This window comes from Elaeis guineensis, chromosome 8 (genome assembly GCF_000442705.2).
Source record: "Elaeis guineensis isolate ETL-2024a chromosome 8, EG11, whole genome shotgun sequence".
Taxonomy (NCBI): Eukaryota; Viridiplantae; Streptophyta; class Magnoliopsida; order Arecales; family Arecaceae; genus Elaeis; species Elaeis guineensis.
Window position 1 is genome coordinate 11,818,405 of NC_026000.2, and position 72,089 is coordinate 11,890,493.

The 72,089-nt window shown below is 40.7% G+C and overlaps 3 protein-coding genes across 5 annotated transcripts in view; all 3 read left to right on the plus strand.

The window, feature by feature from the left end:
• The first annotated feature begins 24,114 nt into the window (after positions 1-24,114).
• On the plus strand, positions 24,115-29,168 carry LOC105050086 (uncharacterized). Its single transcript, XM_010929953.4, has 5 exons — positions 24,115-24,659; positions 25,912-25,989; positions 26,294-26,356; positions 26,491-26,550; positions 28,704-29,168. The coding sequence occupies exons 1-5, from the start codon at positions 24,213-24,215 to the stop codon at positions 28,866-28,868; spliced, it is 813 nt and encodes a 270-aa protein (XP_010928255.1). The 5' UTR covers positions 24,115-24,212; the 3' UTR covers positions 28,869-29,168.
• Positions 29,169-34,640: 5,472 nt separating this feature from the next.
• LOC105050087 (chaperone protein dnaJ A7A, chloroplastic) lies at positions 34,641-49,652 on the plus strand. 2 transcript variants are annotated; one of them, XM_010929954.2, is made up of 8 exons: positions 34,641-34,840; positions 37,446-37,644; positions 39,727-39,868; positions 40,007-40,064; positions 44,982-45,024; positions 48,151-48,199; positions 48,302-48,382; positions 48,482-49,652. In XM_010929954.2, the coding sequence occupies exons 2-8, from the start codon at positions 37,511-37,513 to the stop codon at positions 49,328-49,330; spliced, it is 1,356 nt and encodes a 451-aa protein (XP_010928256.1). In that variant the 5' UTR covers positions 34,641-34,840; positions 37,446-37,510; the 3' UTR covers positions 49,331-49,652. The 2 variants fall into 2 exon arrangements, with proteins under 2 accessions (XP_010928256.1, XP_010928257.1); XM_010929955.3 differs by having other exon boundaries at positions 34,701-34,840; positions 37,454-37,644.
• Positions 49,653-70,446: 20,794 nt separating this feature from the next.
• The window catches only part of LOC105050088 (homeobox protein knotted-1-like 2), a 9,768-nt gene continuing 8,125 nt past the window's right edge, over positions 70,447-72,089 (plus strand). Inside the window, exon 1 of one of the 2 annotated variants that reach the window (XM_010929956.4) lies at positions 70,447-71,579. In XM_010929956.4, the coding sequence (XP_010928258.1) occupies positions 70,797-71,579 (783 nt within the window). In that variant the 5' untranslated portion in view covers positions 70,447-70,796. The remainder of the gene's footprint in view (positions 71,580-72,089) is intronic. The other variant, XM_010929957.3, reaches the window with a different exon arrangement.

Here is a 72,089-nt window from a genome sequence, read left to right on the forward strand (position 1 = left end):
TGGATGATCCAAAATGCCAAAATCCAATGTACCTATTCACAGACCTTTACACACCTTTAAGTGTCACCGTGGCTGGCGAGTTGGCAATGCCATATCAGCATTGTGATGATATGGTACTTTCATATAAGCAAAGCATGAATGAAACATCCGATCACCATGCTTTGTCATAACAATTTGGCTCAAGCAAAAACTCGGATCAATTAATACTGGAACGGGACTCCAAAACCTTTCCCATTGTATGTTTCTCTCGTGGGATAAGTACAGGACCCTACTTAGCTGAGGATTGCCCGATGGCCAAAGAAAAGTCAGTTTACAGTTGTTGGGATATACCGACTGACCCTACTGCCGGCTCGCCAGCGCCGACCCGTCCTCAACACCGACTCTACTACGGATTCGACCGACTTCGCCTGACCGACTTTGCCCGACCGACTTCGTCCGACCGACGGTGGGCGACACCGACAGTGACTACCGATCGTACCCGACCAGAGTGGATCGGCCTAACGGGCCAACGTCACCTCTGATCACCTGAGAGCCGATCCCCCGTGACCGACTCCCTGTCGGGTGGGACACTGCTGACTAACCACCGGTTTGGATACCTGACGTCCCACCTCTACAGGTCCTTGTAGACGCCGAATGGGCGGCATGGGCTGCAGTCCTATCGGGCAAACGCCGTACGAACGCCAGGGGGCATTGTCCTGTCAAAAAATCTGGGGCGCTGTCCTGTCAAGGACGCAAATTAATTCCTAAGACCTGTCAGCTCGTCAACGACGTGACCACCTCCGGCGATTTGACAACTCTCCAGTTGTCTACATCACCCACGGCGAGGCCATACCATCTCCCACTATAAATCGGGAAAGGCAACAGTGCTAAAGAGGTCCCTTCGAAAAAACTCCCAAGCTCTCCCTCTCTCCCTCCCTCGTTGAGCTCCTTGTTTTCCTTTTCGCTGTTGCCTAGTCTCCTCTCTGACTTGACCGTCGGAGGGTCCCCGTCGGAGCTGCCTCCGGTCAGTGTGGACTTTCTTTTGCAGGCGTTCGTTCCCGACGACCAGGCGATGAGGGGATTGACCACAACAGATTGGCACGCCAGGAAGGGGGGCAGACTACCATAAACACACGATCGACAGCATCAGGGATCATAGCCCCCATGGAACCCAAGATGACAAAGACAAGAGCTCAGTGATCGAGAGTCACTAGATCGGCGAGGCGCTCTTCCCGTCGGGAAGAGGCCTCTCCCCCACCCCCTATGGCGGAGCCCAACTCTTCGCATCCCGCAGTGACCACGGAGGTATAGATCGCGGCAATCGTGCGGCAGATGACCGTGCTGACAGACGTGATCAAAAGTCTTCAAAAGCAACCGGTTCGGCAGCCGCCTTCACCGGTCGAGCAACCGACGGCACGCCCGATACCCTCCAAGAGCAGCCGCCGACGTCCGCACCGGTCTCCGTCGCCCCCTCCGGAGCACCCATCTCAGCGCTCCCACCAAGAGGAGGAGGGGCGCCCGCGGCGTGACACCCGTCGGTCTCGACGGCCTTCTCCTTCCCAGCTGGAACGAGCAAGGAAGGAGAAGCGATCGCGAACGCCGTCTGCCTCTCTCTCGGACTCTTCAGGAGACTCCACTCCTAGGGTCTCCCAGCATCGACGGATCAACGACTACGAACGCAGGTTCGAGAAAATCGACCGTCGGCTTGCCCAGCTGCAGGTGGATGGGCAGAAGTCTTCAAATGATGTCAACTTCCAGACCGCCCAACCTCTCTCCTGATTCATCCTCGATGAACCGATCCCCAGTCGGTTCAAGATGCCGCACGTGGAGCCTTACGACGGCTCCACCGATCCAATCGACCACCTGGAGAGCTACAAAGCTCTCATGACGATTCAAGGGGCAACCGATGCTCTTTTTTGCATCGGCTTCCCCGTCACGCTCCGTAAAGCTGCCAGGGTCTGGTATTCCGATCTTCGATCGGGAAGCATCCACTTCTTTGGACAGCTCGAGCACTCTTTCATGGCCCACTTCAGTACCAGCCGGAAGCCGCCCCGAACCTCGGACAGCCTTTTCTCCCTCAAGCAGAGAGAAAACGAGACGCTCTGACACTTTGTGGCGCGATTCAACGCGGTCACACTCGAGGTCCGGGACCTCAACAAAGACATGGCCATCTCGGCCATGAAGCGCGGGCTGAGAGCATCCCGATTCACCTACAGCCTGGACAAGACCCTCCCCCGAACGTATGCTGAATTACTGGAGCGCGCATACAAGTACATGCACGCGGATGAAGGGGCTTCTGACCGGTGTCTGGCCGAGCCCAAGGGCCCGAAGGAGAAGCGGAGGAAGGGTCGGGACCCTACTGTGCCTAGCAGGCCCCCGACCGACAGTCGGGACTCACCCCCACGACGGAACCAGAGGTCGCCCCGACGGTGGAGCCCAAGGCCGACGCACCCCAGGTATGACTCCTATACCCCCCTCTCTGCTCCTCATGCACAGATTTTGATGGAGATCGAAGGGGAAGAGTACATGCGACGGCCTCCGCCTCTGAAAGCAAAGGGCCTCGACCAACGGAAGTATTGCCGATTCTATCGGGGCCACGGCCACAATACCGAGCAATGCATCCAACTTAAGGATGAAATTGAGGCCCTCATACGCCGGAGATACCTCAGCAAGTTCCGGAGGAACCCACCGAACCGGCCCGTCACCGACCGACGATCCCGGCCGACTGAAGAAGCGACGGATAACCAACCTACGGCCGGGGTCATCAATATGATTTCCAAACGACTAAGGCCGGGGACGTCCGCTGGAGGGGAACCAACGAAGAAGCTGAGCCCGGACGATGTAATTACTTTTACAGAAGAAGATGTTCGGGGCATCCAAACCCCCCATGATGATGCTGTTGTTGTCTCGGCAACAATAGCAAATTATGATGTAAAAAGAATCTTTGTAGATAATGAAAGTTCAACGAACGTTCTGTTTTACTCGACCTTCTCCCGGATGCGACTGTCGACCGACCGACTCAAGAAGGTTTCCACACCCTTGATAGGCTTCGCTGGAGATGCTGTCACGATGGAAGGAGAAGTCACTTTGCCCGTGATGGCTGGAACCGAACCACGACAAAGCACAGTCCACTTGACCTTTGCGGTCGTCCGAGTGCCTTCGGCCTACAATGCCATACTTGGAAGACCCGGACTAAATGCCCTCAAGGCGATAGTTTCGACATATCATCTCCTGGTTCAGTTTCCGACCAAAAATAGAGTCTGGGAGATGCGCGGAGACCAACAGCTCGTCCGACGATGCTTTCAGATCTCTGCTCAGAGCGACAAATCGAAGAACTCCCTGACGGTCGACAAGCTGGACCAGCGGAAAGAAGAAGGACGGGGTGAACCGGTCGAACAGCTGGTTCCCATTCCAATAGTAGAAAATCCCGAGCGAACAGTCTGGGTCGGGTCCCAGTTACCCGACCCCGAGCGGCGACAGCTGGTGGAGCTGCTGAAGGTCAATGCCGACGTATTCGCTTGGTCGGCAGCGGATATGTCGGGCATCTCCCCAGAGACAATGACACACTGACTCAACATCGACCCAGCGATGAGACCGGTAAGGCAGAAGAAAAGGTCTTTTGCTCCTGAAAGACAGAAGGCCATTGACGAAGAGGTGGATAAGCTACTCGAGGCAGGCTTCATCAGAGAGACCACCTATCTCGATTAGCTCGCCAACGTCGTAATGGTGAAAAAAGTCAACGGGAAGTGGAGGATCTACATGGACTACACTGACTTGAATCGGGCCTGTCCGAAGGACAGCTTCCCACTTCTGAAGATCGACCAGCTGGTGGATGCGACGTCCGGTTATCGACTGCTCAGCTTCATGGACGCCTTCACCGGGTACAACCAGATCTGAATGACGCCTGAGGATGAGGAGCACACAGCTTTTGTGACCGTCAGGGGCCTCTACTGCTACAGAGTAATGCCCTTCGGACTGAAAAATACTGGAGCCACCTATCAGCGACTTGTCAACAAGGTCTTTAAAGACCAAATCGGGCGTAACATGGAAGTGTATGTCGACGACATGCTGGTGAAGAGTACGCAAACTCTAGACCATGTGCGAGATCTCGACGAAGCCTTCCGCACTCTACAGCGACACCAGATGAAGCTGAACCCGACTAAGTGCGCCTTCGGAGTGACCTCGGGGAAGTTCCTCGGATTCCTCGTCTCGCAATGAAAAATCGAAGCCAACCCCGAGAAGATTAAGGCCATCGTCGATATGCGACATCCGGACACCAAGAGGGAGGTACAGCAACTCAACGGAAGGATCATCATGCTCAGCCGATTCATTTCCCGATCGGCTGAGAGATGCCTCCCGTTCTTCAAAACCCTGTGACAGGCCAAGCATTTTTCTTGGCCGGATGAGTGCCGACAGGCCTTCGAGGAACTGAAGAAATACCTGGCTTCTCCACCACTCCTTGTAAGGCCGGAGGTCGGGGAGATCCTGTACCTCTACTTGGCTACCTTCCAGGAGGCAGTTAGTTCGGTGCTCGTCCGAGAGAACGAGAACCGAGTTCACCAACCGATATATTATGTCAGCAAAGTGCTTCACGAAGTCGAGGCTTGGTACTCGAAGGCAAAAAAAATGATTTTCGCTCTGGTCATTTCATCACAGCGGCTCCGTCCGTACTTCCAGACACATGCTATCGTGGTCCTCACCGACCAGCCCCTGAGAGCAATCCTGCACCGCCCTGATACATCGAGACGGCTGGCAAAGTGGGCTGTGAGACTGAGCGAATTCGACATCCAATACCGGCCACGACCTGCTCTCAAAGCCCAAGTCCTGGCCGACCTTGTCGCCGAATGCCCGACGACCGACCGACCATCGGGAGAAGGGAGCCCCGAGGAGGTTGGGACCCCCGAATGTGACCCCGATTCAACCTGGGTGTTGCACATTGACGGAGCCTCTAACGCTCGAAGGAGCGGGGCCGGTTTCCTGCTCACCAACTCGGAGGGAGTGGTTTTCGAGCACGCCCTCCGATTCGACTTCAAGGCCTCCAACAATCAGGCCGAATATGAGGCGCTCATCGTGGGCTTGAGGTTAGCGCTGGAGCTCGAGGTCGACCGACTCAAAGTCTTCTCCGACTCTCAATTGATCGTTGGACAAGTCAAAGGCGAGTTCGAGGTGCGGGATCTGACCATGGCCAAATACCACCAGAAAGTAAAAGATCTCGTGGCACCCTTCAAGTACTTCGAGATCTTCCACATCCCCAGGACGGAAAATGCTCGGGCCGACGCGCTCTCCAGGCTCGCGACATCCGACTACGGCACCTTGGGGCGGACATTCATAGAAAGCCTGGAACGACCGAGCATCAACAAGGTCGAAGAAGTGCTACAATTGGCAGCAGAGCCAAGCTGGATGGATCCGATCTCTCAGTACCTGACAGATGGGTCCATCCCCGAAGACCCCGCAGAAGCCAAGCGACTCCAGTGGGCGGCTTCCCAATACGTGATGATCGACGATCGACTATACAAAAGGTCATTCTTCCTTCCCTTGTTGAAGTGCCTGGGACCGACCGATGCAGACTATGCCCTCAGAGAAGTACATGAAGGAATCTGCGGCGATCACTTGGGGGCAAATCCTTGGCTTACAAAGTCCTGCGACAGGGCTACTACTGGCCCACTATGAAGAAGGATGCGGCTGAGTTGGTTCGGAGGTGCGAACCGTGCCAAAGGTATGCCCACATACAACACCGACCCGCCAGCTAGCTTGCTCCGATCGTCGCTCTGTGGCCCTTCGCCCAGTGGAGAATTGACATACTCGGACCCTTTCCTCTGGCATCCGGACAGCGAAAGTTCATTATCGTCGTGATCGACTACTTCACTAAGTGGGTGGAAGCCGAACCCTTAGCGCAAATCACTGTGCGCAAGATGGAGGACTTCATGGAGAAGTCCATCATTTTTAGGTTCGGACTGCCAAACACCATCATTACCGACAACAGGCGACAGTTCGACAATCGGGACTTTTGAGACTTTCGTGCAAAGTTTCAAATCACGCACCGACTAACCTCGATCGGGCATCCACAGTCCAACGGTGAGGTCGAGGTGACCAACCGAACCATACTGCATGGGCTCAAAATCCGACTAAATGAAGCCAAGGGCCTCTGGGTCGAGGAGCTGAACTCCATCCTGTGGGCATACCGGATGACACCCCGGGTCCCGACCGGAGAATCACCTTTCAGCTTGGCCTATGGAACGGAAGCCATGATCCCACTGGAGATCGGGCTGCCATCAATTAGGGTTGAGCAGTATCGTGAGCCGGACAACTCCGAGTGTCGGAGGGCCGACTTGGACCTCTTGCCCGATCTCCGACGTGAGGCACAACTTCGTATGGCTTCCTACCGACAAAAGGCGGTCCGATATTACAACGCCAGGGTGAAGCCGAAGCTCTTCCGACCCGGAGACCTGGTCTTGAGAAAGACGGAGGTCTCGAAACCCCTAGACCAGAGAAAGTTGTCCCCAAACTGGGAGGGACCCTACATGGTAGCCGACACCTACGGACTGAGAGCTTACTGGCTGGAGACTCTGGAAGAGACGGCCATCCCACGGACTTGGAACACCGATAATCTGAGATTGTACTATCAGTGAACTCTGTATCTCCCCATTTGGAATACGAACTCAGTTTTAAACTTCAGAGTCTGGGATTTCGACTCTTTGACTGTTGTTCGGTGCTCGTCAAGGGATGCGAGTCCCCGACGTCTCAACTCAGACTTGAAAAGTCCCACTGCGGACCAACGGACCGACCGCCGATGATGCATCGAACGCTTAAAGGGACCGATGCATCTGCGACGACGGGAGTTACGCTCCTTCTACGACTCTCGGCCAAAGCGATCGAGCAGAACGATCGGCCGACGTGCCGACCTGGCCCCGGCCAGGAAAGGCAAAGCGCAACGCGACCGACGTCGCGACCGCAACTTACCGACCAGGTCACGATCGGTCGAAGCGTATTCGGCTTGCCACCGTTTATCAGACGGTGCGACGTAAGTACCCGACCTAAGTCTGGGCAGTGGGAACTCGACTTACCATCGCTTTTCTGACCAAACGCGTCAACACCATCCGACTGACGACATCAGACGTCACTCGGCCCAACGGACACATGTCTGAAGGTCGATTGACCCCCGACTCAACAAACGTGCCCGACTCATGCCAGGACGACGTACGTTCGGCTTTGACCTATGACTCACGGACGTTCGGCTCAGGCCAGCATCATAGAGGGCTTGTTCGGTAACAAGCTCCCTCTACTTCGGTACCGACATGTCTTTGAGTTGGTAGAAGTCCTCCCGGTCATCCACCTCCACTCGGCTGTTCTCGTTTGCTTCGGTCCGAGGCATGCCCCAGTGAGAAGGGAAGCCTCAGGGAGAAGAAGAGGAAATAAAGAAAAACTGATTCTTCCACCTGTGGATGGATGATGGAAGACCAGTGATGAAGGAAAGACCCTTTCGGGGGTTGAAGAGCCACCACCCTCGGGCCTTAGGATGGGGTCGGAGGATAAAAATTGCCCGAAAGAGAGAGATCCGAGGGTTGGTCGGCAGGAGCTGACACAACAGGGCGAAGCTGATTATTAGCCGAACTGAGTTCGGTGCCAGTTGCGCCGGACAGAGTCCGTAATAATTCAGCAGATTTCGAACAAACTCCGGAATCGAAAGCCGAAGACCAGTCCGGAGGTCCTCGACGTACAAAGCCACCTGACCCGCGGGTGGATTGTTAACCCGACCCCCGACCTCAGGGGCGGAAAGTCGGAACTGCTCCGGGATGCGATACTGATCCCGGAGCCGATCGACATTCGGCCCCGAAAGCGAGGAAACCTCAACTTTCGGAGTCGATCGGAGGTCATCGGTCGGGTTTTCCGACCGAACCTCTTGAGGTAGAGTTCTGACCATGACACCGGAACCAGGGAGAAGACAGGACCAAAGGAGAAGGAAAAGGAGAAGGAAAAGAAAAGGCTTCGAAGAAAGCGAGAGTAGAGCAGAAGGGGGCACGAACCCCGGATGAACCTTTGCGAGAATGGGGTGGGAGCGGCTGCCGGCGATGATGGAGGAACCGTTTGGGTAGAGTCTCCGCAGCAAGACCGTCAGAAATGAAGCTTTGAGTACAAATGGCCCCATATATATAGGGTTAACCGACGACCGAGATGTGGCCGCACCGATCGAGACCTCTTGGATGGTCGACACGTGGCGGCATCCGGGCCCTCTTCCGGCCCGACGGTTCGGCGCACCCCTCCCAAATCGGGCCACGTCGCCTTCATTAATGTGAAGGACGCCGACCCAACGACCTCCTGACGCGTGGCAGTAGGGCCGTGCCCCAGAATTAAATCGCCTACGGTGATTCGCGTCCCCGATGGGACGCCTGACGGTGGCCCGCACTCCCAAAGCCGACGTCGGATGGCGGTTTGCGTTCCCCAGAAGGCATCGGACACCCGATCGTCTGACATCGGATCGTCCGACACCCGATCGTCTGACACCGGATTGACTAACGTCAAGTCACCGAACGATGGGACACCTGACATCGATTTGTCCGGATCATCCGCTGGTGAGATCGGCAAATTTAAGGCAGGATGCAATAAAGAATCTACTCCTTTCGCCCAACACCCCACCCGCATGGAGACGTGGGCCAGTGTGACATCAGGCTTAGGAGTGGGGGGGCAACTGTTGGAATATACCGACCGATCCTACTGCCGGCTCGCCAGTGCCGACTCGTCCTCAACACCGACTCTACTACGGGCTCGACCGACTTCGCCTGACCGACTTCGCCCGACCGACTTCGCCTGACCGACGGTGGACGACACCGACAGTGACTACCGATCATGCCCGACCGGAGTGGATCGGCCTAACGGGCCAACGTCGCCTCTGATCACCTGAGAGCCGGTCCCTCGTGACCGACTCCTTGTCGGGTGGGACACCACTGACTAACCACCGGTTTGGATACCTGACGTCCCACCTCTACAGGTCCTTGTAGATGCCGAATGGGCGGCATGGGCTGCAGTCCTATCAGGCAAATGCCGTATGAACGCCAAGGGGCATTGTCCTGCCAGGAAACCTGGGGCGCTGTCCTGTCAAGGACGCAAATTAATTCCTAGGACCTGTCAGCTCGTCAACGACGTGACCATCTCTGACGATTTGACAATTCTTCAGTTGTCTACATCACCCACGGCGAGGCCATACCATCTCCCACTATAAATCGGGAAAGGCAACAGTGCTAAAGAGGTCCCTTCGAAAAAACTCCCAAGCTCTCCCTCTCTCCCTCCCTCGTTGAGCTCCTTGTTTTTCTTTTTGCTGTTGCCTAGTCTCCTCTCTGACTTGACCGTCGGAGGGTCTCCGCTGGAGCCGTCTTCGGTCAGTGCGGACTTTCTTTTGCAGGTGCTCGTTTCCGACGACCAGGCGACGAGGGGATTGGCCGCAACAACGGTACCTGCTAGGAGCGAACAAAGTTGACATTGATCTGGACGTTGAAGGATAAGTGTTCATCGGAGGCCCGGAGCGAGGCTTCAGATGAAGTACCAAAAGCTTTTGTGATTCTACCTAACAAGCAACTCAGCCAAATTAAGCCCACTTTCGTCCAAGGCAAGTTGACTCGGAAGGGGAAAATGAGAGAGCCAGGTGGTAGTAATTTGGAATGCATCTATCAGTGCTAGTTCGATAGCTATGGTGGCCGGTAGTAAGGAATGTTGGTGAAAGCCGAGAGGAAAACGATCTCTTCAGAAGGATGGGCCTCATAATTTCTCAAAGAGGTGCAGTCCCAGCTTAGCAAATGTTTCGAAGGATCTTGTTATATGGGACTATGAACTCGTGGGAAATGACCTAATTGCAGGGCTTGATCGGATGCTGGAAAAAGTCAACCATCATATTGGATTTCATAGTGTGGAGCAAAAATTTGTCCAGCATCTGCCTGATTCAACAAGGTTTAGCCATATTAAAGTCATTTAGCTAAGTAGTTCTACTGCTTCAGCTTCCCATATGCTCTATTTTTATTTTTCTAATTTTTAGAAATAAAAAAATATTTTTATTTTTTAAAAATTTTAAAATATAAGTATATTTGGTACAGTTAATTATTTTAAAAAATATATAAACATAATAATGGCAACCAAACAGATGATACTTACGATGGAGATAGTCCATAAAGATGGTGATAGCAATAATGATGATAGTGGCGCCATAGCAAAAATCTTTGTCATTGTAGTAAAAGCTCTTGTGATAGCAGCAGTTTAGGAAAGGTGGTAGCTAGGTTGATGGCAATAATATTTATGTAGATCATGATAATGATAATGGCACTTGATAGTGATGGATGCAACAATAGTAATAACGATAATAATGATAGTGGATACAACAATAACAATACTAATAATAGTGGTTAATATAACGACGATGATGGTGATGGTGATGGAGATAATGAAGTGTTGATGGCTGTAATAAAGGCACGAGTCTCTTCTTTTTAAGATAATGCAGATTACAGTTTCTTACTTATATTTTTAAAAATAATATTTTTAAAAAATAAAAATAGCATGAAACATATTTTTATCTTTTTTTGCAACTTTGTTTGTCAAAAAATTAAAAATAAATATTGTTGCTAGATAAGATCTTATTTATTTATCATTTGTTGAAGGAAAGATAAAGAGGGCAAACTTTTTTTTTTTTTTCTGGAATCTTCGTGCATGAAGCATTTTATTTTACATTTTCACGTATTATTGAATTGAAGGAAGATTTTCTAAAGATCTGGTCATTTTTGGGGGTTGAAAAGTGTTGGGATAATTCAACCAACCCCCAACTCCGACTCTACATCGGCCTTATGAATACAGTACGCTCACTCACAATCAATTGACCGACCGATAGTCAGCTATTCTCAACTATCAACGGACGATCACAACGACTTAGTTAATATCCGACTGATGATTATTGGCATATCAGAATTACCGACCGATGGTTATTCAGATCTACCAATATATAGTCGGCTTATCTTTCCACAATCACATAAGATCGGAATGTGCAGAACCTACATATCTAACCGTTATAAACGATTATCAACTACGTATCACAGTCATTAGGGGGCATAAACTGCCCATTAATTCCATGATTATGGCCCGATAATTTAGTGTCGTAAAAAATGGGATCATGTACTCAATGGTTACATCTGAATCATCTATAAAAAAGAGGTAAATAAACAGCATAGATAAGATAATTCTGGACTGAGACTCTGCCATTTCAAATATTTTCATCTGCTGTTCACCACTCCCCACTGACTTAAGCATCGGAGGATCTCCACCGGATATAATTTCGATCTGTGAGGACTTCATTTTGCAGGTGCTTTTCACCGATGATAGGTGCAATAGGAGATTGACCGCAACAGATTGGCACGTCAGGAAGGAAAAGAATACAAATAATCATGCCAAAAATCAGAGCTCAACACTCAACAGGATTAGCGAGGCAGTCTTTCCGTCGGAAAGATGCTCCTCCCCCACCTCCAGTGGCAAAGCTCAGTTCTTCGCATCCTGTAGTTACTATGGATGTACAAATTACTGCACTTATGCAGCAAATGAAGGTACTAACGGAGGCAGTTCAAAGTCTCCAGCAGCAGCAAACTCAACAGCAGCAGTTGCTGCTGCCAGCGGAAGAGCCAGTAGCTCAGTCAGTGCCATCTAGGCATAATCGCCATCCACCATAGCATTCATCCTCTTCTCCAAAACGGCGATCGTCTCGACACTCTCACCAAGACGGACAGCCACGTTCTCGGCACTCCCACCATGCCACCCATCATTCGCAGTATTTTCTCTTTCCTTCTTGTGCACATAGTATCAGAAAGGGGAAAAGGCTGCGGACACCTTTGCCTCTTCATCTTCAAGCTCTTCAGGGGGTTCTACCCCTGGAGTTTTCCGACAACAGCGACTTGATGACTACGAATGCAAATTCAAAGAGATTGACTGCCAGCTTGCCTGACTTCAGGTGGAAGGTCGGAAGTCCTCCAATGATTATGACTTTCACACTGCCCAGCTTCTCTCTCAGTGCATCCTGAACGAACTGATTCTATCTCAATTCAAGATACCGCAGATGGAGCCATACGACAGCTTTACCGATTCGATCGACCATTTGGAGAGATATAAGGCTCTCATGATGATCCAGGGGGCAACCGACGTCCTCTTATGCATTGACTTTCTGGCAACTATTCGAAAGGCTGCTCGAGCCTGATATTCTGAGCTGCAGTCGAGGAGCATTAACTCTTTTGAGCAGCTCGAACAATCTTTCATGGCTCACTTCAGCACTAGTCGAAGATCGTCACGGATATTAGACAGTTTTTTCTCTATCAAGCAAGGTAAGACAGAGATGTTGAAAGATTTTGTGGCTCGATTTAACACGACTACACTTGAGGTCATGGACCTCAATGAAGATATGGCCATATTGGCCATAAAGAGGGGTTTGAGGGGATGCAGATTCACGTTTTCTCTAGACAAAACTCTCCTTTGGATCTATGCTGAACTTTTAAAGCATGCGTACAAGTATATTTGCGCAGATGAAGTTGCTTCTGACCAATGTCAGATAGATGAAAAATGTCAGAAGAAGAAATAGAAGAAAAGTGAAGCTCCGACCAAATCAAGTTGATCAATTATCAATAAGCAAGCTTCACCTCGACGACGGAGTCTGAAGCTGAATAGCTATGGCAGGTATGACTCCTATACTCCTCTTTCTGCTCTCCATGCGTAGATTTTAATGGAGATCAAAGGAGAGAAGTATTTATGACACCCCCCATCAATAAAAGCACCATCAAGGAGCTGCGATAGGAAGAAGTACTGTCAGTTTCATCGTGATCATGATCACGATACCGAATAGTGCATCCAACTCAGGGATAAGATAGAGGCTCTGATTCAAAGAGACTACCTCAAAAAATTTTGATGCGATCGTCCGACTCAACCTTCCACCAACCAACAATCTTAGCCGCAAGTTGAGGAGACAATCAACAATCGACCAACGGTGGGAGTAATCAATATGATCTTTGGGCGATCAAAGAACTAAGAGACAACTTTCGAAGAAGAGTCAGCGAAGAAATAACGACTCGATAATATAATTACTTTTTCGAAAGATGATGTTCGGAGAATTCAAACTCCCCATGATGATGCTATCATTATTTTGGTGATGATAGTAAATCATGATGTAAAAAAAAATTTAGTTGATAATGAAAGCTCAACAGACGTTCTGTTTTACTCGACTTTCTTTTGAATGCGACTTCCAGTTGATCAACTTAGAAGAGTCTCGACACTATTAGGCAGTTTCACTAAAGATGCAGTTACTATGGAAGGAGAAATCACTCTCCCACTAATTGCAGGAACAGATCCTCAACAAAGTATCGTTCTCCTGACATTCACTGTCGTCTGAGTTTCATCGGCTTAATGTCATACTTGGACGATCTGGGCTTAATATCTTGAGAGCAGTAGTCTCAATATATCATCTATTGGTCCGATTCCCAACAAGAAACAAAGTCGGAGAGATGTGTGGAGATCAACAACTCGTCCGACGTTGCTTCCTGATCTTCACACAGAATAAACAACCAGAAGACTCTTTATCCATTGATAAATTGGACCAAAGAGAAAATAAAGAAAGGGGTGAATTAGTCGAGTAATTGATTTCCATCCCATTAAAAGAAGAAGATTCTGAGAAGACAGTCCAAATTAGATCACAGTTGCCTGATCCGAAGTGGCAACAACTAATAAATCTACTAAGAGCAAATGTTGATATTTTTGCTTGATCAGCTACTGATATGCCAAGCATTCCTCCGGAGATAACAACCTATCAGCTAAATATTGATCCAAAGGTTAGGCCGGTGAGACAAAAGAAAAGGTATTTTGCTCCTAAAAGGTAGAAGATCATCGACGAAAAAGTCAACAAGCTCCTCGCAGCTGGCTTCATCAAAGAAGCTAATTATCTTGATTGGCTCGCCAATGTAGTGATGGTGAGAAAAGTCAATAGGAAGTGGAGAATCTATATCGACTATACAAATCTAAATGGAGCCTGTCCGAAGGATAATTTTTTTTTACCGAAGATCGACCAACTAGTTGATGCAACTTTGAGACACCAACTCTTAAGCTTTATGGATGCCTTTACATGCTATAATCAGATTCGGATGGCACCTGAAGATGAGGAGACCACAGCCTTCATAATTGATAAAGATATTTACTATTACAAAGTAATACCATTCAGTTTAAAAAATATCGGAGTTACCAACCACCGGCTAGTTAATAAGATATTCAAGGCATAAATCGGATGAAATATGGAAGTCTATATAGATGATATACTGGTGAAAAGCCGTCAAACTACTGATCATGTTTGGAATCTGAAAGAAGCCTTCAATATACTTCGACGACATCGGATGAAGTTAAATCCGACTGTGTGCATTCTTCGAATTTTTTGTGTCACAAAGAGGAATTGAAGTCAATCCTAAAAAAATAAAAGCTATCATTAATATGAAGCATCCAAGTTTTAAGAAAGAGATATAATAACTTAATGGAAGGATCGCCATACTCAATCGATTCATATTAAGATCGGCAGAAAGATGTTTGTCCTTTTTCAAGACCTTGAGACAAGCAAAGAACTTTACATGGTCAGACGAGTGCCGATAATCCTTCGAAGACCTAAAAAGATATTTGGCATCTCCACCGTTACTTACAAAATCAAAGGTTGGAGAAATTTTGTATCTCTATTTGGTGACTTTGACTGAAACAGTTAGTTCGGTACTCATCCAAGAGGATGAAAATCGAATTCAACGACCGATCTACCATACTAGCAAGGTGCTTCATAATACTGAAATAAAATATTCAAAGGTGGAAAACATGGTCTATGCTCTAATCATAGCATTGCAGCAACTTCGCCCATACTTCCAAGTGCATCCCATTATCGTCTTGACAGACCAGCCATTAAAGATGATTTTATACTAATCTGATACTTCAGATTGAATGGCAAAGTGGGCAATAAAACTTGATAAGTTTGACATCCAATATCATCTATGCCCATCGATGAAGACACAAGTTTTGGCCAACTTCATCGTCGAATGTACTATACCAAACAATAATCTGGAGGATGAATCCAACGATCAAATAAAGTTAGTTGAAACTCCCAAGTCCGACTTAAAATCAATGTGGGTGCTACATATTGATGGAGCATCTAATGCACAGGGCAGTAGAGCTGGTTTCATCTTCATCAATTCTGAAAGGATTGTAATAGAATATGCCCTTCGATTCAATTTTAAAGCTTCAAATAACCAAGCCGAATATGAAGCACTCCTAGCCAGCTTAAAAATTATCAAGAAGCTTGACATAGACAACCTAAAGGTCTTCACTGACTCACAGCTGATTATCGGATAGGCTAAGGGCGGGTTTGAAGTCCGAGACTCCGTTATAATGAAGTATCTTCAAAAAGTGAAAGATCTTGCATCGACTCTAAAATATTTTGAGATCTTTCATATCCCTAAAATAAAAAATTCTCAAGCCGACGTACTTTCTCGACTCACAATCACTTCATTCAACTCGCTTGGTCGGACATTCGTCGAATATCTTGAACAGCTGAGTATCGATAAAGTCGAAGAAGTGCTACAAATCAATGATGAGCCAAGTTAGATGGATCCAATCATCCAATACTTGACTGATGGAACTCTACCAACAGACCCTTCAGAAGTCAAAAGACTCAGATAGACGGTCTCACAATATATTTTGATAAATGACCAACTTTATAAAAGGTCATTTGCTCTTTCCTTACTGAAGTGTTTGAGACCAACAGTTGCCGACTATGCATTTAGAGAAGTTCACGAAGAGATTTGTGAAAATTACTTGGGGGGTAAATCTCTAACTTATAAAGTCTTACGATAAAGATATTATTGGCTTACCATGAAGAAAGATGTAGCTGAACTTATCCGAAGGTGTGAATCATGTCAGAAATATGTAAATACACAACATCAACCGATCAGTCAGCTGACATCAATTATTGCACCATGACTTTTCGCACAATGGAGAATAGACATACTAGGTCCTTTTCCTCCGACATCTGGTCAAAAAAAATTTATAGTAGTTGCCATTGATTACTTCATCAAATGAGTAGAAGCTGAATCTTTGACGCAGATCACTGAAAGTAAGATGGAAGACTTCATTCAGAAGTCAATCATATGCAGATTCGGTCTACCACATACCATCATCATCGATAATAGTCGACAATTCGACAATCAGAACTTCAAAGAGTTCTACACAAAATTTTACATTACGTATAAACTCACATCAATCGGCTATCCACAATCCAACGGTGAAGTGAAAGTGACAAACTGAACAATCTTGCATGGACTCAAAATCAGACTGAACGAAGCTAAAAATCTCTAGGTGAAAGAACTATACCCAATCCTATGGGCATACCGAACAACTTCTCGTATACCAATGGGAGAATCATCATTCAATTTGACTTATGGAATAGAAGCGATGATTTCACTTGAGATCGAACTGCCATCAGCAAGGGTGGAACAAATATAATGAACCGAGCAATTTAGAATATCGGAGAGCTGATCTAGAACTACTTTCAAAAATCCGACAATAAGCTCAAATTTGGATGGCAGTATATCGACAAAGAGTAGCCCGATATTATAATGCAAAAGTTAGGCCAAAGGTTTTCCATCCAAGAGACTTAATCCCAAGGAAAGCAGAAGTCTCAAAATCTCAAGATCAGAGAAAATTATCTCTAAATTGGAAAGGACCCTACAGAATAATTGAGATTCTTCGACCAAATGCATATCGACTAGAAACTCTTGATGAAACAACTATTCCTCAGATCTGGAATGTCAATAATTTGAAGATGTATTATCAATAAAGTTGTTCATATGTACAATATTCAGAATGAAGTATTGAATTTCAGAATCATGAAAGCTTCAGCCAACTACAAAATGACAGTAGACCAATAAATGAACGGTCAATTCTTTTCGACTGTATCTCGATTTTTTATTGTAAAAATCGACACACCAACTATATTTGATTTTCACTGTAAAAATCTATTTTAGTCGAATAATTACTTATGCCGACTTAATTTTAACTAAGTGAAATACTATGCCAATATGATCCCAATCAAATTGAAAATACACCGACTTGACTACGGTCAGTCGAAGAATATTCAGTTTATCATCATTTATCAAAATAATTAGACATACCGACTTGACTACAGTCAGTAGAAGGATATTTGGCTTATCACCGTCCATCCAAATACCTAAAAGGTAAGGTATTTCAATCAACATTCGACTAATGGACAAATTCTATAGTTATTACTGAACGTTCAACTCATCGATCGATATTCGGTTATCCAACTATAATTCTACAACGTTGAAAGTATACAAAGAGAAAGAGTTTATATTGACAATTTTTTTCTTTTCATTCATTAAAGGAAAAGTTACAAAATTAAACTCAAAGTCCGATTATAAAATCTATCTGATTACAAAAAGAAAAGAAAATGCTACATCGATCATCAGTCATTGTCTTCATCTTGCTCTGGCACAGTTTCGACGATTGGAGCAGGTTCTGATGCAATCGATGCGTCATCTTCGATCGGTGCAGCATCCTCTTCAGCAGCTTCATCTCCTGAACCAGGAGGAATAATGCTGCTCAAGTCCAAGTCTGGATATAATTTTTCAACCGCATCTCGATCGTTCTCATACCCGATGAAGTAAGAAGCATATCCACCTTCGAGAATTTTTTTCTTGAATTTTTTAAAATTTTTGAAGTTCTCGACAGCCAGACTTAGGGCTTCCTTCGCTGACTCTGCTTCAGCTCTCACGGAGGCCGACTCAGCATCGGCCAATGCTAGCCTTTCCAGGATGGCCCAATGCCTTCCGCACTCTGCTTCAAGTTCTTCAATGTAGCCATTCCTCTCTCGTCGGAGCCGATGGATGGAGTGCTTCTTGCTTCTAATCTGAGACTCGAGGGATAAGATGTTCTGGCGAGCCGACTCAAGTTCGACTTCGAAGGATTGTAGATCAGCCGTCATTCGGGAGATCTGCTTTTGAAGTTCCTTCTCCCGTTCAGTTGCTACCTGGAGTTGTTCGACGATAGTATTCTTTTCAGTAGTGATGGCCGCCACCTTATCCATCCACGACTAATGAAAATTGGTGATCTTTCGATAGCCGCTCTCTAGAGCATGCATATCGTGCACCCACTGAAAGCAGAAGATAAGTTAGATCAGATTAAAAAAAATGTCAGAAAGCTTACCCCATGTATCATTGGGTAGAAGGAAGAAAATATTTCAGCCACAGTCTGGTTCTTCCTATTCTTCCTGTCTATCGGGAGAATAGCAGTTTCGATCAGCAGCCTGGCCAATGCCGGATTGGCCAAAGCCAACTCACCTTTGGCAATCCGGATATCAAAAAGGGTGGAAAGGCCCGCAGACGACTCGTCATCAGTTGAAGTTGCCGATGCCTTCCCCCGATCCCCAATCAGCAGTCGTACGCTTGAGACCGCCAGAAAATCGATGCTCGACTACGCTCAAGAGCGTTCCACTAGAGGAATAGTTGGCGCAGCTATAGACTGCTCGGGTTTGGTCGTGATTCCCGTTCTAGCCCAAGCTCTACTGATGGAGCCGCCGGTGGTACTGCTGCAGGTCCGTTGTCTCCTGTCGTCCCATCTTTAGTAGACGGCACGTCAGGAAGTGTTGTCGTGGCTGACAATACCAAGACTGGCTTGGAAATTATCTCTGATGGAATATCAAATTCCCTCACCGGTACTGACAGAGTGGCAACCCGACTCTTCTTCGATGATCGAGAGGGTCTAACTTCAGTTGCTGCCTTCTTCTTGACAGCATGCGATGGAATATCGACAGCCGATACTCGTGTCCTTGGCTACATGGCTGCAATCAGAACAAAAAGATCGGTATAAAGTTTAGGAACAGGCAAGAAAAATAAAGTGATTGACTATGTTATATCTAAAGAAGTAACCAAACTAAGCCCGGCATCGTAGAGAGCTTGTTCGATCATCAGCCGTCGTTGCAGTGGAACTGCCATGTCTTTCAATCGGAGGAAGTCTTTTCGATCATCGACCTCCACCCGACTGTTCTTGTTGGGGTCAATTTTTGGATTACCCTAGCACGAAGGAAAGCTCCAGGAAAAAGAAGAAGAGACAAAGAAAAATTGATTTTTCCATCCATGAATGGACGATGGAAGATCGGTGATAAAAGAGAGGCCTTTCTTCGGGTTGAAGAACCACCAACCCTTGGCCTTCGGATGAGGACGAAGGACGAAAAAAGTTTGAAAGAGAGAATGATGAGATTCAGTCGGTATCAACCGACATAACAAAGCAAAGCTAATGATCAGTCCGACGGAGTTCGAAGCCAGCTGAGCAAGACTGAGACAATAGTCGAGAAGATTTCGGACTAACTTCGAAATCGAAAATCGAAGGTCGGCCCGAAGATCCTCGACGTAAAACATGATCTGACCCGGAGCGTCAGGAGCAAAAGGCTGATATTGCTCCAGGATACGGTATTGTTTCCGAAGCCGTTCAACATTGGGCTCGGATAAGGAAGAAGCTTCCATTTTCGGATCTGAGGGAGATTCATCGGTTGGATTCCCTGACCGACTATCCCAAGAAAAAGAAGCCTTTTTACTAGCCATCAAAAATGAAAAACTAAAACAGAGGAGAGAAAATCCTAAGAAAAGGAAGAAGGACTCGACCTGAAGCCAAAGATGGTGCGAGAAACAAGACCCAAGAGCTCCTAGTACTGAGACAATCTTTCGGTAGAACCTTCTGTTGCAGAGAAGTGACAAATGCAAAAGTGAAATTCAGATGAAAGTGACTTTATATGTATAGGACCCTCCAAAGGTCCGGATGAAATCAGGATCTCTTCAGATGTTGATATGTGGTGACATCGAGACCGACCATTGATCGGACGGTTCGACGCACTTGCTCCCAGATCACACCACCTCACCATTATCCACGTGAACAGCTCAAGGCCAATGGCATTTGGACACATGGCCAAGATCTGTTAATCGGAATCAAATCATCCAGATATTCTGGGTGCCAAAATGTCTTCCCGAAACGATAGCCCAATGATGATTTCACAACTATTGAAACAACAAAATAGCTGGAGATCTCTCGTATTACAAGAAGTCATTAATACCAGCAGTCGAGTTGGGGCTCGAGGTAGTACGTGACAACTCTCTTCGTCCAACATAATAGATCACGTGACAATATATACGTCAGACCACCTTGGACTTGGAAGTGAGGGACAACTGTTGGGATAATTTAACTAATCCCTGACTTCGACTCTACATCGGCCTTATGAACACAGTATACCGACTCACAATCAGTTGACCGACCGACAGTCGGCTATTCTCAACCATCAACGGACAATCACGACGGTTTAGTAAATATCCGACTGATGACCATCGACATATCAGAATTACCAATCGATGCTCATTCGGATCTATCAACATATAATTAGCTTATCTTCCCACGATCACATTAGGTCGGGATGTGCGGAACCTACATATCTAACCATTATAAACGGTTATCAACTACGTGTCACAGTCATTAGTGGGCATAAACTGTCTATTAACTCCATGATTATGGCCCGATAATTTAGTGCCATAAAAAGCGGGACCATGTACTCGACGGTTATATCTGAATCATTTATAAAAAGAAGATAAATAAACAATATAGGTAAGACAATTTTGAGCTAAGACTCTGCCATTTTAAATATTTTTATCTACTATTTACCACTCTCCACTAACTTAAACATCAAAGGATCTTCGTCGGATACAATTTCGATCTGTGAGAATTTTATTTTGTAGATGCTCTTCACCGACAACAGACACAATAAAAAATTGGCCGAAAGATTTCCTTTTATGGTACATGATTATTTGTATCTGTAAAAATATTGAGTTTTTTGTTTTAGCAACAGGGAGTGAAAATTCACTGCAATCTTACGAAGACGTCACCTTCATCCGTCCTTATTAAAGGAGCAAGATAATTGGGAAATCTCTCTCCAAACTGCTTCTGAACACTCTATACTTGTATGATTTGCCAGGAGAATTTGCTAAGTGATTAGCTTCTTGCATAATAGCAACAGGAAAAATTCGAAAGAGTAGCATATAGATCTAGTTTTGATGTTTCGAAGTACCGGATGCTGACAGGAATCATTGTGATGGATCCAAGCCACCATTGTGATTTTCCATCTAACACAATTATGCCGTTCTGAAAATTTTTTATTGTTGATCTCAAACCATAACCAAGCTGCCATTATTTCTTCTGTTGGAAGGATTTGGTTTATGATTATCTTTTTCAGAAAAAAAAAGTGTTAACTCGAATGGTAGGCCATAGAACATTGTTAGCAGTTCCTTGCTAGCTGCCACGTTATAAATTTGCAGCAGTAAGGTGTCCTGTTTTACCTATAACGAAGCTGTACGAAATTAACCAAAACGGTATATAATGCAAGTAGCACGGGCTAGATCAACGGATGTATAATGAATTTTTATATTGTGTGTTACTGTAACATTAATCCACTGATAATTTTAAAAAAATATATTTTTTGTTATTGTTAATTATTATTTATTTAGAGAATATATTGAGGTTGATGCACTGGCGCAACGTATTCTCCGTGTTGAGGTGTCTGCTATTGTTGTAGACTGGATGGTGTTTATGTGCAGTTATAAGTGGGCTCAGCCTCGTCTATGGTCTCTATCATAAGCTATTTCACGTTTAAACATGGCGCCTCGCTTTCCATCCAAATTCATTCTCCGCATTAAATATATGTTTCCATTCACATCCATTTAGTGGGTGCTGATGCACTAAACTAGTTTTGTCGCGAGGTAAAATTATTTCAATGGGGTTGAACCTAGAGCCGTCAAAATGAATCAATTCGATCAAAATAGGCTGGCTAAATCTAATCCAATCCTAACCCACATGAGTTGTGATTATATAAGCCGGATAAGACTCAATCCACTTATTAAAAGAGATCATAAAAATTAACCTGATCTAGCCCACATAGACTGTGGATTAGGATCAGACCAGCCCACATCTTTTTTTTCTAAGATCGGAGTTCGTTTTCCTGTCAGCTGTCACCGTCCGGCACTGCACGCCGTAAGTCTGCTCCCCTGTCACCGTCCGATACTGCTGCTTCTCTCCTCCGAGAACTGTCGGGAGGAAGGGGCATCGTGGACCGCTGAGAGGAGGGAAGGGGGCGGGGACGGGCACCGTGGACCACCGAAAGAAAGAGAGAGGGCCAGCGATACACTTAAGAGGAGGGGGACGGGCCGAGAAGAGGAAGGGCCATTGGGGATCGAGAGGGAGAGGGAAGGGCTCGCACCGGAGACCGAGAGGGAGAGGGAGGGGGGTTCTCGCACCGGGGAGCGAGAGGAAAGTTGGGGGGGCATGCGAAGAGGGGCGCAGGAACCACCGACTGCTGAGAGAAAGAGGGAGGGGCGGCGGTACGTTGGGGAGGAGGAGGGGGGCGGGCCGAGAGGAGGAGAGAGGGCCGTCAGGACTGAGGGAGAGAGGGAGGAGTTCTCGCATCAGGGATCGAAAGGGAGAGGAAGGGTGTGGGGCAGCCCATGAGTTGACCTGGCCCTAATCCGGTTCAGCCCATGAGCTACAGGGACCGGGTCAAAAATTTCACTTGCATAAATGGGCCATAATTTTTTAGTCTAATCCAGCCCATTTTTAGAGCCATATGGGTCGGCCCACAAGCCCCGACCCATTTTGACAGCTCTAATCGAACCTACAGAGAGGAAGGAGTTAGAAAAAATTTCAATCTTGCTCCCTTAGGTGAGACCAGCTAAATTTTTCTCCCATTTATGTATGAGATTGGACGGCCTTTTTTTTTTTTTTTCTTTTCTTTTGTGAATGATAATTGATATAGAAAATATTTTGATTAATCTTGATATTATTCGAGATAAAACTAGCTTGCATGCGGGCCCTTATCACCTCAGACATGGATGATCTAAGGGTATGATTATGTTGATTCAAAAATGTTAGTGGCAATTACACCTGCACCATTACCGTATGATTAAAGTGATCATAACCATGTGAGCATATGGATAACCATATGACCTACTTAAATCATGAACTTGTTGTTGGTATAAATAGAGAAAGATAGGAGAACTTCATGTAAATCTTTTGACAGACTCATCCTCCCTCTTAGTTCTCTATCTCTCTTTTATCAGTTTTTGGATTCCAAGTAGCTTGAGTGTTAGAGGGTCTCATGTCAGAAAAGCTCCGGCAAAAGAACTATGTTAGTGTCATCCTTATCGACCTCAATCTTGTCTTGACCTTATATTATTATTTTCATTTTCATGAATATATAAGATTAAAAAAAAAAAGGAAACCAAGCTGATATACTTCGTATCCGATCTCACTAACATTATTCAACCGACCAATGGCAGCTTGCTACATGGCCACCATTAAAAGTACCATGAAGTTTTTTAAATCTTCTCCAATAGGAAATGATTACAACTTAGCCGATGATCATATGCAGTTAATTAGCCCCATAATGCAACATACACATAGTTATCGAGCAGTTAAAATATACATCTGCCTTGTCTAGTAACATATGTAAACTATTTCCCCATGCAGATAGCATCCAGGAGATTTTCAGCTATGCTTGTTCACTACATTTTTCTCATTTGCTTGCAACCATTCTCTCTCAAATTTCTACTATTTTTTCAAAATTTCTACTTGACCTAGCCATCGAAAGGTCACAGCAGAATGAAATTTTGTAAATGAAATTCTTTTCTTATTTTCAGATCAGAAGGTCAACGTTAGACAAGCTTCTTTGTCCAAGCACAGCCACATCCAACAACTGACGTTGGTCAACCTCTCCAGCTCGCTCATTCAACCCTCAAGTTAACAGTAATTACTAAGCCCTTACCAAATTAGACCTCAGTCCTAAACTCTGGAACGGCTTCCTAATCCTCCTACATTTACAATTTGTGGTAGACGAAACTACCCTTGATTCGGTGGATCACGCTTTTCATTAGCGGGGGTCAATACCGTCCGTTCGAGGAAGGGCTCCCGGTCCACAGCGGAGAAGGAGAGGCCCGAGGAGGGTGCGGACGGCCCCATTATTTTATTCCCCCTTATCCCCCAATATAAATATCCTCTAAGAGGTTTTTTACGGGCGCTCATCCCCACTTCGCTCCTCCCTTCCAATCCTCAATTCTCTCTCCACCTTTCCCTTCATCTCTCTAGGGTTTCTTCCAGCTCCCATGGCCGCAGTCGACGACCCCGAGGAGTCCCGCCGCCGCGCCTTGGAAGAGGAGGCTGTCCTCGCCGCCGCTCAAGTGCTTTTCAGTTTCCAAAACGCTCGTCTGCCTGATCTGCCTCCGTCGGAGGAGGACGACGAGGGCCCGTCAGAGGTGGCGCCACCACCGCCGCCTCTGAGGTGGGGTTCGGTCAGGAAAAGGTCCCGGCAGATGACGAGGGAGGGGATACTGGAGGCGAGAAGGGAGGAGGCGGCGGCGGTGAAGAAGAAGGGGAAGATGAGGGCCAGCCCGCCGTCGCCTCTGTACTACAGCGGCGGATCCAGCGCGTCGACGAGCGGCGGGAGCGGCGGTGATGATGGGTCGAGCTCGCCTGAGAAGTTGGTGGCGGCGGAGCGGCCGAGGCCCGCCGAGCCCCACGCCGTGCGCGGTGACGGTCCTCATCCAATAAAGGTCAGTTTTCCGCCTCCAATTGTTTCTCTCTCTCTCTCTTTCGCACGAAAATACCCCTACCAAGAACCGAAATTAATTACGGTATCCTGGTTGGTGCATCTTTTTCCGGATTTTTTTTTATCTTTACTGCTAATTTTTGATGATTTTCCGATCGCTTGAATTGCTTTACGAAATCCGAGATCTCCTTGTTACTGGGGGGTCAAAAAAAAATCCAAGATCTCGTCTGCCGACTTCACAATTGTCTTAATTGTAGCTTTTGTTAATTGATTTTTCGATTTTTGAGAGTCATTGGATGCAATATTTTCTTGAAGATGACCAGTTATGGATAGGGGTATTTTCGTCACTAGAATAAAGAAAGCGGATTCGGCCCCCATCCGACCGCTGGCCTTTCCTCTCTCACCTTCCCTTTTCTTGAGCTGCGGGTTTCCCCGCATCCCACGAGTCCAAAGTCCTGCTACCCCTCCAACATGACCAAAATACCCCGGTTGAGATACGCATCTAGGCACTTACGGGGGGCTTTTCGGTAAAAAAGAATGGATTTACTTGTTTAAACGCCACGCCCGCACGGCTCCTTTTACGGTTTCGCGTGTGTTGGTCAGGTGGGGGTTCGTTATGGACCCCACTATCCCAAATTAAAATATAAATAAGGAAATGATACTTATACCCGGAGTAATTATACTCCCGCCTGCCGTTGGATGGGGACAGCCAGTGCAACTGGTGGAAAAAAACAGAGGTGTCGGAATGGAAATATCAATTATTATTATAATAATAATATTTAGAGAAATAGCGAGAAAAAAGGTTCTTGGTTGGTACTGGAGGATGGGGGGGTGGTAACTTGGCGTTAGGTCCACGTTTGGTGTATGCTTGTAATTTATATTCGTATTGGAGTCGGAGTGGATGGGCTCTTGATTCGACTACGACGCTGGTTTTGTGAAAACGATCGCCAATGCCTCCACGTGGCAGGTTGGGGTTGGAAGCAGCGTCCACACAGAGCCGTAGTGCGGAACTTGACACTGGATGGTGCATTAGTGGATCCCTGGCATGGATCTATCTTCATCCAATCGTAAACCGCCATGTGGTCATCTTAGCAGTAGAGGGACTGTTTCTGTCGGTTCAAGTTTAGATCGGATGGCACCTTTTCTTGTGGTACTTTTACCGCGTTATCGGATTCTTCGTGTCCGGTGTAGTGTTTTTTTTTAAACGTCTAGCGGTGTTTTTCTGACGCGTTTTATTTTGGTTTGTTGTGTTGCAGGTGGTTGGGAGCGAGCGGCCGCCGTTGGTTTTGAGAGTGCCGGCACCGAAATCCATCAGATGGTCGGGGAAGAAAAAGGTGACCCGTCCTTATTGCCCTTTCTCTCTTTTCTTATTCTTTTCTCGTTCGACAAGTGGTGTGGTGTAAAAATGCCGAATCTATGACTCTGCCTAGCGGTAAGTTTAACCTTAGTTTTACTGAAAATTAAATGCAATCTTGCCCGTTCCACCCCACCCAACGGACGGTTATTAAAATGGGCTGGAAGGTAGGTGGTGGGTAAACTTACCGCCGGTGAGAAGTATAGGCATTGCTTGTGTAGTTGTGTGTATTAAATTAATATTTAAATATTAATGGGGATGGGCCTTCTGGATTTGGTGAGCAGACGATCCCGGAGCTCCAGGCGTTGGAGAAATCACTGCTGGAAGAAAGAGGAAAGCTCCAGAAGGTAATCTTTTCCTACTTCCATTTGATGTGTTGTTTTTAGTGGTTTTTGTGCGGAGAGGGGTTTATATGATATCCGGCTGGTGTGGAGTACTTGCTTCCAAAAATAAATTGGTTGGGTTCGTGAACGTGTGCCAGGAGGTTGAAGCGCGGCGGAAGGATCACGAGGCGCTTGTGGCGGAGAACCGGAGGCTTAAGGTGACCGCACCACCCTCTCCCCTCTTCTCTCTTCCCCCCCCACCTTTTTTTTTTTTTTTTTAAAGACTTTCTCTCTCTTTCCTTCGTGACTCGAGCGGCTGGCTGGTCTCCGTCTTTGTTTGACGCTGCGTGTTTGCCGAGTCAGGTGCCAATTGGCAGAACTGTGGGCCCACACGGTAGTGTCACGCTACCCACTATGAGCCGATAGGCGCCTGACACGTCATCATAAAAAAAAAAGGCTAAACGGTATCCGCCGCCCAAGATAAAGATCGCTGACCGCCCCCAGCACCGCAACCCAACAGAAAAAAAACCCCAGTCCACACCTTATGTTGAAACGAAGTATAAACCTATTTGGCTAAATAACTAGTGGGTCGTGGCGTCATGTACCCCAAAAAGGGCCGTGGATTTCTGTTATTGCATCCCTCGCCGTCAAATCTGGTTTCGAAAAGACGTAGTGTTGCAAGTTTATATACGTACATACTAGATAGATACACAGATATTTATACACGTGTATGTATGTAGAGGGCGTGTGATCTGTGTTTGGCTGCCCATCAACTCATCAGCGTGGACGTTGCGGGCATGACGTTGTTATAACGAGTAGGACTTGAGTTCCGCTGTTTGCATGACCTCATGGAACGGGGCTATTACTTATGAATATGTTCTGTTAGTTGTAACACAGATAATGAACATGAGCTAGAAAGGAATTGAAAATCTTGATGTAAGCTCTTGGCGTATATCAACTTAGCATTTTTACCTCCAAATTCATATCTAAAATCTTCATGGATATGGATTTGGCTCTTCATCATGCAAATGCATATTGAATTTAGATTAGGATCCATGTAGGAGCTGTTGCTAGTCTAATGCATTGCCATTCCTTTATGAAGTGTCAGCATGGATTATCGATGTCTTTGGGCTTGTAGTCATACGTGAAACTCCTGCTTTTATTAGCAGAATAATTGTAAACAATCTCCATAGGCTACACGGTGCTAGTATATGCACATGCAAGCAATATGAGCTGAATATCCTGAATGGGACTGCTTGTTTTTTTTTGTTGTAGTCTTTTGGTGATGCATTCATTTGTCTTGTCCGGAAGCAATAAGCTAGCAGTTCATTTACATATGATGATTGGTATCTGAAGCAATTTTAGTTCTTGCCCTTTAACATCAGTAACCAGTTATCAAGGCAGCCTGATGACAGGGGGCCACGGCCGCCTGCATGGCTGCCTAGACCGTTTCTTTTTATGGAATTGGTTTTATAGTTGAATGTACCATGGTAGACAATTTGGGTGGTCTAGCAGCATCAACTAGTTTGCTTCTAAGGACACCTAGCTACCGAAGCTGCTTCCTTGTGACATTTCACTACTGTGGACCCTCTAAAATTTATGCTTGTATTAGTTCATTTATGACTTTGCTATTTTGCTAGACTTTATGGTTTTTGACATTTAAATGGAATACCGAGGTGCTACATTTGGGAGATCCTAATTTTCCACTAGGTTTGTATATGCACTTGTTTAGTGCAATGCCTAGATGCTTATTAGATGTAATGGATTAAACACTTCATAAATTCACTATTAATTGTATAATAAGTTCATGCTAGGAAAAGGTTGATTGATTTTGGTTTAAGTCATTGCTGCTCGAAGTACCATGGTTTCATCAACTTAAAATATGTCTTTTTATGCTTAATCTCCTAATTGTTCAAATTTCCGAGCGGGAACATTCAACACAATATCAAGTTCAGTGAGATTGTAGATCTTCTCCTCTCCTCAGAATTATTTATGTGGTAGAGCCAGCAGCAGCAATGGATATTGTTTAAAGCAAATTACATAAATAAAGTGCAAGAAAAATGTGATGTTCCAGTTTGCAAGCGTTTATCCAACTTGAAATTATTTATCAATTTGCCAATAAATTTAGCATTTAAGATCTTCACATTGGATATCCAGTCCTTTCACAGGCATGGCTTTTACCTATATCTTGCATCAAGTCGGTAAGTATATGTGGAAATAAAGAACTCTTTGTGGGGAGAATGAGTATTTCTTATTTGAAAAGCTCCATCTTTGTTTGTTTCGCTTAACCTATGGCATGAATTTTATTCCTGCCATTTTAGTCATCCCAAAGGATCAAGTAGTTTATTAATAAGCACTCTGTTTTATGCAGCTGAACTTGGACTTGCTGAGGACGACGGATACAACTTCGGTGGTGCCCATACAAATGAAGCAGCATGAATCATCCCACCATTTTCCACCATTGCCCGTACAGGGTTGCAGGGATTTCCTCCTCCTACCTGATCTCAATGAGCCCTTACCGGTAAATCTAGACTGACATGTTGGGACTTTATAAAGGCAGGGACTTGCTAACTCATTCGTGTACTGCGAATAACCCCAACTGTACATAAAAAAGAGCCCGGTGGAGGTCATTAAGAACAGTGAAGGTTTGATAGCTGATAAAGAGGACTTAGAAAGTAGTTTTAGTATCTGAAAGGAGCACCAGAGAAGAAACTCTTAACTTATTTGTTTGTTGGTTATTTAATGTCCCTATGTTTCTGCAGAAATAACATATTTCTCCTTTCGGGTAAAATGTAATTATTTCATTAATATAATCCAAGTAATTTTGGGAAGACAATGAATTGATTTGTTTTGTTTTTTTTGAAAATTCTTTCATCTAAAGCATTCTGGTATGCAATGGATGGTCTACCCTTTTGTTTTTATATGGCTTTGATTATAATAAATATCCATTTTCTGGTCCTTCCTGAGCTCTAGTATTCCATTTGGGAGGACCTTAGTATACGCATCAAGATCAAAAGTTATGAATTACTTCATTTTTATATAGGCTAGAGGTTTCTGACTCATGATTTCTAGGTTCTAAGCAGTTTGGAATAGCAAATCACATCCAACGACTGGTGGGAGAGTTATAGAGTTACGCCTAGTGTAACTTAATCTTTACTCAATTTGTTATATGGTTAATATCATTAATTATATATGAACTTATGATTTTGGTTAACTATTAGTTTTTGGACATGTTATTTCAAGACTTACAGAACTTTTTTGTTTTGTTGTCCAAGATTTCATTGAATAAATTATATATTGCTTTTTGTTATTCATCTTCTATTGTTTTTTTTTTTTGATTAAATTAATTGTCTATTTACTAGCTTTTTTGATTAATTTTTTGGAAATGCAGTCTTGGTTGGATTGGTTCCCACATTGATTGGTTCTTTTCTGGTTCTAAAAATTGAAAATCCATTGGAACAAAATAAGCTGAAACCATTACAATGCCTCTGTTGGCTGTTACTTTTGAACATGTTCACGTGAGCCAGACTAAAAGTTTTGACAAGACAAATCTGGTCGAAGCCTAAAGACTTATTGAACATGCACCATCTCACACACATACAGTGTAATTAAGGCTTCTAAAACCATTAGAACATTTTGTTGGCTCTTATTTTGTCTGCATGATTTTGACCCAGATTATGTCAAGGCGGATCTCATCTAAGCCTAAAGATTGATTAAATACGCACACTTTAGGTTTAGATGAAGTAGAGACTCCAATCCGTGCTTGTTGGCTTCTAATCAGATATAGGACATTGCGGGTGCTCTGCACCCTTCAGCATTAATATCATGTAAGGATTCATTTCTCAATTCCTCCAGTTGTGGCTTGATCCTACACACCATTTATAAACAAATTTTATCGTCCCCTTTTTGTGAGTAAAAGATGAACTAACGCCTCTTTACAGTCTAACAATCCAATTTATCAGAGTAAATAACGTTTTAAACTCAAGATGGAAAATCAGAGCTCAAGCAAAATTCGATGCAATTTTTATAGCATGTCTCACCAACAGTCCGTAGCTTGATTGCCTTTCCACTAAACACATGTAGAGTAATATCTGAAGAATAACAGCTCCGAATGTCGATTAAACAAGTATCATAAATATAAAAAGTAACTTCAGGTTTTGACGGCCTCCAAGAAACAACTATTGCCCGACTCCTATCCAAATGTCTTTAGCATTTAGAAGTTTAACGGCAGCTGAAAATTTGTCATACTTCGCTATTTTGTTTATGGAAAATGTTTAATTAATGAGTAAAATAATAAATCTCTCTCTTGTTATCAGCTATATATTTGCGCTAACTTCAGCATTTTGTAACTTTTTAGACATATTCTGAACATATATTACGCTTTCTTAAATGCCCTGCCTTATTGGGATTTCTTTGGAGGCTACTCTTCTTTTTTTTTTTGGATTAATTCTTTGGAGGCTTCTCCGTGGACGCAATTATGCTCCATTGGAGTATACGTTGTTTCCGGGCAACCTCGGAGGTTTCGTGCGGATGAAACTATAGTAGAAACACCGTTTGCCTACCAGTGATGCTGCAACGACCCCCCTATTTTTAAGATTGGATATTGATAAAGCCTGTGCCCTTCCTACTCTCTCTCTCTCTTATTATATTAGTCTTACTTTTTCGTGTCTTCATCTGTCTCACAAAATTTGTAGATAACATCCGGGATTATTAGTCAGCATCCACGGTAACTAACAAATTTTTCAGTGACAAAAGCCTTGTCAAAAATGGCACGGTCCACGGTAACTCCTAAGTAAGATCTTTAAATCTTTTGTGCAACTTTGTCCATGCTAGCCAACTATGTGAACAACCATATATCGAGCTTAGAAGGAGGACGAACTTGAAGCTAGAGGACCGGATGGCCACTGGAGCTGAAGGACTGCTGGGATGCGTTTTCGAGGGATGCATCACGGCAGACACGGAGATAGAGCGGAGGCCGTACCACCGGAACTGCAGGTGTGCCTTGCATGATCCCAGGACATGCTCCAAGTTTTCTCCTAGCAGGAAAATTTCCTATCCAATTCGACGTTCCTGGAGTGCAACTTGCTTGGTCTTAGCGGAAGCCATCTGCTCCTCTCCAATATCATCCTCTGCTGCCAACCCCTCTGGTGTGATCACGGCTAGCCGATCGGAATCGTGCCCGGTCGCCGGAGGTTTGCTTCCTCAAGAGGAATGAATTGTGTTGGGCCTCTTGCTAGAATCATCTTATGTTATTCTATGGTTTAATACGTGTTCCCTTTCCATGTGGGACATAGAAGGCTCGTGAACATGCTCGGTAATCTGGACCCTTAATTGGGTCATGTTATTCGATTCTGTTTGGTTTTTAAGATGCATAATTTTTTTTTTTTTCATTATTATCGTAGGCGCTTGGACTCAGTAATCTGGAACCTTGGGTCATGCTTGAGTCCTCCATCCAGATCCTATTCTCAAGCTGGGCCAGGCACAGATCTGGTATTCTTGGCAAAGGAGAGACCTGATCCACAATATTCAGATCGGTTGTTATCTGGTATTTGATTGGGATCTTGAAATGAAGGATGGATGACGATCATTCATAGTTTAGTTTTAGAAAAATAGATGAAAAATAAAAGATCACCTATCTATCTTGGCCCATTAATTTACATTCTCTTAAATTGGAAGGATGCGAGAAAAGATGAATAAAACATGTTAGGATTAGATTTCTATATTGATAATATTATCTTTCATTAATTTTTTTACAAAACTATCTCTTCTTCACTTTTTCATTCATTTATGTACAAACATATATTAATTTTCATGATTATAAGTAAATAATTAAAATTATCTTTTATTTTTTATTTATATTTATTATTTTTAATTAACAATTTATATAAAATTAATTAACTATTTAAATTAAATTATAAATTAATTAATTATTTAAATAACTAATCTATAAAAATTATCTTTTAGATTAAATTAAATTTGAGTATTCACGTATTTTTTATATAATTATAAAGTTTATAAGTTTATACATTGCTCTAGTCTTTCAGTATAAATAAGTATTATAAATTGATGATAATAATTTTTTTATCAAATGATAGCTTTGTAAAAAATATTATATCAATATCATCTATTTTTTCTTTCATTCTTTTTATATCAAAATAAAAAGGAAACTATTTCTATCCATTTTCTCGTATTTCATCAAATATATGAAAGGATAGATGAATTTCTATCCATTTTTTTATATTTTACCAAACATAGGAGAAGATAGATGAATTTTCATCCATCCTCTCTCATAGATAGATTTTCTATCCATGCTCTCCCTCAACCATTCTACCTCTTTTATCCATCCATCCTCCAATCCAATCTTCGTACCAAATAAAGGGTTAATATTGAGCCTGCTTCAATCAAAGTTTTAGTGAGGACATAGTTTGTCTCATAAAGGCTTCCCCAGGAGTAGTATCACTCAAGTACTCCATATTTTTATAAGAAACAAAAAGAAAAACGTCAAGAAAAGGTCAAAAACCAAGCAACGATCAAAACCAAATCTATTAGGGAGACCTAATTAATAAATTAATAATGAGGAGCTGATTGCCTGGAAACTAAATAGACCCCAGGGTGTTGAAGCATAGAGATGCCATGAAGAAATTCTGGTGCTGCTTATGAGGCAACTTAACATGCCAAACCAGTCTAGTTCAGGGCAAACAAATTTAGCTAAGAAGTCCTGCAGGCTGGTTTTTGCCTGAGGATTGAAGCTTTGCGAAGGAATAAACTATGTCCATGAATCTATATTTGAGATCTCCCACTCTAGCTACAAGGCTTTCAATGTAGTGCAATGCTATCCTAGTTAGTTAAACGTGGAAAGAGCCAAAGAGGATGACCCTTCACAGCTGCAAAGCCAAGGTTCTCATCAACCGCTTCAATATCCTTCTATCAAAAAAAAAAAGAAACTGCTTCAATATCCTATTAACCAACATGGTACAAGTGTTTTTCCTTCTTTTTTTTGGGTAAAAACATAGTACAAGGGTTGATGATCATTTCATGCTAGCATGGAATGTTTTGTTGGATAACAGTAGAGAAAGGAGTATGAAGGTCTTTATTGTCCCTTGGCTGGCAAGCAGCGAGGTGATGGTAATAAAATTAGCAATCATCGATGTGGATCTTTATATAGATAAAACCTACTCAGAATGGAATTGCATTTCACCAATCCGAAATAATGATATGGTACTGACTGAATAAGATTTAAAGCACATCTGCTGCCGTCCTCCTCATTTCATGCTTGAATTCCCGCGACCAGTGTTGTTAGAGGTAGGACACACCCTCAAAGTTTTATGCAGTGTGTTTGCGGAGAGGATGCCGCTGTGATTTGTTGTTCCTGCAGTCAATCCCTAGTTGCTAGAGCGATTTGAATCTTAAAAAAAATAGGTGAAAAAAAAATCTAATAAGGGATGGAGCACATGAATTTAATGATTCGAAACTCATCTATAGGTCTAATATAATCTAATTTAATATATATATTATAAAATAAAAATTAAGAAATTTTTTTTTAATATTTAAGATCATCCAAGTAAGTAACTTTTTCTATGCCACGTGTTCCCCTACCTAACGATTCTTTAAGCATTAAATTCAAATCTTGAATTAATAAAAAATTATATTAAATTTTATTTATATGAATTAAATTATATTATTAATGTATGATATTATTATAATTAAAATTTATTTATATAAATAATTAAAAATATGAAATGATATTAAAAATTTGAATAGATATTATTTTATTATTTATATATATATTTTTTCAACATAATTTATTCTAAAAATCGTGCCAATGCACGAGCTAAAAATTAATTAAATATAAAAAATAAATCAAAATAAGTCCCATCCTTTCACACCAGTAAAGGAGAAAAAGCAAAACGGCGTGACTTTCGTAATCTTACCTACTCTTGGCTCCTCCACGTTTTTGCCATCTACTTATATGTGAAACTAATTATTAAAATAAATTAAGAACGTTTACAATAATAATAATAACATATGGGTAGATAGGGGTTGCATACAGGACTTATATACTCGGACCAAAATATTTATAATTATTTTTAAAAATCGAAAGACAAGAAAAGTTCTAAGTCCTAACTCATCCATCCACAAAAGCCAAGCTTTTGATTGCCGTGACCATATCTTGATTTGTGCACATCACCGGTCAAATCCAACGGTTCATATTTATTTACGTAACGTCCGAGCGCAGTTTATTGGAAGGGACTTCCCCAAAATAATATTTGGTTGTGATATAAATTGAACAAATTAATAAATTATTCTCCATCAAACGCGGCCTCAGAAGCCCAACACACTTAAGAACCCCAACCCTCCGCCCCCTTATCGTGTTGCGAGGACGGCCAACGGCTCACACGCTTCCGGAAGTCCTCCGCCACGCCACGCCGCGCCGCCGAGGGCAGAAGAAGAAGAGGACCTTCCCCGCTTCTCTCTAGGGGTTTCGACCCCCTACCACGTCCGATTCAGGTACCGGCCCTTCCATCCTCTTCGCGGACCGCCGAATTCCAAAGGATTTCGGGATGGATTAATGCTCTTTCACCCCTTTCAACGCTTCTGATTTTGTTCTTTTGGTGAAATGGTATGGGATTTGGCAGCAAAATCTTTTTGCCTCATCTCGGCAAAAGCAGCGATTCCGTTGTCTTTTTCTTTCTCCGCTTTGGGTTGTTTGACGTGTAAATGTTCCAGGATATTGCTTTAACCGATTCTTTCCTTGATTTGTAGAGTATTCCTGGAGAGTCTTTGGATATTTTTGATGACTTAGCGGTGCCTAGCCATGGATTTTTAGGGTAACGAGTGACGGATTTGGTTTCTGGCCACGGGGTCGAATGGTTAGAGGGAGTGGAAGCTATGGAGGGGGAGAGATAAGTGCAGAAATATTGGAGGGGAATCTGGGGGGATTCCAGATGCAGGGAGGTTCTGAAGTGAACTACGCAGCTGAATGCTCGTCGGTCTAGTGGAGGAGGGGGTGGGGGGGGGGGGGGGGGGGGAGAGCTGGAGTGAAGTGATTGTATCTGCACTTCATGAAAGTAATTAATTCGTCCCAAATAATATAGGTGCATATGAGCAGTTTACTTTCGATGCGACAAAGGTATGCAAAGAATTGATTTTATTACTGTTAAACCTAGTTCAAGATTTGTTCTTTGAGGGTTTCGAGTGCTATGACACTGATCACCCGTTCACAGGAAATGTTGTTACTTAGATGAGGAAGGAACTGAGCCCCAACACCGTGTCAATTGCGTAAAATGTGACTTTCATAGGTTTTTTATTGATTTTGTTAACTTCATCGTTTTTATTAGAGGCTTTTTAGATAGTGTTGGTTCTTGGTAGAGTTCGATAAGGAACGTGTGTACAAAAATAACCAAGTACAGAGAAAAAGAATGGGGGACAGTTCTATTTTTAATGGAATTTTGATCAAAATATGCAAAAAGATGTGATTAAACAAAATTGATTGGTTTACTTGAAACATGGGAATCTAGTTGAATCTTCAGCCTAGGATGAATACTAAATTGTGGGGAACAGAGCCCAAAGCAGTTCACAGCAAATGCTTTATATCCAATCTTTTGTTATGGAGAAGATCAGCGGCACATAGAGCTCTTGACTCGATGATTACCTGTTACAATAGATGTTAGCTAATGGTTCACTAACAAACATTTGCTAGACCATTTTTCACCATTATTATTTTCGGAAATCTTGTTAGGTGGCATGATGGTCATACAGAGAAAGAAGGCATCAATATACCATGCATATAGAAAATCTGTTGGACAACCGCTTAAAGCAGGAGCTATTAGTGATATTGCTATTCATGGGGATTTATATGTGGATAATTTGAATAAGTGGCTGGATCAGTCGGAATGATATTAAGTTGGATACAGCAATGCTAAGATTGTCAAATGACAACTCTCCATTTATGCTATAATTGATAGATTTTTTATATCTTTGAGATCATATCTATAACCATGATGTTTCCTGTAACAATTAGAATGGACCAAACCATGATAGAAAATGGGATAAGAGGTTCCTTAGAAGAACAACTGTGATATCCCTAATCAGTTTTTTGTCTTTTTCATGAAAGAGGAGTGATGGAAAGTTTACCATGAGTTGCAAGGAAGAAAAATAACAACGAAGGCAATGAAAATTGTAAACAAGAAAATGAGGTTATGGATTGCCTAAACATGATATTGCTGACTGCATGAAAGCCTATATATATGGGAACGTAAAGACTACAATGGCACCAAAAGCGGTAAAAAGAACAAATACCAAGTTAGGCAAAGCAATAGACAACCAACTAGTAGAAGATTTTAATTTTAGGAGACAATACCTAAGAGGATCGGCTAATGCATCAGGAAGAAGATAACTTCGTACATCATGGATGAAGAAAATCATGTACTACCTCGTGGATGGAGATTAAAGAAGATAAGACACCCATCTTCTAGTGTTGACCACATATCCATTTGAGTCCGATTGTGGCTTTGCATGGTTTACCTTCCAAAATCATTTAGTCAAGCTAATATCTTCCAACTTCATGAAGTCTGGTCGTGATGTACCCATCTTTATTGCATTAACTAGGGAATTGTTGGAACAAATATTAGTTTTCTCAAAAGCACTTGGATTTATTAAGTATGACTCAGCTTACTGTCATTTATTTCTAGCGTATAGGCATTAATGGTACTGCTACTCCAAATAAATTTTGGCAGGTAATAATATGGTATTATGACCCTACGAGAATGTAATATCTTAATGATATTATTGTACTGGAGGGAAGAAATGTCAACAATTACATCATTGTTCTTTTTTCTAAAATTTTTGTCTGGTTACACTTTAACTCATGGTATGTTGTATTGCCCGATATGGAGCATACCATACTGTATCGATACAGTGTCTGTTACCATACTGACACTTGGTATGCTATCTCATGCCACACCGATACTTGATATGTTGTCTCATATTGTAGCAAACTGTGTACCAACACTGTAATAGGATGGTACCGGTACAGGGTCCATTAGTGAAATGGCGAACCTTGCTTTAACTGTTATATGCTATGAGATTTTAAACCAACTATTAATCATGTCAGCCTTGCAGTGAGATAATTGAAGATCAAATTTGTCAATCCTTCTCTATACCATACCCGGTATCAGCATGATGGCAATCATACCGTCTGGAAATACTTCAGTACCTCAGTTGGGAGTCTGTCCTCAACTAGTGTTCAGATACACATCTCGAGGAGCAAAGGCATGCTGCTTGAGTAACAAGTTGCCCATGCCTCAAACTGGGTAAGCATTTCTTTTTGATCTCTTACACTAGAAATAAATTTAGTATCTTAATGTTGTTTGGATATGCTTTACATTTTACGAGTTCATATGGAATTGACACATATACTCTAGGTTAACTTTAACAGTTCATTTGTTCTGTCCTTTAGTTTTTTGCTAGGCTTTTTAGGAGTTATATTTCATCAAATTTTGTTTTGTTTTTAGCAGTTTATACAAAATCTTACTTTCATACAAAATGAACAATCAATGTTAGAGCAGCTGACTACTTTAAAATTCACATTACTATGGCTGCTTGTGCTCTAAAACATTCTGCTTATTTGACCAACCCTAGAGGAGACACACTAGACTTTGATCAATAATTAGAGCAGGGCTTCGCCACTTGCAATAACAAAATGTGCTCTTTTTCCTTTTTCCTTTTTCTCTATTTCTCTATTCTACTCCTTAATTTTCGTAATTCTCTTCTTTTTTTTTTCTTTGCACTTCTGTATATTAATATTCTCTCATCTTTGCATCTTGATTATTTTCTCATAAATCATACATTTGTTATAGATATACAGGTTTGTTTGAATAGCCTCAAAGGCTCTTTGGATAGATAGATGAATGTCAGCCATGAAAACTTTGCCTTCAAATGGTATTTGAGCATTTTTAAAGCCTATCCTCCTCTTTCAGCAAAGAGATCTCTATCCTTGTAATTACAGTTCATAATATGTTTGAGGCTATGGTTTTGATCTGAAAACATTTTCCACTTCTTCTCCTTCTCTGTGTGCTTGTTGGGAGTTGCATCTTATTGTGGACTGGTATGGGTTGATGTTCTTTCCTTTGCAAATAGCTTTTGTGAAGGTCGGTTTCCTTTTCAAGGTGGCTGTTGGTTGAAATGAGCAGTATTTTACACATAGCTTGAAGAGTCAATACTTGTGTGTTATTCTTGCCTTCTTCAAGCAAATTACCTTTGCGCTAAGCTGTCACAAACTGTTGTTATAGTTGTGTGGTATCTGGTTCAAATTACAGCAAACATGTTCTGTATTTCATGACTGCCTTATTATTATGTAGGGTAATCAATTAATTATTAGCTTGTCTTGTAAGGATATTAATCACCTTCATTAAGCTAAATGCTAACAATTACATGCAATGTTCACTTAATCTGAGTGTTTTTAAAAGCAGAATTCAGAGGAGTATATTGCTTCCTCTCTTTTGACAGGGAAGAATGTGAATGTTGAACAGGGGCATGGAGATCCTAAACCATGACTGGATAGCATGGAACAACACATTAGCATATGTTTTCTAGACTTAGAAGGCAATTCAGGATGCCTTGCAGGCTGCAAATAAGTTGGGTTTTGCCCAAATCTAATCCGGAGCCTTAACCCAATACGGCCTAAAATGAGCCAAATTGTATAAAATACCAGGTTTCTTCGTCTTAAATTAAGTGGTGTGGTGCTGAATTTCTAGTTGTAAATCACTCATGAATAAAATGTTTTTTAATCTGTATTTCCTAAGAAAGTACAGCAGCAAAGCTAGCAAGTTACTGATAAAAGGCAAAAAAAAATTGTCTCTAGAGTTACAAAATTGGCAGTGTTGTTGTCTCATCTAGCTGTTGTCAGTGCATTGCCTGATTGGTCTTAGTTCTGATGATAGTCACTGTGATAAAAAAGATGATATTTTCTGATTCACTATATTTTACTAGGAATGATCTTCAGAGTCTGCTTACTGGAAACTGGTCGTTGCCACTTCTCTCCTAGGACTTCTTCTTTGTCCTTTTTTTCTGTGACTTGCTAAGCCGCTCTTGGTATCTTCTTTTTCTATTTATTTGTACTTTGTTTTTCAGTTTGCTATGATATGTTGTAATTGGATCGATTTTTTAATCTATGTAGTGTGGGTAGGGAGACCACTTTATTATAATTGTGAGAAAAAAATGATGATGCTTTTTCTGATGGCAAATATAACTATAAATAAAATGGATGAAGAAAAGACTTACCTGTTAATAACAAAGCAGCTGGACAGTGCCGTTTGTTCTGGTTATATTACTGCTTTTAAGTTTGTAGTCTTATTTGTGCATTCTTTTTCTTACTAATGGTAGTTTATTTGCAGTATCTTAAACAACCAAAAGTATTTGGCATCATCATGTGCCAGTTTCTTTGCGTCAGTGCCTTCATCTGCCCTATTCAATAGTGGGCCATGTCAAAATCTTCGACATAATAGGGGGGCAAGGCTTGTTGTCAGAGCTGATAGTGTGAGTGTAACTTTGATTTCCTACTTCATTTGCTACAATCAAGAATTCAATAATTGGACAATCGATAATGCAAATTCTTATGTTTATGCAAATGCATATCACTTGGTTGTATTTATGCTCTGAACACTTATTTTACAGGATTACTACTCTATCCTTGGTGTGTCAAAAAATGCCAGTAAATCAGAAATAAAAAGTGGTGAGTGTCATCTAGTAGGTTATATGTTTGATTGTTATTTCTTTGAACTGCTATAGAATTTTTTTTTTCCCTCCTGTTTTGGGCTTACAGCTCACTTTTTTAAATGAAGTTTGCAATTCTGAAATCAAAGTACTGTTCACAGCTTGACCTTCCAGAACATATGTTGCTTCTTCTATCTTTTTCCATATCAGAAATATATAATCTTTCTCATGCGACTAAATATTTTTGTATATTTTGTAATTTTATTTTAATTCGTAATTTCGTAGTGTAAGGTAATGAATAGGCTAAATCAATATCAACTAAGAATATTTGAGTTGTCTGTTGGCCAGGTAAGTCATGGGTGAAGTTCTAAAATTTAAATTTTAAACAAAGCCTCAGGTACTTGATCTACCCATAAGCGATTGATCTGACCTTCATTAAATTGCATGAACCCTCTTATGGGTTTCACATTATGATGTTATAGGTGTGGACCCATGCGAAGAAACCAGTGAGAATAAAATTATTTTAGATTTGTTTAGTAGACTTAGTTATATGGATGAATATAAACATTAAAATGCATGCAGTGTGATAATAGGCTAGCTTGCTAGATCCTTAACTTCTAGACAAGACTGGGCATCTATTTGGGCCTATTTGTGGCCCCAGCTTGTCCGTTTTAAATGCTGCATAAGTATAGAGTTGCATTGGGCTTAATACTGGTGTCTAAGGGACTGCCTGAGTTATATTAACAGTTTCGTTATAGCACTCAATCTATGGATGGAACTTTCATACTTCATATGATTACTTGTAGTGACGTGGATGCATTGATCGAGTTTAGATTGTCCAAGTATCAAATTCGGCAAAACCAGAAACTCAAGTTTTGGGATTAACCTGGAAATATGTCTTGCAATCAAGATCTAAGAAATATATTAAATATTTTTTTAAATGATAAAAATCAAGCTCTTCGATCATTTTCTTCTTCATGTTTATCATTTTTATATATGCTAAAATGTTTTAGAATTTGTTATCTTTATTATTTACCTTTTTTATTGATTATAAAATATGTAGAATTGTGCATTGTGAAGTTTTAAGAGTTCAATTCGTTGACTTTTGATGTTGCAATTTTAGAGGGTGCATATGCACATGTTGTTTTATGCATTATAGATATGAGGTCTGGATAACATTCCTTTCTTAAGAAAAGTGCATCAAAATTTCAACTTTTGGCTTTCAATTTGGTTAGCGCCATCTGAGAGATGTATAGAGCTTGAGTGGTTTATAATTTCTTAGTTCTAGTTTTAAGTAATTGTTTGCAGTAAAGAGGGCTGAGCTGGTTGGGTACCCAATGTCCATAACCTGTAGCCCACTATCCTGATTAACTCTCCTCTCCAATTTTGCACCATCCAGTGAATTGCGCACTTTCAGCAAGAGAGGAAAGGGGCTACTGATATTGTTGCCACTGCTACAGGCAGCACTGATGTTGTTGCTGCCTTCTAGTCGCTACATATTTTATGTGATTTATTAATTATTTTTTGAGCTATGCCTCTGGAACCACCTGGCATCTATATGCGGGGTGGCCCGTTGAATGTCCATCTACTCAGTCTTTTAAAGCCTTGTAAAGCTTTATGCCAAATGGAGCAATAAGAGAGTTCTTATATGTTTGGCAGTGAAAGAGAGACACGTCAGGTCAGATGCATGAGTGTGCACCTTGTATGGGCAGCTGTGCATTTGTGTTGTATAATAGAATAAACCTGCATATGATGTAATTCTAAGGAACAACACTGTATTACTTTGGGGAACAAGTGATGAATATCACGGAGTTATAGAATGAAATTTTAATGGAAATCAATGGGGAAAGAGACATGGTCGTTTATGATGGACCCCAAAGTGACCATTCACGTTACTTGGATTTACTGCACAAAAGGGTTTGGAGGATAGCTTAGTAGAATTAGAATTGATGAAGTGGAAAGGTGCTCCTAGATTGTTGTGTAATAGATGCTTGCTGATGAGACCTTATATGTAAGACAGTAATGTAATGTTTATGAAACAGCTTTAATATTCTGATTGTGTATATATGCATGCACATGTTAGTGTATAAGTGCTGGCTGTCAAATTTCGAAGGTGTTATAATGTGGTTATGCTTTTGCACAAAAATGTATGAGGGTCATCCAAAATTATGATCCAGACGATATATTAGAATCCACACATCTTAGTCACTCGGGGACTAAATGTCAAGTGGTTGGAATAATCTTCGGGCATATATTAAGAGATCGTCTTTTTATTGAAAATTTGATCATCATATCACCACTTGATGCATAGATAGGTCTTTATGATATATATATATATATATATAAAGTATCCCGGTATCTCTATGGAATGGGGCACCCCACTGTCCTGTTCCGTCTCAACAGTGGTCCTAGTCATGCATCCCGAGAGGATATGTAGATATCCTCCGTCTCTCTCTCCTTCTTTCATTTTCTTTCTTTCATTTTCCTTCTTTTCTTTCTTTTTCTTCTACTTTCTTTTCTTTTCTTTCCCTTTTTCCTAATCCCTTCCATTTTTTCTTTTTTCCTTTTCTTCTTCTTTCTCTTTCCTTTATTCCTTCTTTCCATGCATTCTTGCACACACATAACCACCTTAAGCCCGAAGAATGTTAAATGTCAATGATTTGCGCAAAAAAAAAAAAAAATCCTCTTTGGAGGATTTGAGAGTAAATTTGATAAATGCAGAATACAGAATGAGTCATCAAAAATTTATGATCCACTCTGTTAATCATATATACAACATTTGAAATATGCATAAATCATAAGCTAGCATATGTTTCTTGCTTATGCATTGCAAAATGGATGATATTGGTACAATCAGGTTGCCGAAAGCAAAGCTAATGATGGGCTATGTTTAAAACCATAAAACTACTGATGATCTATACTTCCTAAAATACCTGTTGACCACAGTTTAGTGGATTTAAATGTGTCCAAACCATAGAGCAATCTAAAACATTGTATTGCTATTGTACTCCACATTTGGTACCGGTGGAGTTGGATGCCATAGTATTTGGCGAGCCATATGCATTGAGAATCTATACTGCAGATCATGTTCTACATATTTAAAATATGTATTGATTAATATTTGGTGAATTTTGATGATTCTAAACCTTGGTCATTTCACTGGAAACCTAGAGATTTCGCAACCACTTGATACACAGTCAAAAAGGGAAAAAACTCATTTTTTTATTTTTAGGCATCTTATGTGCTTGTAGATCATAATAAACTGTGTATTTTTCAATAAAAAAGGTAGATTTAGCATTTAATGTTGATAAGACTTGGGCTCAAATTCCAGTGGTATGATTCCAATTCATACATGTACATGCATATGTAGACTTTTCGTTCGTGCATTTCATATACATGCATGAAAAAAGAGAGCTGAATTAGAATTCTTGAGATTAGGATTGTGCCTATTGTGGTATAGAGTGGGGGGCTTCATTAGTCCCATATTGGTTGTGAGTCAAGGGAGACTTTGGCTTATATAGGACGGGACCATCCTTCCCATATGAGGTGCCTTTTAAAGAGCAAAATCGTGAGGTCCATGGGCCAGAGCGGACAATTCCTCATGTGCCGAGTCGTGAGCCCTTGACCACAATATTGGCGCTCACTGTGGGGCCTATGTACCTCCTTCGGACCGTGGGGCTCTTGCCCACACCAGTCTGTGGTAAAAATAAGGAGGACACCTTCCGTCCATACACAGACTCCCTTAGGGGTTGTGGTAAAAATAAGGAGGGTATCTTCCATTTGTACACAGACTCCTCCAGGAGACTGTGGTAGAAATAAGGAGGACACCTCCCGTCCATACACAAACTCCTCCTTGACTGGGGGGCTATGTTGTGGTATAGAGTGGGGGGCTTCATTAGTCCCACATTGGTTGTGAGTCAAGGACTCTGACTTAAATAGGAATGGACCATCCTTCCCACGTGAGATGCCTTTTAAAGGGCAAAACCGTGAGGCCTATGGGCCATAATGGACAATACCTCATATGCCAAGCCGTGAGTCCTTGATCGTAACAGTGTCAAATGTCTAAAATATATGATGAGTCATATAAATTAGGAAATCCATGTTCTTAATCATGATTTACCATTTTCAAACTTCAAAATGCCAACAAACCAAATTGTTGATACTTGTATGGCAATATAATTTGAAATTCTCTACTGCTAATCATTATCAACATATCTCAAAATGCTTGTGAAAATTCAAGTATTCTGGATGCTTCCAAATTATATCTTTGGTTCTCCATTTAATTTCTTTATTTTGTGACCATCAGGTGAATGTGTAAGAACCTCTAAAATATTTGATATTTGGTTCCTAAATATTTTAAATATTGTAGATCATGATCAACATTGTGGTTTCTTAATATAGATGCTCTGTCATGCATGTTAACTGGTGGAATTTGGTTGGATATCCTATTGTTAGTATATGACTCAACTGATTCTGTAGGTAGGTTCCTACCCCTTCCTTTTGTTAGTCAGAATGCTGACACAATCCATTAGTGGTATTGACGTCCACTTGATATCAACCAACTTTTCCTGGAGCCTTCTTTAGTAGTCGTCACTGATTTTTTTTTTTTTGATGGTCACCTGCCGCTTCATGTCCATAAGAATTCTCTTGCTTCAAATATACCATTCCTATCTATGTTGTGTAGTGCTAATTAAAAATATACATAAAATGGTCACCAGACCTGCTTACTGTATTAAATTTTCTTTAAACATTAAAGTGCTTGAAATGAGTTTGTGCTGTAGCCCGATCAATGTGTGCTTTTATATATCTGCATGCTTATATATATCTGACATTAATTTCTGTTTTCTTATAATTGTTGTTTATCATATCTGCTTATTTTTTTTTATTAGCTACATTTTATTTTGATAGAATTATATACTATTTTATTTGTTCGCAGCTTATCGAAAGCTTGCGAGGAGTTATCATCCGGATGTGAACAAGTAAGTAAAAAATAATCTAGCATATGCACATTTACAAGGATGTAATCATTATGTTCTAGTCATCAAAATGCATTTTTGCAATAACAATATTTTTTCCCCATCAAGAATAGCATTTGCTATCAGACATTGTCGTCATTAGCGACCTATTGTGTATTTTAATTGAATATCATTATTATTCTATTATTGTTGTTGTTATTGTTGTTGTTGTGAGTTGATTTGGTAAAGTCCTCTCTCTCTCTCTCTCTCTCTCTCTCTCTCTCTCTCTGTCACTGATCTTATCATGGCTGACGTTTCAAGATGGTTAGGAGTAGATGTTTTAAGCATTTTTCTTTATATTGAATATTTTGCAGACAAGCTTTGTACATTATAAAGTTAGATGTCATGGTAGCTTACTTTAATTTTCAACCTGCTATGAGTCCAGAGTAGATGAGTTTTGATAATAACATTGGTGTAAGAACAAAAATATCAAAGCATGGTTTATTGTACCAACCTATATTAGTCTGGTGCTGGGTACACCATACCGTACTGATAAGGTATAGGCATGGTACGGAGTTTCGATACATCTTAACTGGCCTGTACCTAGTGGAATGACCTGTTCTATCTGGTTTCATGTTATACTGATCCGTACCTCCAATTTCTAGTGGTACCATGACTGGGCATGAAAGAAAAGGACCTCCTAACACTGTCAGTGTGATGGGCATATTGGACTGTACTGGCTGTTGGATGTACTGTACCATATGGATAAGGTATTGATACATTACCTAGTAGCACAACGAACGTTGTATTAAAGTCCAGAGAAAGTGCCACCAGTATTATCTGATAAGTAATGTCTCAGGAAGGTGCCAGTGGCAGAGTTGTAAAATCACTGGGAATTGTTATCGGCGGCATGGCTTTGAATCCTGCCTGCACCATAATAGAAGGGCTATGTGTTTGCACTTCCTCAAGTTGAGGATAGAGAAATAGATAAATAAGAGAGACAACTAGGACTAAATACAAATTTAACAACTAAGACTAAACACAAATTTAACCAAGACTAAACTACTCACTTGATCATTGAAGTGGAAGTCCTGACAAATTAAAAACCCAAGTATCCATTGGGGAATTGCTAAGCGCATCTCCCGATTAAGCTTAGATAAACAGATTGAACTCCCCAGTAGCTAACATCAACAGATTGTAGTAACTTCATTCTTACATGTCGTTGTAGGGTGCCTTCATATCTTTAGTAAATTGCTTTTCATATAGTCGGCCACTTGCTAGTAACCATTGTCTAGTTCTGAGCGTAGCAACAATGATGGGTAAATGCTTCATCATCACTTGGCATGTTCTGTTTGATGAAGACAAGTTCCACATTCTGCCAGAACTACCCTAATGTGCTGTTTTAGAGCTTTCTGACCATCATGCCTTGTTAGCCACTTTTATGCATATGATACATCTTCCACATCGGCATTGCATGTGGTCATCCATCAGACACCTATATTGTCAGTTCATAACCTTTCCGATTCTCTTTTGCTGCCAAATGTTGCTGATCCTTGCAGACTCTTTTCAAATAGCTTAGCATGCCCAAAACATGATGATAATTGAAGCAGCTACATGTCCTATGACAAACAAAAACTCATATATGGGTTTCAACAAGGATGAAGTTTGTATAAATGCTGATCTGGTACAACATTCCTTTTCCTTTCTAGCCCTAATAATAAAACTCGCAAACCCGTTGTAAATTCTCTGATGATTCTCAATTTTCTATAAGAATGTTTTTCCTGAGTATATGCCAACTTTGTGAAAAATCATGCTAGTATGAATTTCCAATGACTTTTACAAATAATTATAGTTTCAAACCATGTTTAACCTACTAGGGATGCCTCATCATTATGGGTAATTTGATTCTTATTTAGGTGGCACCCCACGGTAAGGGCATTATGTGGTGCATGTAATTTTTAGGTTGTGTTGACCTACATGCATAAACACTTTTAGCCAAGGATTTAAGACCAGCATACTGGCCTTGAATCAGCCATACTCTAGCAATGAGGGCCCCCAATATATGGAACCCTTGTGCACTCCACATCAGACCTGAACTGCCCACATCACATTGTATTGAGGTGTACTGCCCTATATCATGCTTATGGAAGTGTCTTGACCCTGTTGGACCCTGTATTTCATGATGCATCTCTTTTTTTAAATTATTTTTTTAACTCATTTGAGTCATGGCATATTGACCCTGTATTGCACCCAGATCGTGTGCTGTACTGTACCTACCAGGACTGTACAGGTCCATACATCAATATCTAAATTCTTGCATTTGATACATTTCTTCACGTTGCTGCAATTATTTTATAGTTATTGAATGATTTTCCTAAATGCGTTACCCACTGAAATTGTTTGCTTATTTCCAGTATAAAGCGAATTGATAGTTGATCACTTTTAGTTGTCTTGTTGCATAAGAGTCAAATCATGATTTTTAGTGTGTTGTCTATCTTGAAACCATACACGCTAGGAATGGTTTGACACAGAACTGCATTCATGTCCAAGGAACAGACAATAGGTCATGTCCAAGGAACAGACAATAGCCCAAGGAGCATAAGATTTTGGCAAGGACAGAAACCATAGTAGTTTAGAAGATCGAAGTTACATGATTCGCTTCTCAGAGTGAAGAAGTTAATGACTAGTTTGTTGTATAGCCTAAAAGGATGCCACCATGTCAAGATTGCTAATGCCAAACCCATCCTTAAATGAATTCCTGCAATGGGGCCTTGGAGATCATAATAATATGTCAGTTACAAAAAACTCGCCTAGCAGTTACTATAAACACCATGACGCTTTGGAAAGGCGAGCAAGTTTGTTCGCACCAAGGATATCATGAAATGCTAATATGTAACACTAGGTTTTGCAATGTGAGACACTGCAAGGAGACATTACGACTGTTGAGGCATGCAGATTGTAGGAAGTAGTACTTCATTTTGTTTAATACTTTGTGAAAAGGCAATAGTCTGTCTTCTTTTTTCTTTGGGGTGCATCTAGATTGCTTCTGATACTCTCTGATCCTTATACATTGATGTATTATCTCTGTTACTGTTAATTGTGTCAAAACTTTGGCCAGGACTCATTCTTCCGATATATTTTTTTTTATAGAGAATCTGGAGCAGAACAGAAGTTCAAGGAGATAAGCAACGCTTATGAGGTTAGTTCCCATTCATCCAAGAATACTTTTATCAGAGCTTCAATATTTGGCAGCATGAATTATTTACTTTTTCCTACACCTCTAACATTTATTGTAATGCAGGTATTGTCAGATGATGAGAAGCGTGCTGTATATGATAAATATGGAGAAGCTGGTCTCAAAGGTGCCGGCATGGGCATGGGGGTGAGTTAAGCAAGAGATGGTTATCTGTTGGATCTTCTTATCTTATCAGTTAAGATACTGTTTGCTGCTTGCTTTATATGGTTACTTTCATTATTGCAGGATTTCAGTAACCCATTCGACCTCTTTGAGTCTTTGTTTGAAGGCATGGGTGGAATGGGTGGCATGGGAGGAAGCAGAGCTGCTCGTAACCGGCCAATGCAGGGTGAAGATGAGAGCTATAATCTTGTATTAAATTTCAAGGAAGCAGTCTTCGGTGTGGAGAAAGAGATTGAAATAACAAGGCTAGAGAATTGTGGGACCTGTGATGGGTCTGGTGCCAAACCTGGTACAAAGCCAAGCAAATGCAATACTTGTGGAGGTCAAGGCCAGGTTGTATCTTCAGCAAGGACCCCGTTGGGTGTATTCCAGCAAGTCATGACTTGCTCTACTTGTGGTGGGACAGGAGAGTTCTCTACCCCTTGCAACACGTGTGGAGGGGATGGCCGTGTGAGGCGGACTAAGAGGATCAGTTTGAAAGTTCCAGCTGGAGTAGACTCTGGTAGCCGGCTGAGGGTCCGATCGGAAGGGAACGCTGGAAGGAAAGGTGGCCCACCTGGAGACCTTTATGTATTCATAGAGGTTCTCTCTGACCCTGTGCTTAAGCGGGATGGGAATAACATCCTTTACACGTGCAAGGTTTCATATATTGATGCAATCCTTGGGACCATGATCAAGGTCCCAACAGTCGATGGGATGGTGGATCTGAAGATCCCAGCAGGCACCCAGCCAGGCACTACACTGGTGATGGCAAAGAAAGGGGTCCCTTACCTTGGAAAGTCAAACACTAGGGGTGATCAGTTAGTTCGTGTGCAGGTGGAGATTCCAAAGAGACTGAGCAGTGAAGAGAGGAAGCTGATTGAAGAGCTTGCAAACCTCAACAAGACCAAAACTGCGAACAGCAGGAGATAGTTGAGGTTAATTTTGCCCAATGAATTTTGGATTTATTTAAGCCCCCACAAAGCTTGTGTTGAACAATTGTTGTATTGACCACTGATCATGCGAGGGGGAAATTCAGAAACTTAATGTTTAACAAGGTGGGGGCATTCTCGTTATGGTATGCGTTTTTGCTGCATTAGATCACTTATAAAGAAATGAAATAAAGGGGATGTTGGAGGGTATAGGAGTGAACCAAACCATGTCTGTATTTTTATAGTTGAGGTTGTCTGCCAATTTGATGTTTTTAAGTTGTACTAATAAATAGTTTGTGCATGGGTTTCATGATAGCAGGAAATACTGGAATTGCAAATATTTGCAGCATCCAAGTCAGAGATGGAAGGATGATGATTGCTTTTCAGTAATGAAGCTGTATGACAAAGCTCATGACCCTTGAAAATTTTTCTGGTGAGTGGGCTTTTCTCTGAAATTGGAAATTGGTAGGTACTCGTGCTCCTATCAGGACTTTCTCACTGAAGTAGGCAGGCAAATTGATCACGGAGCGGAGCAATGGCAGGCTTTATTCTCAGAAGAACTTGTTGGGCTCTTAAGCCACCACTTGAAGTTATTTGCGGGGGAAAGGAGCATTACATCTTTGGCTTGTTGGAAAACTGTTGTCTAAGATTAAGAGGGTGCTAGCTCTTCACTGTGCGTCTTGGCAGTTCTAACAAAATTCGAAGAACCGGCATTACCAATTCTCCAGAGCTTGCGAGCTGTTTGGCCAATTAGGTGGAATGGATGCTGAAATCGGTTTTTCAAAAAACCTGGCATACTTGATGGGTTGCCGAATTAACATGTTTGGAAAACTATATGGAACTCAAATTTCGCCAGTCGGAATAATTTCTTTGAAAAGAATTGATTGGGAAAAGTGCCTTCGAGTGATCTTCACGAGCAACATATGCAGAAACCATGATATTCCCAAAGGCGTGAGCCCCGGTCAGAAATGCCCGGCACATCATTATTGAGTGCAATGATGTCATGGGATAGGTCCGGGTTGTACCTTTGGCACGAAAGAATGATTGTTTTTTTTTTTTTTTTTTTTGTGACATCAACCATTAGATCTTATCACGAGCAAATCTCATAGCACTCCGAACTTCATTGCATGCATCTTGAAGCAACCATTGTGCACTGTGGATTTATGCAAAAGAAGGTGAATCCTTTATTTCGTGCAGAAGATATGACACCTATGATGTTTGGGAGTACACGAGTTCCCCAGGCAGGTAACCTATTAGTGTTCAGGGGTGACAAGTGACAACTGCTGACCAAAAGAACTATCATGGGACCATTCCTTGTGAAATAATGGATTATATCTAATATCAAATTAAATTAATATTTTTTTTTAAAAAATTAATATTAAATAAAAAAAATTATAAAAATATTTTTTCAATTTTAGTCTGGCTTCATTTACCTCCTTCGACTTTAAAATATATTAACTAGTCCTTCAAATTTTTAAAATATTTCAATATAGTCCAACTGTCTATTTTCATTCATAGAATAATATCATTATTTTATAAAATAATCAAACTATTTTTATCCCTATCTTCTTTCTTCTTCCTCTCCGATTGCTTCCTTCTTCACATTCGATGCCAACATCTCTCCTCCCTCATTCCCCATCCTTTTCATCTTTTTTTTCTCCTCATCATCCTCTTCCAAATCCTTCCCCCTCTTTTTTCTCCTCTCTCACTTCTTCTCTTCTTCTTTCAAGTCCACTCATATCCCTCTCTACAGCGGCTCCCATCACCTCCATCCCTTCTTCATCAGCAATCTCTGCTTTCCCTCCGTCCCTTTCTTCTCATCCACTTTTTTTTTATTCTTCTCCTCTTTCAAGCTCACCCATAACTTCTTTTTAGGCCTCTTCTTTTTCTTCATCCACTTCTCCTCTTTCTCTTCCAAACTCATTTATGAGTCCTCTCCCTCTATGGTGTCTCTCTCTACCTCCGTCCACTTTGCCGGCAAATACTCCTTCCCTTTCCTTCCTTTTCTCTTCTTCCACTTCTTCTCCTCCTCTTCCTCCAAGCCAGCCCACCTCTCCTTTTCTCTCTCCTCATCCTCCACCTCTGCCCTTTTTTATTAGGAATCCCTCTTTCTCCCCCATCTTCTTTTTTCTCGCTCACTTCTCCTCATCATTTTTCTCCTCCTCTAAGCAAACCTATAAGTGCTCTCCCTTATTCTCCATTCTTTTCTTTCTAACCTCTTCTCCTCCTCCAATCTCGCCTACAAGGCCTTTGAAATATAAAACCAACATCGTTGTTAGTAAGTGAATGGTAGGATCACATGGAATATTTTAAAAATTTGAAGGATTAATTTGATACATTTTAAAATCAAGGAGATATCAAATAAAATTAAATTAAAATTGAAAAAAATATTTTAATAATTTATTTTTAAATAAATAATAAATTAATATTTTTTTTGTGGACATAAAGATTGGCTCACGGCCAGGTTAGATGACAGAACTCCACAGCAACGAGACTAAGCCTAATGTGATGTTCCTCCTTTGTTGGACAATTCTATAGGTCCTTCCAGGGTCCTTTGAAGGTGGATGGGATTGCATTCCTGCCTATTCTTTAGGCAGGGGGCCCTAAAATTCTTTGACGCTAGTTCAAACTTAAATTAGCTACAACGGCCTACAACACCATGGCCTCTGAGCTCGGCTACGGTTAGTGCTGTATCTGCCGTTCATCGTATCCCCACGTGTAGTGCATGACAAGTCCACCCCTTCATGACAATGCTGACAAACTAGTGTCTTGCATGGGGGCCCAACCTATTATGGACAATTAGGATGGTCTGTATAGTTGCATTCCTGCACGACAGCTATCATGTGTCACGATGATAAAAATGTGGCAAATTCTCCAGAATTTGTAGCAAGTATCATAAAATTTAGCAACTAACAACATAGAACATCACTAATTTGTAAGTGATTCTTGAATTAGTCGCATTAGCCACAATCAATTTGTATATTAGCTGTGAATTTTGTGAATAAGTTTGATTATTGATTAATTTTGATTGGAACCTTATGACCAAGGACTGGGGAGCAGTTCTCTGGGCAACGCCTCCATTGGATTTTATTAGGCAAACATCTTTGACATGGCAGAATGCTATTGAACTCAATCAAATGAATGACTTTGATCCTGTTTGTCAAAACCAGAACAATGGAATAAAGTTCTTCTGGAGTCTTCATCAGAGACAAGCAAGGAGAAATAAGCGTCGCGGGGTGGCAATTGAATTGGATTGGATGCAAGATAGATTGAAAATTTATCAATCTGAATCTAATCTGCTGATTAAATAAGTCAAAAATCTAAATTCAAATCTAGTCATATTATTTAATAGGAAGTGTAATCCAAACTACTACGAGGTGAAATAAGTTAAACAAGTTAAATGGTTGGACGTTGCTACCCATTCATGTGCAATAAAATATCAGGAATCAATCATTTCCAAAGCTTTAGCCACTCTCTTAGAGACGTTTGCGGTACTAAGAGAATTTATTATAGTCAAATACATTGTGCTATAAGTGCACATTTAATAACCAATCAAGTGTTCCACCAAGGATTGCAGACTTCATGGACTCTCAATTGGCTAGTCGAGTGATCCATAGGGTTTTCGTCTCTTGAGAGCCCCCACCTCCAATTTTTCTCAAGATCAATTTCAATGACAGTATATTCGATGAGAGTGGAAGAGCTAGATTCATGATCTGGAGCCTGGATTTAAGACCGATGACCGTGGGCAAGAGCTGCTTGGTTGATATTATAGTCATTGGAGTAGAGTTGCTAGTCGTTTGAATAGGTATTGCCCACGCAAGGCTCACCCTGGGAGCGAACCAACTCATGATCGAGGGAAACTCTGTTACGGTGGCGAGCTGGATTTAGATATAGGACAGGAAGGATACTATTCATCCTCTACTGAGAGATATTGCTACACTATTGTGGGGGTTCTCCTGATTCATTTATATCAGGCATGTCTATTAGGAGTGTGATGACCCAAGCCCAAGTCCGATTGAGAAGACCCAAGCCCAAGCCCAAAAAAAAAAAAAAAAAAACAACAGAAATAGAGAATCGGGAAGAAGACTCCTGATAGGAGTCCTTTTCTCCGATGAGCCACCTGAATCAGGAGTCCTAGGACCACTAGAGATCCTAGGGCTCTCTATAAAAAGACTTCTCCCTTTTTAAGAACCCCCCCATCGGTCTTCCTCCCTCTCTTTCCTCCCTGATTTCTCCGATTGAAGCCGCGGCCCTTGATTCGTGCTCGCCGCGATTTCTCGCCGGCGGGATCACCGGAGGTTGAGGTAAGCCTTCTTCCTCTTCCTCTCTTCTCTCTCCTTCTTCTCGTGCCTCTGTGCACGACTGCCGGCGACGGGTGTCGTCGGATTTCGTCGAAGAAGGGACCCCTGTTTGGTCTCTTCTTCTTTTTGATTTTCCGACGTCGACGATCCCTATCGACCACCGATCTTGGCCTCTCCGAACTCATGAGGGTTGCCCCCCTTACCGTCGGCCTTCATCGTGTCGACTGCGGCCCGAACGGCCGATCAAAGGGAGGGGACTTGCCAGTCCTCTATTTCGATCAGGAAAGAGCTCGAGAAGAAAGAAGAAAAAAAGAAGAAAAAGAGAAAAAGAAAAGAAAAGAAAAGAAAAGAAAAAGGAAGGAAAAAGAAGAAAAAGAGAAAAAGAAAAAAAAAAGAGAGAGAAAGAGAAAGAGAGAGAGAGAGACTTTCTCTCTCTGCTCTCTCTCTTGGATTTTTTTAGGATTTATGGATTAAAAAATTAAAATAATAATAATAATAATAATAATAATAATAATAATAATAATAAAAATATAAGAAAAATTTTCATAGATCAATTCAAAAATCTTGGACGCTGTCATCTAGTCAATCCGTGTGAGAATATTGAATTTTAAAATTTTTTTATTATTTTTATGTGATGAAATTTTGATCAAAAATATGATATTTGACGTACCAGATCTGGAGAAAGATTTTTAAGATTTCTAGGATCCCTAATTTGGATTTTTTTTTAGGTAAGTAGTATTTTACTTTTATTAAATTTATCTGATAAATTATAAATTTAAATTAAATAAATTCATGACATGCTTGTGATTGAAAATATTTGTTGAAATTAATTATGATTGAAAATAATTGTTAAAAATTATTTATGATTGAAGATATTTGTTAAAAATTATTATAATGATGTATGATCATAAAGAATGATATGATTGATTGACTCGAATATCACTTATTTATATTATTTTTGAAATAATATATGAATTGAAAGATGATATGAATTGACAACCTGATTATATAAAGGACTCCGCCAATGGGGACATATACGTTGGCAATTGATTTGTCCTGATAGTTTATGTCACCAGCGAGACCAGCGACATGTCGCCAGAGAGACCAATGACAAACCGCCAGAGAGACCAGCGGTTCTGAAGGACTTGCTATCAAATGATTCGCAGCTCACCGCAAGAAGATACGCGGTATTATGACCCTGTCACAGAGAAAATATGGTCATAGTTCATGATTGATAAGAGAAATTTAAGAATTTGATGAATTCAAGATGATAAGCATAATTTGAAATTATGATGAATTAAAATTTTATACATGATTGATAGTGTGATGAATTAAATTATGAATTCATGAATTTACATATTGTTTATGTTATTATCAGTAAACCGACATGTACAGTATTATTGCCTGATTTATTCAGTTAAAAATATACACTGCTTACTGGGCTATTTAGCTCATGATGAGTTTACATTTTCTTTACAAATCCAGAAAATTAGCGTGATACGGAATTCGATTGAGAAAGCAATTAGAGATGGAGTTGGTTTATTTGATTTAGGATTTTTCTCAGAATTGATGCAATATTTTTATTTTAAATGTTGACTTTGTCAGACAATTATCTTTCTTTTAGACACTAAGTTTTGATTTGTTATTTAAACTAAGGTTTCATCATTAAGAGTTAAATTTATTTAACTTTATGTGTATGATGTCATGATGAGATGCCTTGCATGCTTATAAAAAAAGCTTCCTATGAGTATGCGGTGGTTGCCATGACCTTCGACTTACAATTTCGGATCGGGGGCATGACAATTTATATGGTATCAGAGCATAAGTAGATAGATAAAGATATGTAGAATAGAATGAGCAAGTGATGGGTAGATATTAGAAAATTTGAAAGGTTAGTTATGATGAATATGATCTGACCTGTCTTAAGTAAGTTTATAACTTTATTAAGGATAAGTTATCATCTCAAATCTGTCAAAGGTCAATATGCCTCCACGATGAATGAAGAATACTCAAGGAGCGGTAGGAGGGACATCAAATCCACTTAGTAATGACACTCCCCAATTGAATAGCGGCACATCTCAGCAGGAAGGAATCATTGATCCTACTGAAAATACTCCGACAGTGCAGGAAGAGCCGAATATGACTTAATTAATGCAAACTCTGATCGAAGTAGTACAAACACAGCAACAATTACTTCAACAACAACATGCGTAGCCGCGTCAGCATCCTCCACCGACACCTGACCATGGAGAACATCCGATGCAGAGAAACAACATCGTTGAGTTTAAAAAGCTAGCTCCTCCAGCCTTCAAAGGAACCATCGAGCCACTGGAAGCTGACAACTGGATTATGGAGATGGAGAAGGCATTCACCGTGCAAGAATGCCACGATGATGAGAAGATCCGCTACATAGCATATCTGTTACAAGGTGAGGCATACAACTGGTGGTGTATAATTGAACAAAAATATGAACACGATGGGTTACCACTCACTTGGGAGAGATTTCGAGGTGAATTCTTTGACAAGTACTTTTCTTAAAGTGTTAGAATACAGAAAGAGCAGGAGTTCATTCATCTGAAACAGGAGAACAGATCCGTTGCAGAGTATAAAGCTAAATTCATGGAATTAGCCAAGTTTGTTCCAAGATTAGTTGAGATTGAGCAAGATAGAATATATAAATTTGAAATGAGACTGAAGATGAAAATTAGAAAATAAGTTGTACCCTATGAGTTAACTACTTATGCCTCAGTTGTGAATAAAGCTCTAATAATTAAGAGGAAAGTTAATGAAGCACATGCGGAAAGAGAATGAAATCAGAAGAAGAGAAATATGTTTGGTAGAATTCAAGGACGAAATCAAAACAATAAGGGTCCAGCGAAGAAGCCAGCAAAGGATAAGAATTGTGAGAATGAGACGGCTAGATGTTCGAGATGTGGTCGAAGAGAGCATGAGTCTTCAAATTATCCATGAAATACTGGTTCTTATTTTAGCTGTGAACAGAAGGGACACAAAATTACAGATTACCCCCAAAGGAATGAGAATAGATCCACACAAATAAAGGATGGAGGTCAAAGGTCGAAAACTCAAGGAAAGATCTATGCACTTACACAATAGGATACTCAGGCCTCTAATACTGTGGTGACAGGTATCATTCTTGTATCTGGTATTTATGCTTCAGTTTTATTTGATTCTAGTGCTACATACTCTTTTATATCCACTACTTTTATTAAACAACATGATATAGTATGTAAATCTATAAAAATTAAATTATATGTTGAGACATCAGTAGGTGGTATCTTAAGTACTGAAAATATGTGCAAGTCATGTAGTATCAGAATAGGAGAAAGAGAATTACCGACAGATTTGGTGGTCCTAGATATGCATGATTTTGATGTCATTTTAGAAATGGATTGGCTTGCTACTTATCATGCCTCTATGGATTGTCATAGAAAGAGAGTGAACTTTTAAATATCGAGAGAATTAACATTCAGTTTTGATGGAAGTACAGGAACCACCCCTCCACGTATTATTTCATTTGTGCAAGCTAGACAGATGCTAAGAAAAGGATGTAGAGGTTATCTAGTATCAATAAAGAATACAGAACATGATGAATTAAGGTTACAGAATATTTCTATCGTAAATAAATTTTTAGATGTATTCATTGATGATTTACCTGAACTACCATCAGACAGAGAAATTGAATTTACCATTGAGTTGATACCCAATACCGATCCGATTTCTAAAGCTCCTTATCGAATGGCCCCCATGGAGTTGAAGGAGTTAAAAGATCAATTACATAATTTATTGGATAAAAATTTTATAAGACCTAGTGTGTCTCCTTGGGGAGCTCCAGTCTTGTTTGTGAAAAAGAAAGATAGTAGTATGAGGCTTTGTATCGACTATAGAGAGTTGAATAAGAACACTATCAGAAATAAGTATCTCTTATCTCGAATCGATCATTTGTTTGATCAGCTGCAAGGTGCATAAATTTTTTCAAAAATTGATCTTCGTTCAGGATATCATCAGTTAAAAATCAAAGCAGAAGACATACCAAAGACTGTATTTAGAATTCGTTATGGACATTATGAATTTCTAGTGATGCCATTTGGGTTAACCAATGCTCCAGCGACCTTCATGGATTTAATGAACAGAATATTCAAATCCTATCTTGATAAGTTTGTTGTCGTATTTATTGATGATATCTTGATATATTCAAAAAATAAATTGGAGCATGAAGAATATTTACGATGTGTATTACAAATATTGAGGAAAGAAAAGCTTTATGCCAAATTAAAGAAGTGTGAATTTTAGTTGGACAAAATAGTTTTTTTAAGACACATCGTATCTAAAAATAAAATTTCTGTGGATCCAACAAAAGTGAAAGCTGTGATGCAGTAGAACAGACCTACAAATATTTTTGAGATTCGGAGCTTTCTAGGAATGACAGGTTATTACAGACGATTTGTAGAAAAATTCTCCCGCATAGCTGCACCTTTGACTCGTCTTGCTTAGAAAGGGGTTAAATTCAAGTGGACCGAAGATTGTGAACAAAATTTTCAAGAGTTAAAATAATGATTAGTTTCAGTCCCTATCCTTACTATACCAATAGGAAATGAAGGATTCACAATATATAATGATGTATCTAAAAAGGGACTTGGCTGTGTATTGATGCAACAGGGTAAGGTAGTGGCCTACATCTCAAGACAATTGAAACCATATGAACAGAAATATCCGACATATGATTTAGAGTTAGCTGCAGTGATTTTTGTCCTGAAAATTTGGAGACATCATTTATATGGTGTGCAGTGTGAAGTGTTTACTGATCATAACAGTTTGAAGTATATTTTTACATAGAAAGAATTAAATATGAGACAGAAAAGATGGTTAGAACTGTTGAAAGATTATGATTTAACAATTCATTATCATCCCGAAAAAGTTAATGTTGTCGCTGATGCCCTTAGTAGAAAATTCATGAAAAATTTGGCTATTTTAATTACACATCAAAGTCAATTATTGAAGGATATAAGAAAACTGAAATTAGATATTCGAGTATATGACTCAACAGTACGATTAGCCAATATGAGGGTTCATCCAACACTCATTGAAAAGATTATAGTCATCCAGAATGATGATCCACAATTAACGAAAATAAGAGATTCAGTGGAAGCTGGTGTTCAATCTGAATTCAAGATACATGATGATGGTTCGTTGAGATTCGAAAATAGAATTTGCATACCCAATGATTCGGTACTCAAACAAAAAATACTTCAGAAAGCACATCAAATCGATTATACAGTTCATCCGGGAGGTATTAAGATGTATAGGGACTTGAAAAAAATGTACTGATGGAATAATATGAAAAGAGAGATCGCTCAATTTGTGGCTCAATGTTTGGTATGTCAACAAGTTAAAGCTGAACATCAGAGACCTGCAGGATTACTTCAACCTCTCGATATTTCAATATGGAAGTGAAAACATATCACTATAGATTTTGTAACTGGACTACCTAAGACTCCAAGTAAAAATGATGCAGCCTGGGTGATTGTGAATCGATTGACAAAGTCTATACACTTTCTACCAATTAGAGTTGGATTTATTTTGGAAAGACTAGCAAAATTATATATGAAAGAAATTGTAAGACTACATGAAATTTCAGTGACCATTGTATCGGATCGAGATATTAGATTTGTATCATAATTTTGAAAGAGCTTACACAAGGCATTAGGAACAAAATTAAACTTTAGTACAGCCTTTCATCCACAAACTGATGGCCAGTCAGAGAGAACTATTCAGATCTTAGAAGATATGTTGAGAACTTGTATTTTAGATATGAAAAGTTCTTGGAACGAGCATCTACTTTTGATTGAGTTTGCTTATAATAACAGTTATCAGGCTAGCATTGGTATAGCACCTTATGAAGCATTATATGGTAGAAGATGTCGATCACCGATTCACTGGGATGATGTTGGTGAGCGAAGAATATTGGGCCCCGAATTTATTCAACAAGCAGTCGAAAAGATTCAATTTATTAAAGAACGACTTCAGGCAGCACAAAGCAGACAGAAAAGTTATGCAGATAACAGGAGATGAAAATTAGAATTTTAAATTAGTGACCATGTATTTCTCAAAGTGTCTCCTTCAAAAAGAATCTTAAGATTTGGCATTCGTGACAAATTGAATCCTAGATATGTGGGTCCATTTGAGATTTTGGAAAGAATTAGTGAGGTGGCGTATAGACTTGCCTTACCACCTTCACTTGCAGGAGTACATAATATTTTTCATATTTCTATGTTAAAAGAATATTTACCAGACCCAAGTCACATCGTGAAATTTGAACCCTTGCAAGCTAGAAAATATCTATTATATGAAGAATATCCAGTACGGATCGTGAACCGTAAAGAACAAGTGCTGAGGCATCGCAATATTCTTTATGTCAAGGTACAGTGGAGTCGATATTTGAAAAGAGAAGCTACTTAGGAACTAGAGGAAGAAATAAAGCAAAAATATCCCCAGCTCTTCGAGACCACAGGTATGAAAAATTTCGAGGATGAAATTTCTTTTAGGGGTGAAGAATGTGATGACCCAAGCCCAAGCCCGATTGAGAAGACCCAAGCTCAAGCCAAAAAAAAAAAACAACAAAAACAGAGAATCGGGAAGAAGACTCTCGATAGGAGTCTTCTTCTCCGATGAGCAACCTGAATCATGAGTCTATAAAGAGACCTCCCCCTTCCTAAGAACCCCCCCCCACCAGTCTTCCTTCCTCTCTTTCCTCCCTGATTTCTCCGATTGAAGCCGCGGCCCTTGATTTGTGCTCGCCACGATTTCTCGCCGACAGGATCATTGAAGACTGAGGTAAGCCTTCCTCCTCTTCCTCTCTTCTCTCTCTTTTTTTTCATGCCTTTGTGCACGACTGCCGACGACGGATGTCACCGGATTTCGTCAAAGAAGGGACCTATGTTTGGTCTCTTCTTCTCTTTGATTTTTCAGCGCCGGCGATCCCTGTCGACCGTCGGTCTTGGCCTCTCCGAACTCATGAGGATTGCCCCCTTGCCGCCGGTCTTTGTCGTGTCGGCTGCGGCCCGAACGATCGATCAAAGGGAGGGGACTTGCCGATCCCCTGTTTCGGCCAGAAAAGAGCCCGAGAAGAAAGAAGAAAAAAAAGAAGAAAAAGAGAAAAAGAAAAGAAAAGAAAAGAAAAAGGAAGGAAAAAGAAGAAAAAGAGAAAAAGAAAAAAAAAAGAGAGAGAAAGAGAGAGAGACTTTCTCTCTCTGCTCTCTCTCTTGAATTTTTTCAGGATTTATGGATTAAAAAAATAAAAATAAAAATAAAAATAAAAAAATAATAAAAGAAATACAATAAAAGTTTTCATGGATAAATTCAAAAATTTTGGACGCTGTCATCTAGTCGATCCGTGTGAGGACATTGAATTTTAAAAAATTTTTATTATTTTTATTTGATAAAATTTTGATCAAAAATATGATATTTGACGTACCAAGTCCGGAGAAGGATTTTCAAAATTTTTAGGATCTCTAATTTGGATTTTCTTTTGAGGTAAGTAGTATTTTATTTTTATTGAATTTATCTGATAAATTATAAATTTGAATTAAATAAATTCATGGCATGCTTGTGATTGAAAATATTTGTTGAAATTAATTGTGATTGAAAATAATTGTTGAAAATTATTTATGATTGAAGATATTTGTTGAAAATTATTATGATGATGTATGATCATAAAGAATGATATGATTGATTGACTTGAATATCACTTATTTATATTATTTTTGAAATAATATATGAATTGGAAGATGATATGACTTGACAATCTGGCTATATAAAGAACTCCGCCAATGGGGGCATATACGTTGGTAATTGATTTGTCCTGAGGGTTTATGTCGTCAGCGAGACCAGCAACAAACCGCTAGAGAGACCAACAGTTCTGAAGAACTTTGCTGCCAGACGATTCGCAGCTCACCGCAAGAAGATATGCGGTATTATGACCCTGCCACAGGAAAAATATGGTCATAGTTCATGATTGATAAGAAAAATTTAAGAATTTGATGAATTCAAGATGATAAGCATAATTTAAAATTATGATGAATTAAAATTTTATACATGATTGATAGTGTGATGAATTAAATTATGAATTCATGAATTTACATATTGTTTATGTTATTATCAGTAAACCGATATGTACAGTATTATTGTCTGATTTATTCAGTTAAAGGTATATACTGCTTACTGGACTATTTAGCTCATGATGAGTTTATATTTTTTTTACAGATCCAGAAAATTAGCGTGATACAGAATTTGATTGGGAGAGCGATTAGAGATGGAGTTGGTTTATTTGATTTAAGATTTTTTTCAGAATTGATTCAAGATTTTCATTTTAAGTGTTGACTTTGTCAGACAATTATCTTCCTTTTTGACACTAAGTTTTGATTTATTATTTGAACTAAGATTTGATCATTAAGAGTTAAATTTATTTAACTTTATGTGTATGATGTCATGATGAGATGCTTTGCATGCTTATAAGAAAAGTTTTCTATGAGTATGCGGCAGTTGTCATGACCTTCGACTCACAATCTCGGATCGGGGGCGTGACAAGGAGGCTAACGTATTTACGCAAACTAGGTTGCCTCCTTCATCATGGAGCACTCTAGGCATGCGATGTAGATTGATATGGTCTTTATGTTGTCTGCCCTTTGTGATGTTTTCTTTTCTTATCTTTTTGGATGCGTTGACATATCAGAATTATATGGACGTACTGCTTCATTAAAAAAAAAAAAATTTGTTCCGCTGGGAGATTCAATTTGTAAGCTCCCGATCTTCGCCTTCACACCAAAAAAACATTGGGCAAGGGTCGTGTTTTGGGGGCAAGAGAGAGTTGGTCAGAGATGCCACTGGACCAAACAATATCCAACCTTAGAAGCAAGCCTCTCGCACCACACTTCTTCCCTTTTCGATGACATTTCAAGAAGCAAGCAGACTGAAAACAATCTTGGAAAAGAGAACTCAATGTCAGTCAAGTATGGAGCTCAAGGCCATGCTTCACCTATAAATAAATGGGAAGTTCTCCTGAAGCCAAGGAATAGTCTGACACCCAACAATAAGGCCATAAAAAACCGTCATGCCATGGTATAGAATGCCTAAAATGTGAGATGGGTGGTGGTTCCTTTCAGAAGAGACCATGAACCCATACCAATAAATAGGTGGATAATGAGACGGATGGAGAATAATTAAACACACGGAGAAAGAGACTGCCTTCATTTCCAAGGAAAAAGGTTCAATATATAAGACGGTACATCAAATGTTGGGTTTTGTAATTTTCCTCTTGGTTGAAGTTTGCAAACTCTGGTTGACATACTTTATTTCGAATGGGAGAAGGAAAGACCAATGGGTCACGTTAGGGCTTTTAGTGTATTATTATAAAGTTAAGACAACTGCATCGTAACCCAGTCGTTAGTGTCCAAGAGTACGGTTCAAGTACAACTTAACATTAATAGATGTTTGATATGTTAGGCGTCTAGAGAGATGGCTTGGCTGAATGAGACTTGATTGGCAGCTTCGAAGTTGAAAGTGACTATTAGACACCGATGGATTTGCCATGATCGAAGAAATCTAGGGTAATTTACCAAATCAAGAGAGAGAGAGAGAGAGAGAGATAAATAGAGGTTATTGGAAAGCTATACATGCTTGCTTACAAGCAGGGGAAAGTCAATCCTTTTCCTAAGTTATGCATCAAATTCCAATGATGATCTTGCAGCCGATGATGATGTCTGGACTGTTAACCTGAAGGCATTGTGAAAATGAGGTCGAAAAAGAAAGCTAGTTCAAGCTGCCATGGTAGGTTCATCTTTACTATGACACAATTATCTCTAGGTGCAAAAACTACAGCTTAATAAACCTAGGGTTGGAGCAAAGTAGAAGTTCACAGAATTACAGTTCCAAAAACAATGTAGAATCACAATTGCATTCTCAATACTGATAACTTTAGTCAGCATAAGACATCCCAGTAAAAGAATTGCATTCTCAAAGCTCATAACTTTAATCTGGCAAAACATAATTAACAAGCAACCTCAGTAGGAGGGATGAGGCCATCTCAATCTTTGTAATTTAAGTTCAATTTGCAGCATGAAAGGAGACATTTGAGATAAATTCATATCACGACTTGCTTTCATCCAATGTTTTTCTAATGCCGTCGCATTAATTGGGTTATTATGTCTTCATCTTCACCAATTGCTTCAAGCTTCAACGAGCTGATGCTGTAACATATGTAAGTAACAATATAACTGCAAAGTTTTGATTTCTATATCTCCTCCATCGGATGCCATATTCATAATTATTGCATCATTTAAAAGTGATGTTTGATTATTTTTTTGCATGGTCTACTTATAATGTTTTTTTCTCATGAAAAATTATATCCTACATATATATTATATATGGACATGTAAGCTGCCAATTACAATCATTTATTATTATAGCGATGCATCAAGATGATTATTTAATATAAAATTTATTTAAAAAAATAATTATGAGCAATGAATTCCACAAAATGGTGCACTCCGTGATACAGTCTCTCCTTTCTTGTTGCCGAGCTATCATCCAAGTCAATATCAGGAATAAAATAAATACAAACGCTTTACAGCAGTAATTGTCTTGGTGGCAACCCAACAATCATGCACAACTTCGTGTCGTCGTGTGAATCAAGGTACCGAATTAAGAATTCAGCAAATCTAGTGACATGGCAAGTCCTCCAAATATTTCATGCCACCTAGGTAGCGCCTGTCTTAATTATTTTATGTCCTTTATTTAGTGTGCACTTACATCATCATTATCCATTTTTAATACCACAAAGAAAAAAGCAGCACTGCCAAAGGGTTTATGGGGATGCGGTCTCAAGGCCCTCACGGAGGACCTCTCCTTGGAAATAGCGAAATAGCCGCTTTTACCAGAGAATTTATGGGATGAGTTCAGATGGTCAGGTCCTTTTGACCCCACCGAAGAATAACAACCATCTTAAACTATTACCTACAAACCCAGCCCACATAACTCGTTTCCCCCGTAAAGATACAGGCTTTTTAATTACATTGTGAAGCCTCTGTTGCATCGCAGGTAATTATGTAAAGGCCCGGATAAAAGCCTGTGGTTCCACGACCTACGGCTTTGGCCTCAACTGTCTCTAATATATATATATATATATATATATATATATATATATATATATATATATATATATTAAAATAATTTTTTATATACTATATATAATATAAAAAAATATATCGTTTTATCTAATTGAGCCACGTTATTTTTTAACATATATTTAATATCTATAATTTTATTTTTTTATTTAAAAATTTGAATTATAAAAATATTTTTTTTTTAAAAAAATTATGACATCATGTAACCATATTATGACATCCTGCGGTCAAATTATGACTTTCTGTACATACAGAAAGTCATAATTTGATCACAGAATATCATAAAAAAAAGAAAAAAACATATTAATTATTTAAAATTTTCATAAATTTTTAATGACGAAAATATCTTTCCTTTTTTATAATTTTTGGAAGAAATATTATGTCATATTATTTGTAAAAAATCATAATTTGACTGTAAAATATCATAATATGATCATGTGATATCATAATTTTTTTGGAAGATGAAGGATATTTTTATCATTTAAAATTTTAAATAAAAAGTGAAACTTCAAATATTAAATCTATATTGGAAAGCATGCGGCTCAATCAGATGAGATGATATATTTTTTCTATAATGGTGTATAAAGAATTTCTTGTATAAACTGCACATCAACACACACATGTTCTTTCTATTTATTGCCCTGTTCATTTTTTGATTTTCTTTTCCCTAATGCAAAGGAGCATGTGGGAAGAACAGTCCCTTGGCTTAAAGCGTAACAGGAGAGGTGGTGTTGAGAAATAGGAGTTCTCCATTTTTCTTCACTGCATGAATAGTGGTCCCTGCCTTCTTCCAGGAGAATCCAACGTTACATCAAAAAAACATATAAGCAAGTAGTTTGATAAAAGAAAACCAAGAAGACAAGACATGTGCATTTAAAACGTGAAAATGAAAGGGGAGAAAAAATAGGAAAGGAGAAGAAGAATGGTTCTAAGAAGACCTTTGCTGTTGGTATATAATTTTGTGATTTATCCATGGGTAATGCAGGCCCACTTTCTATAGTTTTATTGATAGATGGTTGTTAACCTACCAAACTCTACAAGGGATATATTAATTTATGAATATGGTGCAATATATGACATTTGATCCCCCGCCCGCCCGCCCGATAGAGATCAAGACTTGATTGGCTAGGAGTCAAGAATTTGGACGTGTGGGTCAAGTTTGAGTTCTAAAGCGACATGGCCATCCAAGTGGATTGGATGCTAAATTAATGAGTTTTCAAACTTGACCTGCATGTTTTAAGTGTCAAGTAGAGGGCTCAGTTTTTCCACAATGCATGAAAATTTTAGTTTGTGCGATGCTCGAGCTAGTTACAACTTAGGCTTCATTACATGTTTATTTTTTCTTAAGTCAAGGAAAATATTTATGAAGCATCCATTTTATCTTCCTCCTTTTATCTTTTTACTCTCTATGTAGTTGCTATGCACTAACTATCATCAATAATTCATGAGTTTTCCTCACAATTGACTAAAAAGGACAAACTTTCCCTTGCAATTTTATCAGGGATCATGGTGATAAGATGTAAACAGTACCCAAGTCAAGTGTTTTTCTTTTCCAACAAAAGGGATTTTACCAGTTATATGCTTCTGAGCAATGGTACGCAGTAATTAATATAGAATTCGAGATCCAAATATTTTTAATATAGTAACAAAATATAATTACTTGCAGTTTCTTGTACCATAACAGAAACCATCGTTCTGTCATCGTGATGTAATATATCATTAGCAATTTAATAGCACTACAACCCCACTCTTTCTGGATGATGTTGTACAGTGTTGACTTGCAACAGTAGATCAACATGGCCATCGATTAATCAAAGACTTAATAGTAACTGCCAACCATGATCATAACCTCCGATCTCTAAGAGTACCTTTTAAAATTTGGTAAATTTGACCAAATCCTTTGCATTTAAAAAAAAAAAAACTACATCGTGCCTCTTAATAAATTCATGGTTGGGTGCCGAAGAAGACCTTTCCCCGTCCTCGCTTCCAACTGCCAAGACCGTTGCATCGACTCTCCCACCCTCTGCCCGGGCCCACCGGCCATGTTTCCACCTTGCCACGTTACTGGAGATGATTGGGTTCTTCTTGTCCCGTGCTGGGCCCGCCACGTCGGTAGGTTCCTGGCGGGGGGGGGGGGGTTGCGGGTTTTGGTTGGGAACGTAGCGGATGCCGCACGAAACCTCGACGCGGACGCCCCGCGATTCCTCAAAACGTCGGGAGCTTTCGGACGCGACACGTGTCTTCCGGCCGTCCGCTCGCTCCGGGGGGCAGTTTCGGGAATATGCCGAAAGGTATGGATGGGTCCCGCTGGCGTGGAAATTTATCGTCACGCGCGCCACGAGAAAGCGACCGACGCGATGTCTAACTCCCCACGGGCCCCACCACGTGATCCAACACCTTCCATACCTCGGCTAGACGTCATCTTTTAAGTACCGAAACACCCTCAATGCCAACCCATGTACGATATACCCATCAAGGTGATAAGGGCGAACCCGTTGTTGTAGAGGCCTATCAGGGTTATTTCAGGAAATGAGACGGTCAGGAGACGTCGCACGTAGTCTTAGACGCTGTTTAGTATATTATAAATGATGTAACCAATGAGATAATATGAATATTAGAGTGATGTGTGATCGTGGTATCTGATTTATTATTAAAATATTATTAAAAATAAAATTTTATTATATTTAATATATAATAATAATAATATATAAAATATTATAATAATTTTATATATTAATATATAATAATTATTCTAAAATTTAATTAAATATTGTCCATTCACAACTCATCACAAAAATATATAGCAGTAATAATAATATTTATTTATTTATTTATTTATTATTATTATTATTTATTTTGATGAAGCTATTAAAATAAGATTATGATAATATTATATATAATCGGTCTTGGCTAAGCTCAATCAATTTTGACCATCAATATCAGAATGACTCATTAAGAATAATTTAGTCTATCAAAATAAATGAGAAAAAAAAAGCACGAAGGATTTAGCATGATCCATCCATGTTAATTAACTATATCTGCTTATAAAAATAAAATAAATATTTAATAAATAAATAAAAAATATTTATATTATTTAATTAAATTTGTCAATAAAAATATAATTGATATCTAGTAGATAGATATCTATAGAAAAAAACGATAAGAATTTTTATTTTCTTTCTTATTTACTGAGTAAAGATATTTTTATCCTAAAATAATTTCAGCACATCATCGGTATCTGATGATGTGCTATCACTTAGGATATATGTTGTTGTAGCATCATTGCATTGTACACTGAATTTATCATCGAATCTTTCTAATACAGTGATGTTATCATTAGATTTATCATCAAATTTTTTATTATTAAATATAATTTTATAATATTAAATAAAATAATTATATCATGTAACTCATATCACTAAAGTGATATAAAATATTATTTCCTACCGAACAGTATCTCTGGTTGAGAGAGTGTACGCATATAACTACTTCTATGCCCTTAGGAGCAGCGTGGGCAGGCAATGAAGGGGTGGTTTCGTTATTTTGCGAACTGCTGGGGCCGGATAATTACCGGGGCAGCGGGCAAGGGCGCATGTAAGGGGGGGGGGAGCGGGGACCGCGCTACCACTATAGCACGGTAGCACAGCCACGGAAGGAGATGACGTCATGCCACGTGGATACAACTGGGCCGTATAGATGGGGACCACGTTCAGACGGGAGCCGGAGCCGGTAGTGGGTGGGAGGAAGGGGACCACTCTAAGCTTTCAAGCCACTTCACGCGATGGCCGTTAACGGGCACTTAACGGCTTATAACTGACCGCTCTGCGAGTGTTGATAGAAAACGGTAGGATTTTTGCATGCTGTTTGATATCGTAATTGTACAATTTTTTTTCATTTTTCATAATAATATAATAAATTATAATAAATATTTGAATCTCTAATTTTTTTATTACAAATTGGATATTGAACTTTAATACTCATAGAGCAAACCATCATTGGTACCAGGATCCATACAGTGAGTGGAACTCTGTTTAATAAAGAAATATCTGTTGTTAATATCAATATCATCAAGTGAATTATATATTAATATAATATTAAACAATTTATAATTTATATTATATTTTTTTGAAATATAATATAATAATATAATAAATTATGATAAATAAAAAATTTTGATGGCTAAATGTCTATGTACATTAGGTAATGAATTTTTATGATAATCAGGTACGTTGGTACCGGTGACCATGTGAGGAATGGAGAGCGATGTATAGCTTGAGCCTCTATTTTAAAAATATATAATAAATATGAGTAGTATATGCTTAAGAGCAATACAATTAAATGAGAAAGTTAGATGTTTGGTATGTTTCTATTTAGCTTGAGATTTATGTACCATGTAAATAGTGTTTCATAAATTTATGAAGTGTTTATAGCAAAAAAAACTTGTAAAGTGATATGTTTAGACTATAAGCATGATTAGAACTCAATTTATCTAATTCAGAGGAGTAAAATTAAGTTTAACATCTATCTTGAAGTGTAGAAATGATGTGACGTGAGTGAAGAAATAAATATGAATACTGATCTTAACTCATTAGTGCTGTTTTTTAGGACAATGTTAACATACATTATATCATTATTTTTTTTCTTTTAGTAATTTTATTTATGCTAAATATATGTTTATGCATTAAAAAGCTTTTAGAGTGTTGACAAGACTTTAAGACATAACAACTGAATTTGATATTAAGAAACAATTTTACTAGCATATAAAATATTTTTATATCATCCATGATAGCATGTTTCTAACTTTTTTTTTCATTTGTATTTCTCCACTAGAAATTATATAATACTATCATGAGTCATTGAAATGGAGTATAATTTACTGTAGCAATGTGAAGGGGAAAAAAAGAATACATTGCTTGTATTTACCTATGTTCAACATAGATTAATCATCTCTAGTAAAAACGGTATGCATTAATAATTGCACCAAATTAATTTGCTTTATCGAAATATATGCAATCAAAAATATCAACACCATAACAGTTAACGGATTAGTTCACACTCCGTAACGGTATTACCAAAGGTAAGGTTGACGACTTGACGGGGACCACGTGGCACCTAAAGGAACAAAATAGCGGGAGCCCCCGCCCCAAAACCCACTCAAGAGTCAAAATTCCGTCGCCCCCACGACGTCCTCCATCACGTGGCTCCATTTCACTGGTCCACCACGAGAGGCGTGCTCGTCTCCCGGTCCCCTCCCCGGTGGTCCACCCCACTCCTCTTCCCGCCACGTGTTCCCCCGTCACTGTCCCGAACCGACGGAACGGGAGACCCCAACATCTCTCTCGCCCGCCCTTTTCCACCTGTCACCGTCCTCCTTTATTACATCACTGCTATTATTCTTATTACCGCATACACCAACTCTCCTTTCAGAAACAAAAACGGGTGTGCTTACTATAAATAAAGGGTATATTTATCTTTTCCCCACATAATTACTGCCGCTCATTAACTGTCACCCCACTATCTTCCAGGACGCCACAATATCTCCGTCCGATCAGGCGGCGGTAACGGGAACCAGGAGGCGGTTTCGGAGCCCTCGAAGCGGTATCCGGAAACGGCCGCCCACCAGCCTATGCGTCGCAATTATTATTTTATTCGATAGCTTGGAAATTTTTTAATCATTTGAAAAAAAAAAATCGTATTAATCAATTTATAAATTATAACGACAAAGAAGCGATTTTTCTTTTCATTTAAATAAATGGTTAGCAGCAACCATTAGCGACGACTATTGGTTTTGTGCTTCATCGACCTCCCCCTGCCGTCGTCGTCGTCGTCGTCGTCGTCGTCGTCGTGGCTTTCGGGTTTTCGACGTCCTCTCAATCTCGTTCTTTCTATCTATCGCTGAGAAGAGGGAGTTAGGGAGTGGTGGGCGGGTTAACGCGACTCGGGGCACCGGGGGTGGGCAGGTGAGCGGATGGCGTTCCCCAACCACCTCTCGCACGAGATGGGGCTGCCGCAGTACTCGGACAAGCATTTGGGGGAGGGCCCGGTGGTGCTCAGGACCATGAACCAGCACGGAGGACAGCACTCCTCCTCCTCCGACGCCAAGGACGGCAAGGACCTTCACCGCCTCATGGCCGAGGCCTCCGGGAAGCCGTCGCTCGCCGCCGGAGGCAGGGGAGGAGGGGGGCCGACGTGGCTCAACAGCGCAATTCTCCGGCAGCAGGGCCACCACTACGTGGACGGGAGCTTCCTCCACCTCCAATCCACCTCCGACTCGTCGGCGTCGCCGGCGGGCGGAGCCGCAGCCTCCAGCGGCGGCGGGGGGCAGTGGCTGCCGCGGCCGGCGATCCTGCAGCGGAGCGGGAGCGACGAGGAGGTACCGGTGTCCAGCGACTCCATGATCGCCGCGGCGATCTCCACCGACGCAGGGGGGAGCGGCCAGCAGACCCACGGTGGAGGGGAGCTGGGGGAAGGGGAGACGGGCTTGCAGGGGCCGGCAGGCGGCGGTGCGGTGGAGCAGGTGGGAGAGGGTTCGTGGCAGAGCACGAGGTACAAGGCCGAGATACTGTCGCATCCGCTGTACGACCAGCTGCTGTCGGCACACGTGGCGTGCCTCCGGATCGCGACTCCGGTGGACCAGCTGCCGCGGATCGACGCTCAGCTGGCCCAATCTCAGAACGTGGTGGCCAAGTACTCGGTGCTCGGTCCCGGCAACCAGATGCTCGGAGACAACAAGGAACTCGATCAGTTCATGGTAATTTCCTTTTGTTTTCTTTTCTTCTAGTCTTCTCTGCTTTCTAACCTATCCTTCTCCGTCTCCTTCTCAATCCATCTATCTTTCTTGATGTCTCTCTGACTAAATTTATATGTTTCTTTTCTCCAACTCTTTAACAATGGTTATTTTGTTGTTTTCTTGGTGTACAAGATATTTGCGCTTGAGAAAACGGTTAGAAAGATCTGGTTTTTAATTGTCAGAACTCAGAAGCATTTAACTAAGAAGGAAAATATAGATTGTTGACTTCGAGCAGTCTAGGAATGCTGGATTCTATGAAAGGAGGAGACGGGAACAGATTTGCCTTATTATTGTTGTTGTTAAATCTTTGGATCTTATCACAGCGGAAGATTAGAAATACTGATTTTTGAGCTATCCGTTTAGAGGAGTTTGTCGGTGGTTATAAAGTCTGGATATTTTCGCTTAAGGAAAACATTTGCTCAGCTCTCTGTAAGAGTTATCATTCTTCTGGTTATTCTAGTCTTCTAAATT

Bases quoted from the DNA above. Each gene is read 5' to 3' on its own strand.
- LOC105050086 (XM_010929953.4), top strand. From the start codon at position 24,213: ATGGCCGCAGTCGACGACCCCGAGGAGTCCCGCCGCCGCGCCTTGGAA. The intron at 24,660-25,911 runs GTCAGTTTTCCG...GTTGTGTTGCAG, and splicing joins ACGGTCCTCATCCAATAAAG to GTGGTTGGGAGCGAGCGGCC. The intron at 26,357-26,490 runs GTAATCTTTTCC...AACGTGTGCCAG, and splicing joins AAAGAGGAAAGCTCCAGAAG to GAGGTTGAAGCGCGGCGGAA.
- LOC105050087 (XM_010929954.2), top strand. From the start codon at position 37,511: ATGATGGCAATCATACCGTCTGGAAATACTTCAGTACCTCAGTTGGGA. The intron at 45,025-48,150 runs GTAAGTAAAAAA...TTTTTTTTATAG, and splicing joins TATCATCCGGATGTGAACAA to AGAATCTGGAGCAGAACAGA. The intron at 48,383-48,481 runs GTGAGTTAAGCA...TCATTATTGCAG, and splicing joins GTGCCGGCATGGGCATGGGG to GATTTCAGTAACCCATTCGA.